This window comes from Diabrotica undecimpunctata, chromosome 3, assembly GCF_040954645.1.
Source record: "Diabrotica undecimpunctata isolate CICGRU chromosome 3, icDiaUnde3, whole genome shotgun sequence".
NCBI classification, from domain to species: Eukaryota; Metazoa; Arthropoda; class Insecta; order Coleoptera; family Chrysomelidae; genus Diabrotica; species Diabrotica undecimpunctata.
In genome coordinates, this window is record NC_092805.1 from 79,659,968 (window position 1) to 79,732,056 (window position 72,089).

The 72,089-nt window shown below is 30.8% G+C and overlaps 1 protein-coding gene across 1 annotated transcript; it reads left to right on the forward strand.

Annotated features, from left to right (window-relative positions):
* Nucleotides 1-3,728: 3,728 nt before the first annotated feature.
* LOC140436942 (testicular acid phosphatase homolog) lies at nt 3,729-51,797 on the forward strand. Its single transcript, XM_072526121.1, has 5 exons — nt 3,729-3,882; nt 8,274-8,372; nt 35,548-35,838; nt 43,841-44,048; nt 51,382-51,797. The coding sequence occupies exons 1-5, from the start codon at nt 3,754-3,756 to the stop codon at nt 51,795-51,797; spliced, it is 1,143 nt and encodes a 380-aa protein (XP_072382222.1). The 5' UTR covers nt 3,729-3,753.
* Nucleotides 51,798-72,089: the final 20,292 nt, after the last annotated feature.

Sequence of the window (72,089 nt, forward strand, 5' to 3'; positions counted from 1 at the left end):
CTTGGTTCCTCTAAAATTTTACCAAGCTACCCAAGGAAAGGTGAGGGTATCTTCCCCCCAAAAATGATAGGCCAGCTGTATGTATTTCTGAAAAGGTAAAAAGTTCTAATTAACATTGAACATAACGGTATACTTCTACCTACAAACGTGATGAAACATCAAATCTCCTAGATTAAGTTTTTCCCGAAAAACATTATAACGCGCGTTCGACGACAATTACCGCTTTTATGAAAAAGAGGATTAGCTAAGGATTTGCCAGACCGGCGTCTTTAAATAAATACTTAGGTAGATTCTTCAGTCATATTCCGATAGTTTTCCAATAAAAATTTCTGATCGTAAACACGATCATCAGCGTATCATCCACATGGGTAAAAGAAGTTAAAATTAATTTAATATATTAATTAAAAAAATGTTACACCTTTATGGAAGGTTGGTCTACTGGTATCTCCCCATCTTCTGGTAAAGGGAGTAGATTAATAATTTCTCACATTGGCAGTGAAAAAGGATTTGTTAAGCATGGTTTGTTGGACTTTCATTCCAAAAGCACAAAAGACTATCACGAGGAGATGACAGCTGATGTTTTCGAAGAGTATTTTGAGCAAATGATTGAACACATACCACCAAATTCAATTATAGTATTAGATAATGCACCTTATCATTCACGACTAGTAGAAAGACTTCTAACGAATGCGTGGAAGAAACAGGATATTCTTGACTGGCTGCGGAATAAGTATCTGCCTTACGAAGATGAAATGGTAAAAGCAAAACTTTTAAAAATTGCCCGGCAACACAAATCTAAGTTTAAGAAATACGTAGTTGACAAAATGGCGGAAAGGTGAAACATCACAGTCTTTAGACTTCCACCCTACCACTGCGAAATAAATCCAATTGAACTCATTTGGGCACAAATGAAAAGTTATGTGGCTAGAAAAAATACGTCATATAAAATACAAGCTCTACGTGAATTGTTATACGAGTCTTTATAACATATTATAAAACAAAACTGGAAAGATGCAGTAAGACATGTAATAGAAGAAGAACAAAAAATGTGGGATCTTGATAACATAATTGATGCGACCGTAGAGATTATTAGCCTAATTATTAACCCTCAAGACGACTCGGATTCCGAAGTTGATCCTATTTATTTTGAATTTGAATAGTTTTTTAATCGTAATTATATAAGGTAAGTAATAGTAGTTGTAATCGTAAGGTATTAAAGGGGAAAGGCGCAAAATGTCGCCTGTCAAAATGTTTAATGTGTTTTAAATGTATCCATTTTTTTTTTCAAATCCTGAAATAACTAAAAAGCATTTTTGAAAAATTTAAAGGCAGAATGAAATATTTTTTAGAATAAATAAAAAGTTATTTATAAAACATATTAAAACATATTAAAATAAACATTGTAGAAGTTTTCAGGGACTTTCTGCCCTGAGTAATAATGTAATCATATTAGTTTTCGCTGGATTCGAAAATAATGGATACATTTAAAACACATTATAAATTTTGCCAGGCGACATTTGGCGCCTTTTTCCTTAATTAAATAAATGTATCTTTTACAAATGGCAAAAAACTTTTAATTTTTGAATAAAGTTTTATTAAAAAATACAATTTACATAAGTACAATTTAAAAAATATATTTATTTAGTTCAAATAAATGTATCAATCATATACTCTACGACACTGGTCGTTCATCTCTAACCATTCAAAATACCCCCGTAATAGGATTATAAGGTATTGTATTCCTTCAGATATAAGGTGGGTTAGTCGAAAACGTCTTAAACCGTCAGTTTTAGGTTGGTTTTTACTATTATATCGTATTACCTATCCTCTCTGTATTTCAGTTTTTTAATTAGGGTTAAACTTGTAGTGAGCTATCAACAAATTGTGAACCGACTGTAGCAAAGTTCTTTGTCTTTATTATTAGAAACGTTAAATCCCATTAAAAATAAGAGATAACATAGATATACCACAAAAAAATAGTAGTGAAATAATATATTTATATCAAAACACTACTCGAAAATAAGTAAAATGAGGAATGCCAACAGATAAGATGAGTAGATTAAGGGAGCAATAATCACTTTGGTTGAGAGTGCCTGAAATCTGTAGGTACACAAATAACTTAACAAACTTTAATTAGCTGATTTAATGCATGCCAACTTCACGACTAAAACAGGGTCTTTGTTTACTATTAGAATTATTTCACTAAATTTTTGAATATAAACTTAAAAAAGTATCTAGATATAAATTATTTTTTATTGACGATTACGCTGAAATGTCAAAAACAATGAAATGAAGAGAAAAATTCTGAAATTAATTTTAAAAAACTGTAATGGCCCTTTTGAAGAAATTATTAAGTGTCAGTAGAATGTTTTCTTCTTGAATTTTAAAACACTCCATCTGCTGCCAAGGCTGCCCTTTTCGGTATTTTAAGAAATAGATTAGAATAGATCATTATCATTTTTTTTTCTTTAACCCTATTTGTGGTCGTATAACCCGATTACATTTATCTATAAGCTGCTATTTTTGATTATATCAATATCTATCTCCTTCACGGACATGTCCTACCTAAACGTCTCCCATCAAGTAATTTTATTGTTTTGTTTGCTCCCTAATCTTTTTAATCTTATTTGTAGATTTTTTTTATCTATCTCTTTATTTCAACCTTGTGTCTTTATTGTTCTTCTTACTTTATTCTGCTCAACTGCCCAACATTTAGTTACATTCATCACAGCTATCTTACGGTAGTTTTATAGATTTTTTGCAGTTTCATTACAAAATTTCGGTTATATTTCATCCATTTCGCTCTGAATCTTTTTAATGCATCCCCATCTATTTCCAATTAGTCCGTAAAACATACCTGAGATACTTCTAATAATTATTTGTAAAAATTATTTTACCATCATAATCATTATATATTACATCTACAGTTACATTAGCTTCTTTACACTATTTGTGCTTTTTTCTCTTTCCTTTAATTTTTGCTTTTACTTTGTTTGACACCGATCAGGTCCCCTTCATGGTTGATGTATTTCCTCAGGTTTTTCAGTGTTTTAGCCGTGTTATATCTAATAATACTAGCGACATTTCTCAAAATTATATTATTATTCCCTTTCACGTTTCAAATAATTGTTTCTTCCCTTTTTGTCATGAATATCATTTTTTCTCACTTTTTAACATTTATTATTTGATTTTTGGCTCTCTTAAATATGTTGGCGTTATTTTGTTTTTTACTTCAATATCCAGCACAGGTAACTTATGTTGTTGGCTTTTAATTTTACTTGTATTCCATACATAATTATACCTTGTATTCCATAAGCATAAAATAATCTATTACTTCATAATATTTCCCTATTTTTCACTAAATTTTGTAAGTTAACTTACTTTCCAAATTCACTTCATTTTTGCAAATAAGTATAAAACCCTAAGTATGGGTTCCTTATTATGCTACAAGTATTAGGAATATATACAAATATATCTAAATATAAACAAAGATTTCTCAAACTTATTTAATTCGTTTATCTCTTGACCTCGATTTTAAAAATTTAAGTTTTCGTAAGACCTACGAATAAAAATATTACACAACATTAAAAAAAATTGCACAATGCACACACCCTGCGCTCATGCACGCCACTGAAAACAATTGATAATAAAAACGTTATTATATCTATTTCAATAATATAAATACTCATCAGAACTAGTAGGTGATTATTAGTATTCGCACAATAATCACAAGTTTATTACTTACTTGAAGTAATGAGATTTTCATATTTTTTAAAATATGTCGTCATTGCAATAGTGTTTATTTCACGCCAATCTTCAGCTGCTCCTGAGAGGATACGTGCTGCAGATGATGGTCAATCAGAACTAGTAGCTACAGTTTCGGTAAATGAGATTTTTGATACTGTTCTGAAAGTATTTCTTTGTAGTATGTCAATTTTTCAAATATCTCTTTAGGAATAAACCAAACAATTAGTAAAATAAATTTTTTATTTGCTGTTTTGTCTTAGGCATCGACTGTCGTTTTCAAAATAATATATTTTCGTTGTGAAAGCCTTTTAACGTGAGTTTTACCTTGTTTTGTAGGACGTTCCAAACATATATTTAAATCAGAGCGTTATATATTATTAATTATGTCATCTCCAACTTTCAATGTTTTAGCTCCATGTTTTGTCAATTGCAGCTCATCTCCAGTCTTGTTTTAGAACGTGTTCAACTGTGTGTGTATTATTTTGGTTTGGCTCCTAATCCATTCTTTTTGTTTCTATCTTGCAATGATATGTCTAGAATTTATTTGTTATCCGCATTCATTAAATACTTCCAAAATACTGGAAAGTCTTCCAGATGCCGTCTATCTCTAGCTTATTCTTCTATCTTTTCTGTTTTATTTCTCTGATTTGGGTACTTTTATCTATCTTAATAGTACCCTAATTATATTCTTGATAATTCTTTATTTGTTGCTACTTTGTTAAACTGTGTCTTTTGCATTCTTTATAATTTTTGTTTTCTTAAGTTCATTGTTAGTTCTCAACTACTAATTCCTTTTATAGATCTTGTATTATCTTATTTAGCTCACACTTATTTATTGCTATAATTAGTATGTAATGAGAGAACACGTTTTGTTGTTGTTTTAATGTTGTATTTATTGCTCTTTTTTTTCATTTTTCTGATTATGCCTTTTACATATTTGTTATCTTCAGAAATACTTACACGAAGGGAATATATATATATATATATATATATATATATATATATATATATATATATATATATATATATATATATATATATATATATATATATATATATATACATACATATATACATATTAGAAAAGTTAAAAATGAGATGAAATAAATATATCACAACAAAATTTTAAACAACTAACGCACTGAGATCTACGCTTTCCAACACCAAACACAACAACATATAGGTAGATCAAAGAAATGCATTTATAGCATACCTTATTAATGCAATAGTTGTTATCTGGTAGAAACTTAAAGACTACTAAATGTTAGAATAACTGAGTATAAATTATACATGAAAAACGGCTACTTCAACAGATCTTCAATATTATTTATATTTTAATTTTTGATTTGGTTCTTTTTCTTCTTTCTTTTACTTTTCTTAAAAGCGTTTCTGTGTTTAGTCTGGTCCAGTCGCGAATGTTTTTCAACCATGGTATTTGTCGTCTAGCAGGATCCCTTTTTCTTCCGATTATACCCTTCATAATCAGCTGCAACAACCTGTAGTTCTCAGTTCGAAGTATGTGCCCGAAATATGTTGTCTTTCTTTTTTTAATGGCGGTCAAAATCTCTACCAATTCCAAGTTCGTGAACTAAATATTTTTAAGATATTAGGTATTCGATTTCGGTGGTTATGGATATGTTGATCCTAGACCCTTAGTTTGTTATAAGCTGGGCTTTTTTATTGATAATTTTTTTTTACTAATTCATTTAAAATAGATTCTATTTATATAACCTCACTTCTAATATACATAATAATTTTACCATACTTTCTCTATGCTCTAACTGCTAGTCTAATAATTATGCTTTCCGATGATGTTATTCAATTTTTATTCATTGTTTTTTATGTGAATGTTTGAGATTACTTTTTATTTACCCTCCTCGACTATAAGCTGATAAACTGTTTTAAATAGCTAATGCTATTTTTTCTTCGTTCGTTCATTCTTGGCCGGTATCATTGTTTATCATATATTTTTTTTTTATTTTTATGATTTATCTTTTTTATTTTATTTCTTCTTCTTCTTATTAAGTCATGAGACTTAGATTAGATTGGATTATGTGAGGTCGTTAAAGATATGCAGCCTCGCCGCACTTCGACCCATAAATATTTTTTGTGCATACCTTCATCTATTGAACTCTAGGATGTCAATACTTCTAGTGAAGTTGATTAGCTTCCTAGGTGACTTATTTCCTATGTCAGATAGAGCTAGACTGACATCTCTTAGGAATTTTAGTCGTTTGCAGAACAGTGCTATGCATTTGCATAATATATGTTCTGCCGTTTTTTTTTCTTTGTTATAAAAACGACAGTTCTCACTATCTGATTTGCCCATTTTTTTGAGATGATATCTCAGAGAGCAGTGACCAGTGAGAAGGCCAGCGAATATTTTTATATCTTTTTTTCTTATTTCAAGAAGGCGGTTTGTTGCAGTAGGCGACAATTTTAGAAACGTTTTTGCTTGTCTTTGTCCTGCTATGTTAGAACAATGTAATCTTAGTTGATTGAGTTCCCAGGTCCGGACTTCCTCTCTGATCTTCGATAGTTCACAGAAGGGTTCTGGGCCCTCGAATGGGATATTATACTTTTATTTTGCGAGGCTGTCAGCTTCCTCATTTTCTGCAATTCCCTTGTGACCTGGCATTTGTCAAAGTTACTTTTTGCGTTCCGCCAGATTTTTGAGAGATTCTTTACATCCCAAACCATTTTTGATTCGCAAGTAAATCACTTTAGAGCTTTTAAGGTGTCTTGGTTGCTAATAAAATAAAGACTTTTGCCTTACCAGTATCTCGGTTGAGACATTCTTGAACACTAATATCTATAGCATGTATTTCTGCCTGAAAGGTAGTTGATGCGTTTCCAAAAGATTTGGATAGCCTAAAATTCGATCCAGTAACTTCCACTTCTGCCCTTTCATTTATCTTAGATTCATCCGTATACCAGACGGGTGAACCTTCTTCCAATTTCTTTAACACAAGAAGAATATGGCATGGCATCTATCGGCCTGTCCTTAGAATCTAATGAAATTTCTTTCAGGTGGCCAACTAGATCTCCAGGTTTTGTTAATAGTATATATTGCAATTTTAAGGTGGCGGTTACTGCCTCCCTTCTTATACAGAACTGCAAGGGTAAAGTCACGTAAAGTTAAACTAAAGCAGCTTCTCCAGATTGACCAGGTTAACATACGCTTATATGGAACATGTTTATCAATAATATACGCGTCTAATTCATGTACCAGTAGTGGCTGAATCATACTCTAACAAATATTTTGCACTGCGTCAATGTTTCCTCCCAACTTGTGGTAATAAAATGAATACTTCCATGTATAGTAATATTACGATTTATAGTAATTATTCTATATTATTTTAATACAGAATATCATAAGAAGCTATTCTAGTCATAAAAAATGTATCTGCTCCAAACAGGTCTTAGTAACCCCAATCGGAGTCCCAGAGGCGTACCTTTATTATAATTAAGGTAACTTCGGCTGAACTTGCTATTGTCATTTTAAATTTCTATCTGGTCTACATAGAATAGCCTTGGATATTCTTCTTCTTCCTGGACCTCGTTTTCAGATATTTTTCCTTGCAGGATGGCTTCAAGGAGAGCATATCTGGATTCATTTCGCATAATATGTCCGAAGAATTGTAACTTTTGAGATTTGATGGTGATCAGTACCTCTCGGTTTTTATTCATTCTTCTGAGGACCTCCTCATTTGTGACTCGGTCAGTCCACGCGATCTTAAGTATTCTCCGATATAGCCACATCTCAAATGCTTCCAGTTTTCTGAACATATCTTCGTTCAAGGTCCACGATTCAACACCATAGAGAAGACGTAGCATCGCAGTATTTTTACTTTTGTATCAAGAGAGAGGTTGTGACTCTTGAAGAAGGCCCCTATCCGATTGAAGGTGGATCTTGGATATACCAGGGTCAAATAAAAGATATTCATAGTGTAACTAAGAACTTATATAGAGCAAATCTGCCAAGGACTTGTATAATAGCGAATGAAACAAGTGCTTTTAAAGAGTTTTTCAATAGGCGATATGATATCATAATTCCTACGAACGTCACTGTTTTTGTTTTTATACAAGAAGAAATTTATATGAGATCCTCAAATCAGTTTTACCGTATTTTTTCTAATCTTACGGTTTCTACTTCCTTAATTATTATCTAAGCATCTTCGTAGCTAATATCATTTAATATTCTAGCATTAAAGAATGTTTGTTTTATTTCTTTCTATATTACAATTATTTCAATATATTTAATACAACAGATGCATCCATATCTGACAACATATACAAAATTTATACTGGCTCAGAACTACGAATCTAAAATTATATTTAGTCTCCTTTGGTTTCCAGGCAGAACCACCATTAGATATTTACAATATTTTATTAAATTATTTATGAATACTAATATCAACTTTTTACATAAACGGTTATCGAATGTGAACTAATATTTTAGTAACTTTGAATATTGCTTATATACTTGTTTTAACATTATAATATAAAAAATATATATTTTTTAGCTTATCAGACATGGAGATAGATCTCCCGAGAGATCTTTTCCGAACGATCAGTATTATGATGAAGTATATTGGCCTATGGGCTACAAACAAATGACTAAGGTAAGTTTTTTAAAAACATTGAGTCGTTTTCGTGAATAAATGTATATTTAATAACAAAGGGCTAATCAACACATCTGTAATTGAGTTTGTATACATAGGTGCATTCAGACGATAGCCAATAACCTTCAAATCGCGAAAGCATGCTCGTGTTTACAAATTCCAATACAAAGACTCACAAAGGGTTGTATTGTTGAAGCATAGGCTGCCTTACATGATGATCCATCATAGATACAGAACGTTTTTCTGTGCGCAGAATTTACAGATCTGCGCATATCTCTGGTCTTTCATACACAAAGAGTTGTGCCCTTGAGTTATAGAGTGCCTCACATACATACACAGAGAGACATAGTCAAGATCTTACGAGTGGGGTCTGGGGGACTTCTCCAGTCAACAAAGTTTAAGTGTCGTTGTAAAAAGACGGATCCGATCTACTCAAGTACTTTCAGCTTGTCAGCAAACTCGCCGTTCCGCCCCACTACAAGTTGCACCGAGCACGAAGCCTTAAGGCAACAGCAGCAGGCATTGGAAGGCGATATAACTACTTATATTGCATTATCAGGAGCAAATATACTCTTAAACACTAGATTCCTCACTCTCCCTGGGTGGTGAAGTCTAAGGCACCCCTGAACGCAAAAAACCAACAATCCCTGATTTGGTAAAACTGGGTGCATGTACGTTTTTCTTAACCTCCAGGAGGTAATATATCCCATTTTAGCAGAACCAATGTCCCTACTTCTCTACCACTTATCTCCAAAGTGGGCACGTCCCACGAGCGCACGTCTACTTCTGACTAAACGTTTTTGAGCTTATAGTCCTCACAGAGGTTACATGGAATGAGAATAGAATGGTCTTACGTGAGCTCGCCTGTTATATAAGAGCTAAGAGCGCAACCTGTTAACCAGTACAACTAACGGACTGGTCTTTCTCTCAGAGCAGCCCACATACCGACGACCGATGCCGCAAATGACGGCCACATTACTGCGCCTGCATTAATAGATGTAAGACATATTACTTCGTGCGTCGGTTGTTGCGATCTCGACACCTTAAGCTACAGCACACCACTTCTCATTTTTTTATCCCATTAGTCGCCTCTTGTGAGAGACAGTACCAAGACCCTAACAGTTTTCGGTTCTTCCGTCTTCCGCTCGCTCGTAGCTCGGTAGCTACTATGACACTATATATATATATATATATATATATATATATATATATATATATATATATATATATATATATGCATAGGAGAATGTTATGTTCTAAGGTTAACTAAGGTTTCCAGATTTCTTATTGTTTTAAACGTTCTAAACGTTTAGCATTCCTTTTCTCTCAAGAAGAATTCGATATCTCAATGTTCTTCACTATGCAAAATATTTTTGGGAATATCTCAATAGTTTCAATGTTTTGAGTCAAATAGTTTAAAAATAGAGATATCATTGAATGACCAATCAGGCCACAGGCCATCCACTATGAGATCTCATTTTTTTACATTCTTCGTTCTTGTTTGGAATCCGAAATATTTTTTAGATAGGCCAATAATATAAAAATTAAAGAAATAATACGAAACATTTTTTATATTAGCTACAATATTTTATGGAAAGGCAACACAATTTCTACAAACGTCAAAAATAAATACATTTGTAGTCATAACAGTGCTTTACTCCAACAAAAAATGTAAGCACTTAAAATATCTTATTTTTATTATCTTATCCTGATTAATCTTATGTATGTTCATTGTTTCTAATATTTGCCTGATTATATTAGATTCTATCATTCTATTATTATTTTTATGATTATGTGATTGTTTTTACTAGGCGGTAATCTAGTTTGATAATAAAATTATGATCAAAAAGTTTATATATATATATATATATATATATATATATATATATATATATATATATATATATAAACCTAGCCTTGCCTTTGTTAATATAACATTTCAAAATTGACAATTACATTTTTTGATAGATTTTAGAATCACTCAATGTTTTCAAAAGTTAAATTAATATAAAATTACTTTAATTGGGAATCTTCCGACGTTCTGTGTTTATGTGTTTTTGCTGATTTATTTAATAGATTAATTTTTGATGTTTCTTCACAATAATAACATCTTAATGCTACAGATCTTTTAAAGGTAAGATCATTTACTTTTAATTTTTTTTTCATATAGATGTATCGCTTATAATACTCTTTTAGATGAACTGATGATGTCCAAGAAACATTGGGCGAAACGTCTTCAATAAATAGATAAAGTAGCACAACTCTTGTCTTTTTTTATCTTTTTATCTCCAAATTGACCGAAAATATCCCATTCACTTACGAGTGCACATTTATATATATATATATATATATATATATATATATATATATATATATATATATATATATATATATATATAAATTATGGGAGAGTTACTAAATTATTTCATGTGACAATTTATTATTACTCCACATAAATAATAAAAACAATTAGGAGCGATATTAAAATCCCACAGAAACAGAAACAACGCAAATTTTTTCTCAAAATTTATTTATGTCAAAGTTTACAAAAAATTAAAAAATCTATTTCATTTTTACTATTTAGATAAATAATATTGGGTAGATATTTAAAAGTTACTCAAATATTTTTAAAAGTAAATATTATGGTAAAAACAATTACACAAATAGGACCAAGTTTAATCTAATAAATAATTAACAATAGTCATAACAATGATAAATATATTTTTATAGGTTGTACTTAAAAGGTCATTTCTTTTTAAATACTTCGGCACTAAAAATGTACACTAATGCTATTTTTATTAAAAGACACTAAATGCATCTTGGTAAAAATTTAAATTTCACGTAGATACAATTTTCGGTATTCGTCAGATTTATAATCACAATCTGTTGTTTTCTTGAGATAATCTATTGTTACTGTAATATATTAATAATTATACTGCTCTGTTGATTTAGATTGTTAATTCTTTATTTACAGAGTATCTTCTTAAGTTCCTCGTTGACACTCGGAAGAATATGGTAATATCATTCTCAATCATTTTGATCATGTATTTTCATACTCCTCTGTCTCTCTATTTTTCCATATAGTACTAGTTGCTGAAAAGTGTATCATTTTTCATATAATATATGCCCTAAATATGATGTAAAGTATGTCTTTTACACACTTTACATCAATAAAGTTCCTATCTTGGAGACCCGCTGTTCTTAATACTTCCACATTTTTGGTCCTTCCATGAAATTTATGCATTCGGTGCTGGCACGACATTTCAAAGTTAAAGCACATTAAGCATAAGTTTGTTAATGGATATGGCCATTAACGTCTATGCTTCCATTCCGTACAAGAGAACAGAGTAAACGTAACACTTAATATCATGTACTTTAGATTCAAATCGAACTTGCCATCAGTCAGAAGTTTACGAAGTTTCAAAAATACATTGCTGACTTGTTCTACTCTGCTCTTTATTTGAGTCTTTACATCTTAACTATCTTTTAGCACACAATTTAAGTATTTAAACTACCTGACTTGCTCGATTTCTTCTCCAGCTACATATATTTTTGAATTTGGGTAATTATTTCAACGTATAATCATTACTTTTGTCTTCTTGATATATATTACCAAACCCAAAGCTTCACTTGCAAGAGTTAGACGATTTAAAAGACATTGAAGATGTTCGATGGGTTCTACAACTATCTTTGTGTTATAGGCATACTTAGTGTTGTTAATAAATATGCCGTTTACTTTAATACCCGTATTAGAGTCTGCCACGGTTTCCGCAAATGGTTTTGCTACGTATAAGTGAAACAAGAAAATAACATTAGAAATAGTTAAAATACTTGAAAATATCGAAAAAGAAATCACTGTTTAGGCTTTAAAATAAAGTATTTGATGCAGAGAAAATATCAGCAGACTGGCATAACTCTCTATTTTTGCTTTATGGTTCCAAAAAAAGGAAATGCTAAGTTCTTTACCTGGAAGATAATCAGTCTTGTGATTCACGTCATAAAAATCTTTTTTCGTATAATTAAAATTACTCCAGAAGTAAAAGAAAAGTTTCATCTATCCATCCTATGGCTCTACAGTCCGATTCGAGTCCCGGCCTCCCATATCAAACCTCTCCATCCATTATGTAGCCATTCTTGTCTACGATCGACTGTTAAGTATATTTCTGGAGTCCTCCTCTACATCATGCACCCATCGCTTTCTGATCGGTCTTCCAAGAGGTCACTTTTCCTGCATTCAACAGTTTTTTTGAAAGCCTGTCCATTGAAATCTCTGTAGGCGGAACTATGTATATATATATATATATATATATATATATATATATATATATATATATATATATATTTATATATTTATATATAGAGGAAAAAAGACAGTTCAGATTTGATTTCACGTACAAATATATAAATATGTTTTTTATAGATTGGCGTCAATAAAATTATTATCAATATTGACTCCAACCCATAAAAAACATATATATATATATATATATATATATATATATATATATATATATATATATATATATATATATATATATATATATATTGTGAATGATGAGCAATGAGTACTTTTTTATAATATGGGGTTTTTATCGCGGTTCTCAAAGAATTAGTTTGTAAGAACTTTTTTAAATTATCTTTATTATATCTATTATGAAACACACATATATATCTAACCTAGCCAATGTGAATTTAAAATAAACTATCTTTAAATTGAAATTCTTATGAAACTAATTAAATTCTATAGACAATGTAAAATTTAAACAAACTATCTTCAAAATTGAAATTGTTATGACACTAACTAAATTATATTAACAAAATTTTGTACCTTTCTGTCACTGAATGCCTAAATGAACTGTTTTCCACTATATAGATTATAATCACCACTCAATGTCTTCGTGCTTCGGTTATCCTTGTTTTTGTGAAATTACTTTTTCCAATTATCAGCTTCCACCAATTTAAAATATATTTCTTCTTAAGCATTTATAAACCACCAAGCAAACCAGCAAACAGCATTTATATTTATTCTTCTTTTCAGTATACCAATATCCAATCACCAAATATATTATATAATTTTAATTTTCAATTAATACTTCTTGCATTATCCAATCACCATTTATACATTACATAATTTTTAATCTTCAATAATATTTTCTTTATACTGTTTCTTAATCTTCATTTAACTCACTATATTGAACAATTGGACCTTCTGTCTGACTATAATTGATCTGACTTCTATTTCATGCTAACTCTAACTTTCATACTAAACTGGCCATCATAGTAACTGTAACTCATAACTGATGCCTTGAATCCAAGTCACCGGGTTTTTATATCTTTTTCCAGAATCATCTAGCAAGAAATCATGTTCGATTTTGTTCCATCTCTTCTATGTTGTTGATGTTCTGGAACAGTCCATTTTGCAAACAAAGCCATCTCCGGTAATCTAGAGAATTCCTTACTTTTCTATCGATAATTTTGTTGACATTTAGGCTTTTCAGATCAGAATATACACTTAAATCAGTAGCTTAACATTCTAATTTAATAAACTACACATTTTAAACAACATATTATTATAACCCCACTTTATATTCGTAATCATTACTTAAACTGTCACTTGGAGAGTATGTATATCTGGTTGCCTAATCACATGGCTCACTTAAATATATTTACAACATTAAAATACAACTTTTTACAATTATTATATGCTAATTTCTTAAAAATGCCCTCACATAAATATATTTTTATAAAATTCTCTAGTATATAACTTATTAAAATACCCAAATACTTTTTATATCTAATATTATCTAGTAGTGTAACTTATTAATTATTTTCTATAAACACCAATCATATCAATATATATATATATATATATATATATATATATATATATATATATATATATATATATATATTATATTAAATGGCCAAATATATGGCCTAGGAGGACAAATTCGTTAAACTTCCCGTGCTCAAATCGGTATCAATAAAGTGTTATGATCATTTCGGCCTATCCCAGCCTCATCAGATACTTGGGCTGATACAAATTCAAATTCGGAAGTCTAACGAATATCTCCAAAAACTTCACTACCACAGTAGTTAGCTTACAAAGGCGCCACCTGCTTTGGCGGCCGTGAGCGAAGATAATATGAAAACATCGTTTTCTGTACCCTCTGCGCTATGCGAAATGTGTAAAAGATAAAATCTTTTAGCGAAAGCCGCTGTCGCTTTATTAAATTAAATGGCCAAATATATGACCTAGGAGGACAAATTCGTTAAACATCCCGTGCTCGAATCAGTAGTGTTATGATCATTTCGGCCTATCCCAGCCTTATCAGGCACTTGGGCTGAAACAAATTCAAACTCGGAAAGTCCAACGAATGTCTCCCAAAACTTCACTACAACAGTAGTTAGCTTACAAAGGCGCCACCTGCTTTGGCGGCCGTGAACGAAGATGATTATGAAAATATCGTTTTCTGTATCCTCTGCCCTATGCGAAATGTGTAAAAGATAAAATCTTTTAGCAAAAGCCGCTATCGCTTTATTAAATTAAATGGCCAAATATATGGCCTAGGAGGACAAATTCGTTAAACTTCCCGTGCTCGAGTCGGTATCAATAAAGTGTTATGATCATTTCGGCCCAACTACTGCTGTAGTGAAGTTTTGGGAGACATTCGTTGGACTTTCCGAGTTTAAATTTGTATCAGCCCAAGTGTCTGATGAGGCTGGGATAGGCCGAAATGATCATAACACTTTATTGATACCGATTGATGAAAAAGAAGCTTTTTCTATTTTTTGTTGGATATTTAAAATTTGCTTTTTCATTTTATTCCTGTAAAAGCAAGTAATGCTGTAAGCAATCGCATATAATACGTCGTAGAGTCTTACTTGCATGCTACATAAGGGCTATTGTTCTATAGTTGCCGCACTTTGTAGGTGAACACTTTGTTGTTTAAAACTCATACATACATATACACATACCGTATATATTGCTTCGATACCTATTTTACCCATTACTGTAATTATTTCTGTTATTACGCTTAACTGCGTGATTGATTGTTTCTAGGGACCGCACATTTTTTTCTGCTTTCATTTTCATAATAAAAGATTTGATCCTTATCTATTTAGCTTACAGTGCCCTGTTAACTGACCTTCTATGGCTTTGACTGTTTTCCGATTTTTGCTAATTAGATTTGCTGTAAATTTGGGCGAATCTTCTATAATGAACTGTTTCGCCTGTCTTTGTCCTAGTGAATTCCCCCACTATTTAAGAGATTTGTGTGATACCCACTTTCTTATAGCTGTCCTTATTACTGGATTTGCAACGCCGCAGAAGAGTTTCGTTCGATCTGCTTTTTAATTGTTGTTTTGACTCTCGTCAATAGGATACCGATAGTTTATTTAGGACACCCACACCATCCAATATTAGCTTATAATTGGCCTTTACAGAATTAAGTGCCTTACACGCTGCCTGACTTTCTGTAAAAATGGCAATTGAACGGTGCGTTCTTTTCTGTCTTCCTGTTTTAGTGATGGATTGACTTTATTTCTGCTGGGAAAATTGTGAACTTCTTAGATAGACTTACCGGAAAATGTATCCCTTGCTTTATCCGTACTACACCGACTCCTACACCCTCAGATGTTTTTGAGTAGTCGGTATACCATGTAGCTTCTGCTTATAAGGGTACACCTTATTGTCAGTCTTTTCTGTTTGGTATATTAATTTTGAATTTATTGTCTAAGCTGTATCTCGTAGCTATTGCATCGATTGGTTGCCTTATTATGATATCTTCTTTTAGCTCCTTGGTTGTGAAAGGATTCAGTAAGAATTCCAACGTCATTGTAGGAGTTGTTTTTATGGCCCTCGTGATACACTGACATGCTAGCCTTTCTGTATTATTTAGCAGCTTTATTGTTCCCACTTACTACGTCTTTGTTCACCACGTCACAGTCCCGTAGGTTAGCATTGGTCGAATAACCCTTGTGTATAAGCAGAAGGTTATTTTGGAGTTTAGCCCCCAATTTTTAACACACATTTTTCTACATCCGCCTAAGGAGATAGTAACACTTTATATGTAGTTTATGTGGTTTTAGGCCTTGTAATGTTGTTTTTTTTTGTTGTGAAGTTGATCATTCGTATTTTTTGAGCATTGACTGCCAGTCTCTCTAGTTTATACCAGCTATCAACTATATTTAGGGCTACTTGCATTCTCCCAGATACAACCTAGGCAAATTTGGCCCTGACGGAGATTGCAATATCGTCAGCATATCCTAGAGAGTACAAGTCTTGTTGACAGATTTTTTGACATTTATAATATTCATCTGCATATTACTGCAGATGTGCTTGATCTACTGATTGATTTATCCAAAGAGTTGTTGGTAACATTATTAAATTTTCCTTCAATATCTAAAGCAACGGCCATTTTTATATCTTGGTCTTCTATCGACTTTAAGATAAGCTTCTTTAGATCATCCAACGTTAAATCCGTAGATTTACCAGGTTAGTATGCATGTTAACGATTGGTTAGAAAATTATTATCTTTTAGTAATTTGTTTTTATGTAGCTATCCAGAAGTCTTTCCAGCGTTTTTAATAGAAAAGACGTTAGGCTTATTGGTCTATATGACTTTGGTGTTAGATCTAGTACTTAATCTACCTTGAGTAAGTATTTAATTTTAAAGCCGTTAATTAGAAAGTGGTGAATTTCTTATACCGACAATCACTCGGTCCCTACATCCGAGAGTCATCTATATAGATGTTGCTTGTCTTCTGCCGCGTGAAGGTACAGATTTGAGTTTTTCCTTCAACCAGAATAACATCTTTAGGAATTTCATAATTTTCAGATCTTAGTTGGATAACGGACGAGTATGTCTTACAGTAATGTAATCATACAAATATATGTGCATACTGGTCAATATATTTTCAAATTAAACTTTCTATCTCTGCTCACAGGATATAAATTATTTATTTTAAAATTAAATGAAATATATTATGTCTGCTCAGCAGTAAAGTAAGTACATAGCTAACTGAATTACGCATTATTAAGGATTACAATATATATTACATGTCCCAGATATACTTTTCTTCTTATTTTCTTTTAATTTAGTATTTCTCTGTCATATTTCATTTTCCTCAAAATTTCTATGGCTACATTTCAAAGGCTTGACGTCTATTCATGGTTCCTAATTTAAAAGTTCACGTTTCTAGACCATATAAACAGACTAAGTGCACATAATGCTTTAATAAATCTGTATTTATTTATAGTATCCACGAAACTTATATTGTACACTCTACATTTTCTTATAGATATTGTTCTCTGAACTACGATAACGATCCATATAAAGTTATATTTGCATGTATGTGTAATGTTTTTATTTAATTTAATACTTATGTTTTTGTCACGTTAATTTTTACTTAATCTGCTGTTTCTACAATTTCGTTGAGTAGAATTAAAGAGCTTGTGGACTGCCTGCTATAATAACCGTATCATCCATGCAGCGTAGGTTTAGTATCGTACCGCTGATTTTAATTTTAACCCTGATGTTGGCTAACACTATTTTGAATATGTGTTCCGAATATAACATGTCAAACAGTGTTCCTAATAAGATACAGCCCTGTCGCAGGTCCTCAATAGTCAGTATTTCTGATGGTTTCTGCCTTATTTGTATAAACGCTTCTTGCATCCAGAATAATTACTTGATTAATTATAAATATATCTTTTCTATCTAATTGTATTTCTTGTAATAACATCTTTGATAATAAATAATAAAACCTGTGCAAGACCTATTATGATCCACGTCATATAAACACCAGCAAAACAACCACTAATAACCAACTATTAAGAACAACAGAAATGAAGAACTTAGGATCAATTATTTGCAAGACACTTAGAGATAGAGTGAACAGCAGCGATATCAGAACCCCGTGTAATATCCGAGATGTTGTAAAATGGTCTAGAGTCAGAAAAAGAGCACGGAGAGACGACGTTGATAAAATGGGTGATAATTGACTTGGAAAGATAGCAAAGAAAAGAAACCAAACACCAACAGACCACCTCAAAAATCTAAATTGAAATAACTAAGCATTGTTTTAAAATAAAAAGAAGAAGTAGTAACAGCAGTATACAATCTAATTGAAATACTAGATAATCTTTACTTTTTCATTAAGTCACCTCTAAAGCTTAATCGTGTATTTCTCACATATACAGTTAACTCCGACCTTTAATAATTTAACCAACATACTTGTCTCTTTAAGCTCATTAATCTGAATATACTGCAACGACAAAAAATATAGACTTAAGTCAACCATTTGGGATATTAACAGTTTCATATACTTAGCGAAGTAAGTTTAAAAATTTTAGGTGTTTTTTCTTCTTATAGTTTAAGTGATTCAATATGTATCTCGTCTAAGCCGGCTGCTTTTCCATTTTTGGTATATCTATTTTGTCGAACTATTTGGTTCCATAATAAATTATTAGTAAACTACTATTAAATAACAATCTTACGAATAGATTTATGTTTGTCACTCTCACCAGATTTCCATTGTTTTATTACAACAGTATTTTTATTTATTACATCAAACGGGTTCACTTTTGTAAAATTGAGTTTAAAATCTAAAACTATTTGTTGTCTTGCCCTTATCAGGATATATATTATATATATATATATATATATATATATATATATATATATATATATATATATATATATATATATATATATATATATATATATATCTATATATAAATCAAGTACTTAGATCTCCAATTTGTAAATTAAATGGCGAGTGGGTGAGTTCTAATAAATATATGCACAATGACTTTAACAACTATCTAATCTCGTATTTATAGCTGAAAAAGATTGTACTGATAATAAAGTAGATAATTTTATCAACGGAATGTGCCAAATATTTCTATCCAGCGAGATTCATGCAGAAATATATAAGTACTTGAGTGCACGAAGATCAACAGGTTTCGAGTTTGGAATAAAACAGCCTCACCCCAAAAGTAGTTATTAACTTCAACTGCATGCTGAATATAACTTTTCTATGATATGGCAGAATGCTAAAATTAATGATTTCTTAGCAAGGTAAATCACCTGACGAACCTACTTCCTACCGACCTTGTAGCTACCTGGGGATAACATTTAAGTTCATTCTTTAAACTTCAAAGATAGTATTTATTGAGAGATTATGGGATTGAAGCGGGCATCCGAAAAGGAAGTATGCTAGGGCTATTATACTTCATTTTAGCATATTTAATTTTATTCCCTGTATAAAATATTAAGACAACTTCGAAGTTGCATTATTTGACAAAAATCTTTCCTTCATCTATAATAATTATATTTAATAAGGTCTTCAGTACTTGCTCTATCCTTCTGCCACTGACTTTCAACATTTCGACTGTAATGTTTCGGTTTCATTGATTAGTTTTAAATCGGTTTAAGACCATTTTTATTAGGTTATTTCTAGAATATCCCTTGAACCAATGTTACGTATAATTTGGTTTCTCTTTATGTGTATCAAATATAATCTATTATCTTAGGTCGTATTTTTCTCGTTCTCAATTTTTTTTCTGCCTCTCGAGTTGTCTTCTTTTAATACTTTCATGTAACAATATAATATACAATATAATATACAATATATATATATATATATATATATATATATATATATATATATATATATATATATATATATATATATATATATATATATATATATATATATATATATACGACTTATTGGTCGTATTTTTCTCGATCTCAATTTTTAATATTTTTTTCTGCCTCTCGAGTTGTCTTCATCTCATACTTTCATGTAACATGTATATATATATATATATATATATATATATATATATTAAATATTTTTAAATCTTCGTATTTACGAATATTAACATTATTTTCTGCAGAGTTTGTGTGTTTTTTGTTTTTTTTTTGTTAAGTTAGTTATAAATAATGAGTAAAGTTTACAGTACATATATAATAACATCGATAATATACTACATATTGAGAACATCTGTATTTCTTATACTCTATTTCATCTGTTGTATTTTAGAGAACTGATGAAGCTTTAGAAAAATAAAGCGAAACGTCTTCGATAAACTTATGAAGTAGTTGACTTCTTCTTTTATTTGCCAACCTGAATGACCGATTTAACCTCTGAATTCACTAGTTGAATACTTTAGAAATATATATATATATATATATATATATATATATATATATATATATATATATATATATATATATATATATATATATATATATATGTATGTATAAGTTATAGTGAATAACCAGCAGTGTATGCAAATAGTTGTAGGACATTGCCCAAGGCGCGTCTACTGTTTCAGCATATCTCCGGTTAGCTAGAATTACATTTTTATCATTCTGTGTTGTTATGCATGTAAATATTATTTTATAATTTAGTTGAGAATCTGTTCTCTTCAATGAAACTTGTCTTTGTAAAAATTGTTTTAAATAAATCTTTTTTAAAAATCGATATACAGAGTGTTCCAAGTTTAGTGGCGCAGTCAGTAGGATAGATAAAACGGGCTTTAGTGAATATAAATCCTGGTTCGTATTAACGATTTAATAATCTATCGAACTAATAAATAACTGGCACCGCGAATAAAGACTCTTGGTTGGGTGAATTGAGTAGCCTGACTTGAAGAATAGTGTAAAGGAAAATTCAAGTGAATATTGAAGTTCCTGTGAAGGTCCTGTTCCTGCCGTGTCAACGTGGACTCAGAGCATAGATGGGCTGGAAACTATTCTTACTGTAAGTACCTTTATTTATGTCGTATAGAGAGCAACGATTTTTCATTAATTCAGATAGTTCAAGTAATTCTGACTCAGATTCTGACTCAAACAACAATCCATTATCATATAAAACTCAACCAAATACTTCTAATATTTTTCCTAAAATTATTTTATCAAAATCCAAATTAACTATGGCTTTACCTCAACTAAAAAAAGAATATCTGGACATGATTCCAGAATTCCATGGAGATGTTGCGTTACTTCCACGCTTCATAGATATTTGCGAAAAATTAGTCAATAAATTCTATAATATAACCGACCCAAGCGATTTTCAAAATGAATATTTGACTTCTAGCATTTTAGCAAAAATTAAAGGTGATGCCGCCATAAATATTTCTTCATGTACTATAAGAACTTGGGAAAATTTAAAAGATTCTCTATTAAACACTTATGCAGATAAGAGAGACGTATATACACTTAGTATAGAAATCACACACCTTAAACAAGGCAATGAATCGCCATTTGAATTTTTCCAAAAAATACAGCATCTCTTAAATCTCCAAATATCTTTGTTGCAAACTCGTTCTAATATTAACGAACAAGAGATACTTGGTAGTTATTTCAGAAACTTAGCTTTAAGAGTATTGCTACGTGGTCTTAAGGAACCCTTGGGTACTTTTATGCGTACCAAAAACCCTATTGATATAAACACAGCTTTAAACGTTCTAACAAATGATTTTCAAATTTATATGGGACAAAGTAATTCTACTAAAAATCAAAACCCCTCATCATCAAGTAATTTTTCGCATAAAAACAAATCAAACTCATCTAATTATGTTCTACCAAATAAATTTAACTTCCAACATAATTACCAAAGAAATCATAATTATTCTCAATCCCCAAAAAGTCACTATCAAAACATACAAACCCGAACTTTTAATAATAATCAAAACCAATCTGGCAGTGGCAGAGATAATAACGTTTTTAGACCAAATCAAAACCGGAATCTTCCAAACCCAACTCCGATGACTATTTCAACAACTAATACTTCCAGACCGAACCAAAATTATCAAAACCGATATAAACCTCGTAATCAAACCTATTTTTCAAACCAACCACAAAATATATTTCCAGAAGAACTACATAATATAGACGAAATAAATATTTCTGAAGATAATGACCATTTTTTAGAGCAACTTGCCTCGGACCAAATAGAATAGAATTATTAAATTTAACAAATAAAGAAAGTGAACTACCGTATATAATTTTTCCTGAAAATAATCTGAAAGTTTTAATTGATACCGGTAGTACTAAATCTTTTGTTGTTCCAAATGTAGCGGAAAAATATTTCAAAAATTCCATTTTTCGGAAACCTTTTCAAGTTTCAACAGCACTAGGCATGACCCAACAAAATTTTTGTACTATAATTCCTACTTCTAAAATATTTGGAACCAAAAATCCTATGAAATTAAATTATTGTATATTTAAATTTCATGACTACTTTGATTTTTTTTTTTTTTTTTTTTTTAAGGTTAAAATACGTTTATTGACGTTTCAATTTCCACTTCGGAAATCGTTCTCAAAATACAAACATTAGTAAATTAAACAAATTTTGTTTTTGTTACTTAGTGAAAAATTCTTCTATTAATTTAATTTTATCTGACTCATCTATATTGACAATTCAGACATACATTATACATTTTAAAGTAGACGACTTTAAAATGATATTGCCAATATTGTTGAGTTGCGTTCCTGTTAGTATATATATACTAACAGGAATAATAATAATAGTTAGTTAATATACTACTTTGATTGTTTATTAGGATTAGACAATCTTAGACCTTACAAATAATGTCTTAATTACAAAGAATAGTCAAATTAAAATTCTTTATCATAATATTAACAAGGAAAGCATGAATTGCATAGTAGTGCCTCCTAGAACCGAACAAATAATTTCGGTAGACATAAAAAATGTCAATAATGGTGACGTAATAATTCCATATACCAAAATTGGGAATTTAGAAATCCCACAATGTTTAACAAAAGTTCAAAATAATAAAGCTATTTGCAGTATTTTGAACTCTTCTGAGAATGCCTGTAAAATTACTTTCACTTTACCTATCGAAGCTGAAAGATTCTCAGAAAACTATAGCACAGTTTACCCTAATTTAAATAATATATATGCAGACAAATTTAAATTCGATATTTCCAAAGTTCGTACCGAACACATGAATATCGAGGAACGGGAAAAAATATTAAAGCTAATCAAAGAATTTTAAGATATATTTCATGTAACAGGCAATATGCTATTATTTACTAGTAAAGTAAAACATAATATTAAAACAGTTAACGATATACCTATTTACTCAAAGTCCTATAGATATCCTGAAATCTATAGAAAAGAGGTACAGAACCAGATTCAAAGTATGCTGGACCAAAATATTATTCGTCCCTCAGACTCACCATGGTCATCCTCAATTTGGGTAGTTCCAAAAAAGTTGGACAACTCCCAAGTACCTAAATATAGGATCGTAGTTGACTATAGAAAATTAAACGAAATTACTTTAGGAGATCGATATCACCTACCTAATATTTCCGATCTACTTGACAAACTAGGTCGTTGTCAGTATTTCACAACTTTGGATCTTGCTTCGGGATTTCATCAAATAGAAATGGCCGAAGAAGATATACCTAAAACAGCTTTTAACACCGAAAACGGTCACTACGTATTCCTTAGAATGCCCTTTGGATTGCGTAACGCCCCGGCGACCTTCCAAAGAGTAATGGACAATATACTTCGAGGAATACAAAATGAAAAGTGTCTTGTGTACTTGGACGATATTATAGTGTTTAGTACTAGTCTCCAAGAACACCTTACAAATCTAAAAGAAGTTTTTAAGTGATTAAGAGAGTCAAATTTTAAAATTCAGATATACTATAGAAAGTTTATAAAATATTTTTCAAAATTAACTAAACCTTTAACTTCTCGTCTCAAAAAAGATGCAATCATAAATGTAAACGATTCAGATTATTCTCAGTGCTTTGAAATGTGTAAAAATCTTCTTATTAATGACCCAATACTGCAGTACCCTGATTTTTCTAAACCATTTAACTTAACCACAGATGCAAGCAACTTTGCTTTAGGAGCTGTGTTGAGCCAAGGAAAAATCGGATCTGATTTACCTACATCGTTTGCTAGTCGAACTCTAAATAAACGCGAAACCAACTACTCAACAATTGAGAAGGAACTTCTTGCAATTGTTTGGGCAGTAAAATACTTTCGCCCTTATCTTTTTGGTCGTAAGTTTACAATTGTAACTGACCACAAGCCATTACAATGGCTATTTTCTTTAAAGGACCCTAACTCAAAGTTAGTTAGATGGCGCCTTAAATTGGAAGAATATGATTACAATATCATATACAAAAAGGGTGCATTAAACACTAATAGTGATTTTCTATCCAGGATAGAATTAAACGTAAATGAAACAAATGATGCACAGCTAAATACCGAAGAAGAAATTGATTACATAATAAATTTTGACGAAGAACTTCTTAATACTCCAAAAAATGATATAGAAAATGAATCACTCATAGTTGAATGCGAGGAAAGAAATGAAGACCCAGATGACGAAAATAACACAATACACACCAATCAGGAAAATCCAACTATCGGCATCCCTATCGTAGAATATGCCGTAAATGTAGGAAAAAACGAAATAATAATTTCCGAAGTAAACTTCGAACCAGCAACACCCAGTATTATTAAATTATTTAATAATAAGTTAAGGATTCTAAAATCCTATATACGAAAAGTTTAGCGTAGTTCTCAAAAAATTCTTTAAAAATTCCCAAATATCCTTCATTAACTATTTAAAAAAACTTATCGATGTTTTCCTCGATGAAATAAAAGAAATAATTAAAAACTACTATGAAGGAAAACAAAACCATAGAGGATTGGATGAGACCAAGTCACGTATAAAAAATATTTATTATTGGCCCAATCAAAGGGCTTCGATTCAAACCTATATAAATGAGTGCGAAATCTGTCAACTAACTAAATACGACAGAAAACCAATCAAACCATTTTATAATGTTACACCCACAGCAATCAAACCCTTCCAAATATTACATCTCGATACAATTACATTAGAAAATACTAAATTTCTAACGTTAATCGATTCATTTTCCAAATATGGCCAACTCTACAAATTAAACTCCGCTCAAGGAATAAAAGTTGTAAACGCCCTAATAAAGTACTTCTCTCATCATACCGAATAATCTCGGACAATGGTACCGAACTAAAAAATTCTCTTGTCCAAGAACTTCTTTCTATTCATAAAATCAAGATCCATTTTATATCTTCACAATACCCAGAATCTAATGGAATTGCCGAAAGATTTCATAGCACAATTATCGAACATATTAGATTATTTAATAACCGCGACGAATTTAAGGATGAACCAATAGAACAAAAAGTCAATTACGCCCTATTGGCTTATAATAGTAGTATACATTCAGTGACTAAATTAAAACCTTACGAAATAATAAATGGACATTTAGAAAATACTTCTGTATTCGACTTAGATCTTGAAAAGCAACTTAATAATAATTATATAATAAACCATAAAGAAAAAATGAAGTTACTTTACTCAGAAATAAATAAAAGTATACAAGAAAATAAAGAAAAATAATTGGAAAAGCAAACTTAAATCCTGAAGAATTACCTGAAATAATTCCCCCCGAGATATTTGTACGTAACAAACAAATTAAAGGAAAAACAAAAAATAAATATCAAAAGGAAGAAATAAAAAATATCAATCGCGAAAGAAAAACAGCCAAAATCATTACTCGACATAAAAATACAACTGAAGACATACACCTATCTAATATTAAACGTCCTAAACGAAAACCTTATTATTTTATTGCAGGTGCATCGCAGTCGGACATGCAGCGATCAACATAAAGGATATTAGCAACAATATGGGCATTCTACCCATTAATCTTGGACCTGCCAAATTACAAAAAGCAAGTCATACTTTTATCCATTTTTATGATCTTAATCCATTATTAGACGAATACAATAATCTAAATATTCAGTACAGCCATCTTAAAACTAATATTTCGAACGATACCTTTTTTAGATCAGAAACCGAAAATTTTATTAATTTAATTCAGTATGTTAAGAATAGTATAAATGATAAGTTAGATAATTTTAATATTCATTCTACTAGTATAAGAAACAAAAGGGGGTTGATAAATGGTCTTGGATCGATAGCTAAAGCTATTACTGGTAACTTAGATTCACAGTACGGGGAATGTATAAATTCAATGTTAGAACATTCAAAGGAAAACCAAATTAATTTACAAAATCAACTTCAAATGCAATACTCCGTAAGCCACGAAATAATTAAAAATTTTAATCAAACTGTAGTCGACATTCAAAATAACGAATTAAATCTTAAGTCTAAAATACTAGAAATCAAAGATATTATTAACTTTCAAGGAAATTTTGAAAATGTCGTCTATTTAAAAGATTTGTTCAATGAAATGCTAATTATTTTTAATTCAATACTAAATGTTTTAGAAAACATCGAAAACTCCCTCACATTCTGTAAACTTAAAACCTTACACCCAAGTATTATAAAAAACCCGAGACTTACTATTAGAAATAAGAAAAATCTCTTCCCATTACCTATACCAACTTCCTTTTGAAGTCAAATATGAAAATATATTAAATTTTGAATCCCTATTAGAAGTTAACTGTAAAATAGACAAAAATAAAATAACTTATTTTCTTTCTATACCTATTGATTTTGAATTAGAATTTGAACTTTTTATTTACTACCTACTCCAACAGAACATGAATCAGAATTTTTAACAATAATACCAAACACAAAATTTTTGCTGAAATCTAAAAATATAATAAAACCTCTAAACGACATATGTACTAAAGGTAAAATATTCCAATGCCCTGGTCACCTTCAAAACAATAATAATTTTAAATGCGAAGAACAAATAATAATAAATGGAAATTCTTCTGAATGGCAATATATTAAAGTTGAAATTTCAAAAAATCATATAGAAATCATCCCAGAAGTAAACCAATTTTTAGCTATATTTCCTTCACCAGAAAAATTAACTATAAATTGTCCACAAGGAACAGAGATTAAAACATTAACCGGAATATATCTTATAGAAAATTCGAATTGCAAAGTAAACATTTAGAAATCAAGAATTGGTCTTTTTAGAAAAAACATATGGACAACCACTTATAATAAACAAACCAAAAATTCAATTTAATCCCACAAAAATTGTACCAATGAAAATTAACCATAAGTCACTGGAACTTAAAGAAGTGCATACCAATGGACCATTTCCTATTCCGACGATATAATACAAAATTCCACATTCCAAGCGTATGGACTATTCTTCTGTATATTGGTATTATCCTATCTTTATTATATTTTATTTACAAAAGAAAACAACAGAGGAAAGCAGCAAGAACATCAAAACAAAAAGAAAACAAAATTCAACTTCCTGAAGGAGCTTCGTTTTAAGGGGAAAGGAGTTATAGTGAATAACCAGAAGTGTATGCAAATAGTTGTAGGACATTGCCCAAGGCGCGTCTACTGTTTCAGCATATCTCCGGTTAGGTAGAATTTACATTTTTATCATTGTGTGTTGTTATGCATGTAAATATTCATTTTATAATTTAGTTTAGAATCTGTTCTCTTCAATGAAACTTGTCTTTGTAAAAATTGTTTTAAATTAATCTTTTTTAAAAATCGATATACAGAGTGTTCCAAGTTTAGTTATATATATATATATATATATATATATATATATATATATATATATATATATATATATATATATATAATTGACTCCAACCCATCCAAAACATATTTATATATTTTTTCCAAACAAGTCACAAGTACTTCTTTTTTCTTATATATATATATATATATATATATATATATATATATATATATATATATATATATATATACATAAATATATATATATATAATAGATGTATATATATAAATATATATATATATATATATATATATATTATCATTATATATATAGTTTCTATTATCATTTCTTATTTGCATTTTTTATTTGCAACTCTTTTATTGGCTCTTCTAATATTATTTTTTTATATCTTATTTTGGTGCTGGTATTGTTTTTGAGTCAAGATTTTTGTTATTGGATAGCGATCTTGCTTGATAAGTTTTTTAGGTTATGTTTACCTTAATCTTGACTCGCACCGTTCTATGATCGCTTGTACCTTTATTTTAGACAATACTAGTAGCAGCACTAGAACTAAAAGAACACGAGAACTAATAATAATGACGCAGATTTAATTGTCAATAACCAAAACTTCGCAGCATTCAAAGAGTTCAGATATCTAAAAACGTCTATCTAAAAAAACTAGTATAGGACCGTATATATCTAAAAAATTTATAATTAGCTGGTTAATTAATAAAAGACGTACAAAATAAAAGGTATATGGTTGTAAATACAAGAGCAATTAATTAGCAGAACTGACAAAATTATTATTAGCACAAAAGAGACACCACTTACATCTGGCTGTAAATAATGGGACCAGTAGCGTCTCTAGAAGAAGAAAAATATTCGTATTTGTCTTGGTCTTCGTATGAAGTAGAGAAGTAGGATCTGAAAGACGTGGGCGGCAAAGATTTCTGGTCGTACTAAGCAGGAGATGTGTGCGTCGTGGTTTCAGGTTAAGTTCTGCCCTCTCGCTCAGAGTGGGACACTATTTACAAAGATCGATCTTGGGAAGAGCCGTGGAAGTCCTTTTGGCATTAAAATCACACTCTTTTAGAAGGTGTAATAAATTATAATATTTTTAAGTTAATCTTTAAAAAGGCTATTAACTCGTTTTGGGGTAAATTAATGATTTCTCCACAAAGGTATTTAATATTTAGGTATATCGTACACATAAGTGGCTCTCAGCTTGCAACTTTGATAAAATATGAATGGGGCGCCAATTTTAACGTGAGTAATTTAAAGAACACAAACAATGAAATAAGTAATTAAATAAGTGACTAAAGAAGGTCTATGGTATAAATATTAAAAATAATCAAAAATAAAATATTTAAGTGAGCACTAAATACTTTTCCAAACAGACTGTATCGAACACTAATATTTCCCATTCTCATATAAAGATCAGAGGCATGGACTCTTATCAAAACACGCGAATACCCTATATCGATGTTTGGGAGAAAGATATTACGCAAAAAATTATTATTTCCATTATAATCAAGTGTGCAGGACATGTAGCATGTACTCTGGAATCTATATATATATATATATATATATATATATATATATATATATATATATATATATATATATATATATATATATATATATATATATATACAAGGATTTCCACAGTTTTCACTGTATTCCTTCACTCAACCGTTTTCTCCAATTTTGCCTGTTTTTCCTGGAATCTAACATGATAAAAAGAATTTTAACAGCGCAACCTGTATGAATAAGAAGGTAAGGCAGATCAAAGCTGAGGTGGATAGACAGGGTAACACAATATTCTGAGAAGAAAAGAAAAGCTTGAGTAGGTCGAGGCCCTCTAAGGGCTATAGCGTAGTGATGATAAATGATGACCTGATACAGTCAAAAAAAATATTAAACACGAACTTCTTCAATTCTGCACGTGCAACTCAAAATAGAAATGGATGAAGAGAGAATGTATCCCAATATAGATTATCTTTCTATAAATCTTGGGGTCCCTTTAATAACAAAAAGCTATTATATACCTATATATATATATATATATATATATATATATATATATATATATATATATATAAAGTAGTTAGGTATTATTGACTGACACGTTATGTAAAATAAAGTTTTATCTTGAGGTTGCAGTCATTAATAGGGCAGGAAAGTGAAACTCTTTGTTCTTTATCAAGCTTTCGCAAAATTTATTTGCTTCTTCAGGATATGCTAAAATATGGTATCAGTAAATACAATGAAATTAGAATTAAATAGCATTGTATAAAACTAGTATAAAAACTTACAACATGAGGTTAATCCATTAAATTTTCAAATTTACAAAACATTTAAACTTAGCTTATTAAAATTATATAGTTATATAAGTACAATATTTTAATTTTGTACAAATTCATTATGACATTGATTATGTTGATGTTTGATTTATGTCAGAAAAACATAAAAAATTATAAAAAACATAAATTATAAACTAACTAATATCTATAATTACAGTCTATCTTACGAAAATTAATACTATAATTTTCTAATTTATAGATTTTCTGACTATAAATACTATAATTTCAAAAAATTTAAATATTCATATTTGGCGCCACTTTGTACGTAACCATAATAACAATCAAAAGCTAGTTATCAACAACAAAAAATATAATAAACAGAAACGAGTGTCTTTCTGACATAAATTAAACATCAACATAATCAATGTCATAATGAATTTGTACAAAATTAAATAAAATTAAAATATTGTACTTATATAACTATATAATTTTAATAAGTTAAGTTTAAATGTTTTGTAAATTTGAAAATTTAATGGATTAACCTCATGTTGTAAGTTTTTATACTAGTTTTATACAATGCTATTTAATTCTAATTTCATTGTATTTACTAATACCATATTTTAGCATATCCTGAAGAAGCAAATAAATTTTGCGAAAGCTTGATAAAGAACAAAGAGTTTCACTTTCCTGCCCTATTAATGACTGCAATCTCAAGATAAAACTTTATTTTATATTATATATATATATATATATATATATATATATATATATATATATATATATATATATATATATATATATATATATATATATATATAAAGGCAACTATGATAGTACACAAACAATCAAACATATTAAAAAAATAATGCAAACTTTAAAGGATAAACACTTAAAGAGAGATAGATTATTAAAGAAAAAATCTTGGATGACAGATGGGATCCTGAAACTAATGGACGAGAGAAGAGAAGCCAAAAATGACCCAGACAAATATAAAACCATCAATATATTAATAGGAACGAAAATCAGAGAAGCGAAAGAAAAAGAAGCAAGGGAAAGATGCGAAGAAATTGAGACTCTGCAGTCAAAGTACGATAGTCACAATGTACATAGGAAAGTTAAAGAACTCATAGGAGGACTAAGATGAAGGCAGAAATAAAATATAACTGATTCTGATGGAAACAACATCTTGGACAGACAGAGTAAAATAAGAACGTGGAGCGAATATCTAGGAAAACTATTTGAAGACCAAAGAGATAACACCTTTGAGCTAGAAGAAGAGGTAAATGATGGACCAAGAATATTACAGCAGGAAGTTTAATCCGCAATAACACAGTTAAAGAATGGCAAAGCTTCACGCCCTGATAATATACCAGCAGAACTACTCAAACTAATGGACAACGAATCAATAGCAATAATCGCAAACATATTCAATAACATATACAACTCTGGAGAATTACCGACAGAATGGCTAAAATCTGAGTTTATTGCACTTCCAAAAAACCAGGAGCCAAAAAATACGAAGATTCCCATACTATAAGCCTAATGAGTCATCTCCTAAAATTGTTTCTAAAGATAATAATTCATAAAAGCATCTACAATCTGCATGAAAGTCAAATTTCCCCCAACCAGTTCGGGTTCACAAATGCTGTTGGTACTAGAGAGGCTTTGTTTTTAGTACAAGTCTTATTCCAGAGATATAGAGACGTCAACTGCGACGTATACACATGTCTGGTTGATTAAGAGAAAGTGTTTGATCGAGTACAGCACGCCAAGATGATGCAAATACTAAAAGAAGTAGGAATTAACAACTAAGATCTGAAAATAATTAGAAATATTTACTGGAATCAGACAGTAAATCTCAGAATTAAAGGTGAAAACACTGACTATGTGAAAATCATGCATGTAGTGAGGCAAGGCTGTATTTTGTCTCCTCTAATCTTCAGTCTGAACTCTAAAAGAATATTTATCGAAGCTTAGCACGAAACTAAAAAAGGTATTCTACTAAATGGTTACCGGCTAAACATCACAAATGCAGATGACACCATAGTATTTGCGGACAATTTAGAAGACCTACAAGTTCTTATGAACAAAATCAAGTATTACAGTTAACAATATGGACTTAATATAAACGTTAAGAAGACAAAGCTTATGATAATTAACAAGAAAAGGATAACAGAAGTTCAACTCTACGTCAACCAATCCCCTGTAGAAAGAGTGACGCACTACAACTGCCTCGGCACCATAATAAATAAAGAATGGACCAACAACCAGAAGATTAGAGCACGCATCGAAAAAGCTAGATCCACCTTCAATCGTATGGGGGCCTTCTTCAAGAGTCACCACCTCTCTCTTGTACAAAAGTAAGAATGCTGCGATGCTACGTCTTCTCTGTCCTTTTTTATGGTGTTTAATTGTGGACCTTGAACGAAGATATGTGCAGAAAACTGGAAGCATTTGAGATGTGGCTATATCAGCGAATACTTAAGATCCCGTGGACTTCCGAGTCACAAATGAGGAGATCCTTAGAATTATGAATAAGAACCCAGAGGTACTGACCACCATCAAATCTCGAAAGTTACAATTCTTCGGACATATTAAGCGAAATGAATCCAGATATGCTCTCCTTCAAGCCATCCTGCAAGAAAAAATGTTTGGAAAACGAGGTCCAAGTAGAAGAAAAACATATTGGTTAAAGAATACAGATAATATAAAGATTTCCGTGAGGGTCGCCAACATTCGTAATGGATAGGCACATCAAGAAGAAGAATAATAGTACAGCTAGACGAAAACACAAATCCCATCCTCATTAAGAGAGCAGTTAAACAGGCGATGTAATATCATCAAAGCTTTTTAATCTTGCCCTAGAAAGCGTATTCAAAACTACAAATTTGTCAACATATGGTGTTAACGTTAATGCAAACAGTTACATTACCGAAGATTTGCTGACAAAATCGTGATTATAGCGAGCGCATTAAAGGAACTAGACCAAATGCTGAAACTTAACAAAGAGAAACAAAGTGCGAAAATCACTAGAAGAGCAAGACTGGCATGGGTAGGATTTGGAAAACTCTGGACTCTAACCAAGGCAAATATGAGTAAACTAGTCGTAGCAGAAGAGCAATAAAAAGAGAAATATAAGATATATAACTGTCAGATAAAAAGAGAAACGATTGGATAAGAATAAAATCTAAAGTCGAGGGCATTACAAAAAACATGGCTAAACGCAAATAGAGATTCGCAGGTCACAATGCTAGACAAAAAGAACAACGTTGAAACGCAACCATACAACATTGGAGTCCTTACAAATATAGACGACTAAGAGGAAGACCACAGATGAGATGGGTAGATGACATAAAAAGAATAGCCAGAACAAATTGGAAGTATGTTGCTTATTATATAGGTCGATGGAGTAGTTGATAGAATCCCTTGTCCAAAAATGGACGATAAAAGCCTAAGAAGAAAAAATAAAATTCTGTCTTAAGTAGCTGGAATTTATTATTCTTAACGCCGTAGTCGACAAACGCTATAAATCATCTTATATATTATATTTTATGAGGTGAAATAAGATAGAATAAGGTGAGAATATATAACTATATATAGTACATACTTTTTTCTTTTTGGGTATGGTAGTCAATATATATATATATATATATATATATATATATATATATATATATATATATATGTATAGGGTAATTCAAGCAAGTCTAGCATAGTTCATCATCTTATTTTTAATGGGACACCGCGTATATTCTTATGTTTTTAAAATCTTCTTTACATCCTCATCTTTTTTTTGAAAATTTTCCTGAAAATTTTGAAATTATGTATAATTTTCGTTAACAAATTAAATGCAAAACCCAATATATTGATACTTCATTTAAAAGTTGATGTCTGTAAGTAGCTTAATTAAAGAAAATACCATTATTTAAAATGTGATAAACTATTAATTTCAAAATTGTATGTATTTAATGTCTTGACACAAATTATATATAATTTCAAAATTTCACATTAATTTGTTCATAATAGACCCTACATAATATACTTTTTTAAGATAAGGTTGTTAAGTAGCTTCTAGAAACAATAAAATATACAGGTTGTTTTATTAAAAATAAAGATGATGGACTACGCTAGACTTGCATGAATCACCCTGTACATCTAAATTTATGTTTAAAAGCGCACACTCAAATTAAAAAATTATTGACGTTTCAAAGCGTTTTAATAATTTTCTAAAATAAAACACACAAACAATTTTATTCCATAAGTGGTTTCCACACTTTATAATTTTAAAATTTCACCTTGTGTTATTCATAAAAGTCCCTACATGATAAGATAGGTTAAGATAGGTTGACAAGCAAGTGACGAAACAAACTTCACATATTATGTAAACTTTACTAACAAAAACGTTCAAAATAAATATTCCAATAAATATAAATAATCAAATTCCATATTCAAATACGGCAAAATATTTGGGTATTGTCCAATAAATATAAATAATCAAACTCCATATTCAAATACTGCAAAATATTTGGGTATTACTCTGAGCTCATGTACAGAAGAAAAGAAAATAATAATTCTGATTGAAATACAAAAAAATGTACTGACTGATTGACCAAAATTTCTACATAATAAATTATTATTATATAAGCAAATACTGAAACAATACTATTATTATAAAAACAGTATAAACATTTAGAAGGAAAATGTCACAAATCAACAGAAAATATTTCTATTCATATAAAAATTTAATCAAAGAGAGAGAGAGAGAGAGTAACATTTAGCAGAACTTTGGGATTTTTTAAAAAGTTTATACCAAATAGCTGCTTTGTGTTACACTTTATGATAAAAATAAAAACAGGTTCGGAAAGTGGGCCAAATTCTGTAGTGCCCTAATTAAAAAAAAAAAATTTACGTTTATTTTAACCAAAAATATTTAAAAAAAAATATTATTTAAACAATTTATTAATTTACAACCAAATAGTGCACTAGAACTTTTTAAGACCTTTCATATAAAAAAAGAATCATCTTAATATCTGCCATAGTTTTTGCGTTATTTGATATAAACTTTTACATTGGAATTTAGCTATGCCCAGAATCGCGTGGAACGGCCTTAAAAAATCCTAAAATATACAGGGTGTTCCAATAAAAATAAAGATTATTAACTATGCCAGGCTTGCTTGAATCACACTGTACATTTAAATTTATTTTTAAAAAGCGCTTATTTATATATAAAAGTCGACGAGTCTTCGCGTTTTTTATAATTTTTAAAAACAAGGACAGAAATAATTTTCACATACAATCGTTTCCATCCTGTATATTTTACAGACCTTTTGTTAATGTTTTGCTTCGTTTTAACAGTTTGGAATTAATCGACAATACAAGCTTGGCCAGTGGTTTCGTCAACGATATCACAACTTTCTCAAGGATATCTACTCAAGAAATGATGTCCACGTATACTCCACAGACGTCGATCGCACTTTAATGTCAGCCAGTGCGAATCTGGCCGGAATGTTTCCCCCCAAAAGTTTCCAATTCTGGAATAACCAGATTCCATGGCAACCTATTCCTGTCCACACAACAGAGCGAAGCAAAGATACCATAATTGTGGATAAGAGAAAATGCAAGAGATACGAGAAATTGAGAGATAAGGTAAAGAATTTTCACTTTTTATTTATAATTATTTTAAAGAAATTTAAAACCAAAAATTTTTAAACGATCACCAAAATCAAATAAAGTTAACTGTATTTTTAATATATACAAAGGGCAAATAATTTTTAAAACGCATATTAAAACATAATGTAATAAACTATACATTAAGCGTATACTTACATCATTAGATTGCCATCCTCATTTTGATTACTTTTTCTGTTACAAACGCTATAAATCATCTTATATATTATATTTTATGAGGTGAAATAGTCATAATGTTCTTTATATATATATATATATATATATATATATATATATATAAATATATATATATATATATATATATATATATATATATATATATTGTAACATTTTTTTTATAATTAATATATTAATTTATTTCTAATCCCTCTACCCCTGCGGATGATACGCCGATGGTCGTGTTTACGATTAGAGAATATTATTGTACCTACCGAAATACCAAGGAATTTCCCTGCGTCCGAAAGGTTTTTAATCCTTTCCGTCTTAATCCGGAGTATGAAAAGAAATTAATGCTTTTCGGTGAAGGCGGGTCTTTTATGATAGATTTGTAAATATTCCGAAGGCTCGTATAGTAATTTTTCTGTAAAAACCTAATCTAGGAGATTTGATATTTCATCACGTTTGTAGGTAGAAGGATACCGTTATGTTTAATGTTAATTAGAACTTTTTACCTTCTCAGAAATACATACAACTGGCCTATCATTTTTGGAGGGAAGATACCCTCACCTTTTCTTGGGTAGCTTGGGAAAATTTTAGAGGAACCAAGTCACTTCTCGGTGGGCACTCGTAGAGAAAACGACTTATCGGTGGGCATTCGTCGAGTTAAGACGCTTAGTTCACATTATTGTATCTGCTACCTTACCGTCTCTGTGCATTTTCTTTATAAGTGTGTATACACTTGTTATTTTGAGTTTCTTCATCCTATACTATATTAGATTAAATATAGTCATAAATTCAGTGTTTAATATAAGTACAGTATTAACTTCAGTGAATTAAAGCAGCAGTCGCCAGGAATTACTGTTAGTGACATAATTTTAATATCTCTACCTATCTGGGCAAGTAACATGGTATAGCATCATATCATCTTCCATTATCTGGACGTATCCAACGATCATACATATCATCAAATGTAGTTGAGAGTAGCTACTGAATTTTGCAGTCAATTAAAGAACATTCTATACTTTTTTTTGTTACGAACCAAATAATCGACTTAACCAAGTGCGGTTTGGTTAAATTTTTATGTTTTCACTTCAGTAACCTTTTTGTATTTTTTGTAAATTTAGATTTTATTAATTTTTGTTATCTTTGGTTTTTGTTATAATTTTTTATTCATTTTTTTTTGCTGTAATATCTCGAGATACGCCAAAAATTTATTTGTGCATGCTTGTGTTATACTTATATCTTTGTAAAGATATTTTCTAATTATATTTCTGCCTATTTTTATATGTATACCACCATTTTATAGTTGTTGGTGTATTTTTATTACTTGTGTTGCATTCAGCAGCGTCATAATTTTGTTGTTGTTTAATATATTGTTATTGTTTTATGTATGTATTTTATTTGTCGACTCCTAACAACGTTCCCTGATATATTTGCTTTTTTACCTTTAAATATAACTATACCTTTGACCAGTAGAAAGATCAGGCTTATTAAGTTTCGTAGGTAAGTAAGTGTAATACCTTGTATATTTATTTTTTGTTTATGTAGAGTGTTGACCAAATTTATTCAATAATTAACTGTGATATCTTTTCTTGGGTTTGATCTCTGAACCTAAATATCTTTCCTTATCTCTTTTCTTTTCTAAGGTTTCTTAATTTTCTCCTTAAACCCCAAAAAATTAAGTGGCGCCCTGTTCCCTATCTTATCGTATCTTTGGTAATTTTACCCATCTATCTTTTTGTTTATTTCTGTATCTTTTCCAATATCTCTTATCGTATCTTTACTTATTTCGTCCGTTGGACCCATTCCTGGTTCCAAAATTAGTTTCGAACCCACGACTCGCTCTCCACCAACCATCTGGCTGCCGTCCGCATTGTCTCCATTGGTGACCTTTCTAGCACCATAAAAAAAAAGGTTTCCGAGGTTACAATATATATGTAAATACTTTTTTCTTTTTGGGTGTGGTAGTCAATATATATATATATATATATATATATATATATATATATATATATATATATATATATATATATATATATATGTATATATATATATATATATATATATATATATATATATTATATATATACATATATATATATATATATATATATATATAATATATATATATATATATATTTATATATATATGTATATATATATATATATATATATATATATATATATATATATATGTATATATATATATATATATATATATATATATATACTTTCTGATGTCTTCTAGCTGCAATAATTTCATTCAACATTTTTTAATGTCTATATTTTATTTTCCAATCCGATTTCACATTATTTCAATCTTTTGTTTTACGTGGTCGCTCCATCTCCTCGCCTCTTGCATCTTTGATTCATTAGGGTCCAGTTTATAATTCTTCTAATTATATCTATCGGTGATCGTTATTTTTGTCGTACACTTGTCCCTATCTTTGATAATAGAGTTTTCTTGTTTTATGGCTTTGTTTGTTTTTCTATATATTATTAGTAAATTTTATAATTTTTTTGTATTATACTATTGATTTAATAACGTAAAATATTAGTGTGTTTTGTGCATAATGTAATAACTTGAAATTATACTTTTGCATTATATATCTTTCAATATTATTTCCAATAGCTCTCTTAGATTCTGTTGCGTAGTATTTAACAAGTTTATACCTCTGTAGTTTTCTGGCTGTTTTTTATCTCCTTTTTTGAATAGTAGAATTAGTTCGGTCGTTGTCCATTCTTGCGGTATTTATATTAGAAATAACAAGGAAAACAACTAAGGAAAAACTTTAATTTCTTTAATCTCAGAAAACTAAAACAATAGTAGTCAGCAAAGAACCAATCAGATGTAAAATATAAATTGATGGCGTCTGTATTGAACAAGTAATGGAAATAAAGTAACTGGGAATTACACTGCCTAGCTATGGAGACCTGGACAAAGAAGTGAGAGATCAAGTACAAAAAGCAAATAGACTAGAAGGATGCCTTAATAACACTATATGGCGAAACAGACACATTAACACTGAGATGAAGTCAAGAATTTATAAAGCCAATGTAAGATCAATAATGACATATGCCTCAGAAACAAGACCCGACACAGCTATACCACAAAGGCTACTGGAAACGGCAGAAATGAAAGTACTGAGAAGAATTATAGGAAATACACTGAGAGATCGAAAAATAAGTGATGACATTAGAAGAAAATGTTACGTACAGTGTATAAATGTATGGGCACAAAATAGAATAAAAGATGGAATTACAACCTTACATAGAGGTATTAATCCGCTAATGAACAAGCAGAGGAAGAACAAGCATAGAGAAGAAGAAGAAGAAGAAGAAGATTCTTTAGCATTCCTAGTGTTTGAAGTTCTCTAAATGTTTTTTTGCCTATTAATAAGGGTGGCAACAAACAAAACAACTACAAACAAATAAGCAAATATATTCACAAAAAAATTAAACTAACAAAAGAAATATGTCTAAAGGAATATGCAGTAAAGTGGAAGAATGCCAAACAAAGAACAAGAAAATGAACTTCACAGAAAGGTTAAAGGAATGGCAGAGATTTGTAAAGATAAACAGCAAATACTACTAAAAAAATAAAACATCAGAATATAAGAGGACCCATAAAAACAAAAAGGATGTGAGGGAGACGCCTTGAAAACCTTTTTAAATATAATAGACCAAAAAATACCATAAAGTAAATACGACTAAAGTACTCTCCTTATTATTTAGATCTTAAAGTTGTTTGTGTAATTACAGATATAAAATATAACAAAAAAAAAATCGTGGCACTTGGGGAGTGCCTACCTAAGTGAATACTTCTTATAGGGTATTATTACTATCTGCAGGCTTATTACCAAAATGTTAATATTTTTAAGTGAGTACTTCTTTTCGCTCGCTATTTCCTGGATAGACAGAGTTACAAACAAAGAAGTACTACATAGAATAGGTAAAGAGCGCGAACTAGTCGTAACCATAAAACGTCGCTAACTAGAATACGTGGGCCATATAATGCGCAATGAACAACGATATGACCTACTTCGGACCATACTTCAAGGTAAAGTGCATGGGAAAAGAAGTCCAGGACGAAGAAGAATATCCTGGCTGCATAACCTGCGCAAATGGTTTAACTTAACCACTACCGGACTTTTCAGGGCAGCAGTCAACAAAGTCACAATAGCCATGTTAGTGTCCAACATGCGTAACGGATAGGCACCATAACAAGAAGTGACTTGAAAAATCAAGATATGTGTAGTAACCTTGCGGTATATCGAAATATACATAATATACATACATTAATAATACACTTACTATAATTTTATATAATATATTTTTTATATCAACTGTAGAACGATTTTTAAATGTTTGTATGAAATAAAATAAAAAAAATTAAATAAACTTATACCTATAAAATTAAATATAATTAAATAAAATAAAATAAAATGAAATAAAATCAAATACAATTCAATAAAATTAACTAAAATTATATAAAATTAAATAAAACTATAAAAATTAAAAAAAAATTATTACTTTTATATTATTTAAATTTATTTATTTGTTACCTTGCTATAAAAAGAATTGTACCCATAAATTAAATAAAATTAAAAAAAATTAAATTAAATTAAGTAAATAAAATTATAGAAACTTATACATTTAATTTAACAATTATACAATACAAAATTAAATAGATTTAACTAAAAATAAATAAAATTAACTAAAATTATATAACATTAAATATAATTTTAAAAAATTTTAATAAAATTAAATAAAATTATATAAAATTAAATAAAAGTATATATTATTAAATAAAACTACATAAAAATAAAACTACATAACTAAAATTATACAAAATTAAATTAAATTATAAAGAATTATAAAAAATTATAAAAAATTATAAAAAATTATAAAAAATTATAAAAAATTATAAAAAATTATAAAAAATTATAAAAAATTATAAAAAATTATAAAAAATTATAAAAAATTATAAAAAATTATAAAAAATTATAAAAAATTATAAAAAATTATAAAAAATTATAAAAAATTATAAAAAATTATAAAAAATTATAAAAAATTATAAAAAATTATAAAAAATTATAAAAAATTATAAAAAATTATAAAAAATTATAAAAAATTATAAAAAATTATAAAAAATTATAAAAAATTATAAAAAATTATAAAAAATTATAAAAAATTATAAACAATTATAAAAAATTATAAAAAATTATAAAAAATTATAAAAAATTATAAAAAATTATAAACAATTATAAAAAATTATAAAAAATTATAAAAAATTATAAAAAATTATAAAAAATTATAAAAAATTATAAAAAATTATAAAAAATTATAAAAAATTATAAAAAATTATAAAAAATTATAAAAAATTATAAAAAATTATAAAAAATTATAAAAAATTATAAAAAATTATAAAAAATTATAAAAAATTATAAAAAATTATAAAAAATTATAAAAAATTATAATAAATTATTTATCATCATCATTCTGGCGTTACAACCCTGCGTTCTTCATCAAGAATTTCTCTTCAGTCGCCCCTAATCATCGCCTTTCTCTGCCAAGCACGTATTCTCATATTTCTCATGTATTTATCGATGTTATTAAGGAACCTTGTTCTGGGTCTTCCTCTTCTTCTCTGATCAATCGGTCTATCAAGGAGCGTTTTCCTAGCTGGGTCATTTTTGTTCCATCGGGATTACATGCCCTATCCAACTCTGACGTCATATTTTAATATGTTTAACGAAATCAGGTTCCTTGTATATTCTATAAAGTTTAATGTTGTATCGTCTTCTTCACACTGCATTGTCATTTACTGCTCCATAGATTCGTCTTAGTACTTTTATTTGGAAACATCCTAGCATGTTTTCATTATTTTTTTTAGATTCTAGGTCTCTGAACCGTATGTTAGGTCTGGGCGTATTATTGTTTTGTTGAGTTGTATTTTTGTATTTCTCGATATTATTGTGGATTTAAGGAGGAGATTGAGCCCAAAATAGCATCTGTTGGCCGTGCAAAATCTGTGGTTTATCTCTGAGGTAGTATTGTTTTCAGTGTTAAGGAGCGCTCCAAGGTATACAAATTCATTCTCTACTTCAATGACGTCGTTTTTCTATAATAAGTGGTGCATTCTTATTTTCATATACTTCATTTTGTTGATGCTTATTATTAAACCCATTTTTGTAGCTGATGATTTTAATGCTACAAACGCCCCTCGTAAAGCGTTTTCCATTCTTCCAACAATATTGATATCATCAGCATAGGCCAGGATTTGCACTGATTTTGATCAGTGAGTTTGGTGAAATTATAAAAAATTATAAAAAATTATAAAAAATTATAAAAAATTATAAAAAATTATAAAAAATTATAAAAAATTATAAAAAATTATAAAAAATTATAAAAAATTATAAAAAATTATAAAAAATTATAAAAAATTATAAAAAATTATAAAAAATTATAAAAAATTATAAAAAATTATAAAAAATTATAAAAAATTATAAAAAATTATAAAAAATTATAAAAAATTATAAAAAATTATAAAAAATCTCTTTTTCTTATTTTTACTCCTCTATTTTAACAATATGCATCTAAAACCTTAAAACTAATTCCCTAAATTTTTTAAACGGTCGAAGCCTCGAAGACTTGAAGCACCGCCCTATGAAAACACCAAAAAAATTATAAATACAAATTATTTCAAAAAGTTAAAATTTGAAATGAAATTTAAAATTGTTTGCCAATATAGAAATAAAAAAATGTTAAGAGATAAGAAGATAAGCTGAAACAAAAAATAAAAATCTACAAAATGACCATAAGACCAATAGTAGTATACGCTGCAGAGACATTTACATTAACAGTAATAGAAGAAGAGCAACTGGTAATTTTTGAGAGGATGAATATAAGAAAAATACTAAGATCAAAGAGGGAAAACGAAGAGGATGCAAGACAATGGATATATCACGAAATACAAGAATTGATGGGTGAAGAGAACATAGCTTGAGCAATAACAGCACAGAGTATTGTATGGTATGGAAGAAGAGGAGAGAAGAGTCATTCATTAAGAGTTATAAGAAAATGGGTACCACCAGATAAAGGAACCAGAGGCATATTAAAACTGAGATGAAGAAAACAAGTAATAAAAGACTAAATGAGTATTAAAATTAGAATCAGCCACACGTCTTCATGGACTAAAAATAACACCGAAGTTCTTCGCAGCAACGAATAAATTAAGTAAAAACAGTGAGGTAGTTCTCCATGCGTTTATCTGGAAGATCTCAGAATATACGAGGCTTTTAATATCAATGTAATAAGCCATGCATAGTAACCATTGTAATGTACCGCCCTAGTAATATGTCTCTGCTTATACATAAATTCTCAAAAACTTTCAAAAATCACACAAAAAAAAAACAAAACATTCATCTCATTCTACAGGTGGCATAAAAGACAAATGATTGTTAATCATATTCCTTTGAATGCAAGAAATGTCCGTTGTTGTCAGGTGTTGTTTAAAAGAAAAAGTTGCTGTCTCCAGATAAATGAATTTTAATGACACCTTAATAAGTCCTCTTGAGCTTCACTCTTGCAAAAGTTGCTGATTAAATTGGACTTATTTTTGGTGAGTCCTTTTGCGCGATTGTGTTCCAAGTCAGAATATTTTTTGTAGCTAAAATATAATAAATAAAATAAAGTATAATAAAAAAAATAAATACATATTTATTGTGGTCATTTTCAGAGAACTTTCAAGTAAATTCCATAAATTTAATTTTTTTTGTTAATTATAAACATATTTTAGATCCAAAAGAAGGTATACTCTTCTTTAAAACAACAATACTCTAAAACATTCGGGGTTATTGGTAAACTTACTGGTTGGAATGAAGGTATAACACCGAAGGACGTACACACTCTCACTGATGTGGTGTACTCATATAGGAGATACAATAATTCCTTCGTTCCCGAATGGTATTCTGACTTAGACCAAGAAGTATTAAATGTTATAGGATGTAAGTATTTTAAGTTTTCTTACAAACATAAATTGTTCCCTTCTTGACATCCATAGTTAAGATACTTTGGATGTATATTAGAAGTATATTAGAAGTATATTAGATATATTTTCTATTTTCAGCACTAGAGGTAAAACTCTTTATAAATGATATTGTAATTTAAAATAAATCTTTCATTTTACATTTAATAGTTGAATTTAATTCCTAGCTATTCAATTAGTAATATTTGGCAATTTTCAAATCAGCAAATTTTTGTATTTAAATTCCTAAATTGTGACTATTTCAGTGAATATTTTTTAAACAAGGAGCTATTGTGGCAGATTGGACAACAAATATACTAAATATGAAATACTCGTTATATTTTTGCTATGCGTTAGCAACAGATCAACCACGTCGATTATCATTGCTCCAAGCCTTCGACATCCTCTTCGATGTCTTCTTCAGGTCTCAGTCTCCCGAGTCCCCAAAAACTACTACACTGATCACTAATCAGTAATGCATTGATTATATTTGCCTTTATGCCTAGGTGGGGTGGGTTTCTCTAATAACATTTCTCCATAGTCCATAGACTTCTATCTTAGGTGATACCAATATCAATAGCCTTTAACTACGTATTATGCCTACGTCTCACCGCATGTCTTCTTTGATTTTTCTCTTCTACTCCTTCCAGGAACCATCTCAACCTATGCTCTCGTATCTTTGCCGGTATCTTAATCGGTGCCACCACTAATATACGCATTCTTAATTTTATTTTTTTTTTCTCACTCCACTCATCCATCTAAGCATTCTCATGTTGGTCACATGCATTCATTGACCATTTTTCTTTTTAACTACCAAACATTAAATCCTATGAATTTATTATTGTAAATTGAAAGTAGTAATAGTAAATTAAAATAAATCAAGTATAATAAAGAGATTTCTCTGAATATTATTAGACAAATTGAAAATATCTATCCATAAATAAGATGAATCAGAGTAGATACACAACTTACCGAACCTATAGATGCAGGCCATAGAATAAGACAGGGCGATGCACTAAGAACTATACTATTCAATCTAGTCATGGATGAAGATATAAAAAGCGTCAATAAATGAAGAAGATACAGAATGGCGAACAACATAATTACATTTCTTTGTGAGGCAGACGATGCAGTATTGATAGGTCTAAACGAAGATAGCTTGAAAGATTAGTTCACGAATTTAATACAAGAGCAAAATAATTTAATATGACGATTTCAATTCGGAAAACTAGAAAAATAGTACTCAATAAAGAACGATAAGATATACAGTGAAAGTCGAACGCGGGACGTTCAGCATTAGGAAACTATACACAAAGAATTGGAAAAACTCAAATCTTAAATGATTGAAATTTAGATCCATTAGAGATTACAATTTCTTATCTGATCTCTGATAAAAATTATACGTAGAATCGGTATAACAACTCATACTTTGAACTGAACCTTTTTCAATTATTTTTCTAGTAACCAGCGTAATTTACAATCTTAAAGTGGCAATGTGTCAAGAAATATACCCTTAGGTATAAATATACACATATAGTTTGCTGCAGTGCATTCATCCACATGTACCAAAATATGCACATACAAAATTTATATTTTGAAGCTCTATTTTTCTTTTAACAACTTTGTGTGACCGCATTTAAATCGTTCAAGACAATGAGCGTCTCCTCGCAACTGGACTAATAATTATTAACTACTTACATATAAATAAAGTAATTAAAGAATTGAGGAATATTCTCCAAAATATAGATAACGATTTTTTGAAGCGAAGCTTCTATACTGGCGTTGTATTTCTTTTTTCATATAGTGAAATGCTGAGGCGCTGTATAGAACCTAACTTATAAAACACAGACATAACAAAAGAATATCTGTCAATAAAAGATGTAGTAAGATGAACAGAAAAATAAAAGATCGATACTATGTAGAATTCGATTCGTACCGATTCTCGAACGGTAAAAATTTAAAAGTCATAAATGTCATCCATTTAATAATAATATTGAATCATCTGTTTAAATATTTGTGACACTCTCGTTTTCAAATAATTTCATATAAATACAATGTCCGATATTAGTTCGACTATTGTAATATTAAAGTGCGACAAAAAGAGTTATTAGTAGAACACTGTGTATTAAATTTTCATATTTATGCTTTAAAAAAAATATAAATCAGCACATATTAATTATGGCTTTTTACAAAACATCTGCCACAACAAACGTTCGGAAGAGGTCATTTACGTTACGAGCGCAGTCATTATACAACATGAAAATATCAGTTTTCATTACAACAGGAATTATTCAATTATAAAAATATTATTTAATTTTTTAATAATACAGAAAACATAGTATAAAGCTTTGCGCTGGTCTACAATATAGCCTTCTGTACCACTTTTTTTAAGCAAGAAAGCAAGCAATAGTGTTTTGTTTACCCTAGCCTGAGAGACTTGCACTCCTCTTAAGAATGACATTCAGTTGATACCATTCACTGTATCGAGGAGGATTAACTAGCGTAAACAGGAATAACTCCACCTTGCTGCAATGCTCCAAAGCATCCACTGTCCCCTGTGGTACTCGAGCTTCCGAGATTTCGTGTTTAGATAGAACAGCTCCTTCCTGCACACCTTTATGCCATCAATTGTCCATACCCTGTCGAAGGCTTTGCTTACATCCAGAAAGGCTGCTCTTGTATATTGCTTGTGGTTGCATCCAGCTCATTAACGGGCCTTTTAAATGTGCAACTATTGTCGTACGGTCGGTTCATCCTCTACAGTATCTGGGATTACTGGATGGTTACCACACCGCTCGAGAAGAGGAACGAAGACTCTTCTGTTTTATCTTCTTATTATTTGAGAAATTAGTATAGTTCTGATTGTCAATAACAAAAGGTTTACCAGGGGCTCTGCTATCAACGAGATGTTACTGGCAATATAGAGTACTTTCGCAGTTCGAAATTTCGTACATTTAAATATATATCTTACACAACAAAGATTCAGAAGTACTCTATGCTCAGAAGGCACCTCGATTTCTAAACGAACATGTCACTTCAACCAGTCTTGACGTGCAATCGATACTATTTTTCTTAATGCGTAGAAATAACGGCAGAGCGTTGAAACTTTGATTGTTTACTTTCCAGACTTTTTCTTATTCCGACAATACCGATTCAACAGCAAAGTGCTCACTTCGGATCTTTGCCTTTCGTGAAATAATTCTAAGTCCATTTAGATTTTTATTTATTCCTGACCGTTGGTAATACAGCGACGCTCATCGACCGTTCTACAATTTGTGAAATAATTCCAGTCTCTCAGACCTTTATTTATTTCGGAGAAATGATAACTGAACGGCGAAGTGTTCGCTTCGAGCTGTTTATTATTTGCGAGATAATAAGTATGTTTCGGGCTTTTCTTTATTTCCAGCAAATAATATCTTAACAGCAAACTGAAAAACTCGCTTTTTCCTTCATTATATCAGTCACTCTAATTTATTGTAGTTCTCTGAAGAGGATACTTTCTGTAACGTATCTCGGTACGTTGACTGCTTCTCTTCGACTGTTGTTATGTGCCGCTTGTATTTTCTTTTTTGTTGTATTACATATATGTGTCCTTATGCGAGAGATGCATACGTTAGTATAGGAAGAATTATACTATTTATTAATCTTATTTTAGTTTTCATTCTAAGTTTGCCTTTTTTTCCTGCTAGGCCTCTTATTGATGCTCTTGCTGTGTTGGCTTTTTGTATTGTTGCGTCTACATATTTACTAAACGTTAAGCCTTTATCCATGATTACTCCAAGGTATTTTGCTTCGCTTTTCCACTCGATGGGATTGTCTTCCACAGTCACCTGTTCTTCTGGTTGTTGGTGCCTCTTTTTGAAAAGTACAACCTGTGTCTTTTCAGAGTTTATAGCAATTTTTCATTTTAAACTCCATTCTTCTATGTCATCTAGCGCTGTTTGTAAGTTGTTTACCGCTATGTCTACATTTCTGTGTTTGGCCGCTATCGCTGTGTCGTCTTCAGAAAATCTTAGTAATGTACCTGGTGTTCCATGTATGTCTGCTGTGTATATGGTGTACAGTAGAGGTGACAGTACCGCTCCCTGTGGCACTCCAGCCTCCGGGTTCCCGAGTTCGGATAGGACTTGTCCTATCTATCTATCCTCTCAGTATTCTCTGAAGCCTCAAAATATTTTGTAAATTTGGTCCCTGTTCCTCCATGTCTCTTATGTGGTGTTCCCAGCTTTCACTACGGTGTTATTTTAGTGCTATTTTGACCTCTTTGTTTAACCTATTTACTCTATTTTTGTCCGCCTGGTTACGTACTTCTTGCTGTCTGCTTTGCTGTGTTTTTTCACTTATTAAATCTTTTATTTCTTACGGTATATCCTTAAATCTTTCCGTGTGCATTTCTACTTCCTCTTCTGTAGTGCTGTTTCTGAGTGCTTGTTAAATGATGACTCTAGGACTCTGTCTTCTATTTCTCGTGGGTTGTCTGTTACTGGAACTATGTTTATTCCAGTGCTCACGAGTCTTTTGAAGTTCGTGCACTTTGTTTTCCATTTAACTCTTTTGATTGTACTTTCCTCTTTTCACGTTCTTAGTTGTAATAGAATGGGGTTGTGACCCGTTCTGCTTATGTTTAATGTTTGTAATTCTGTTTGTAGTCCTAGGTTTCTTGCTACTACAATGTCTATGTGTGTATGAAGTCCGTTTCCTAAGTAGTGTGTGTTCCCGTTATTTAATTATTTAAAAAAGATTTGTTTAATTTACCAATGTTTGTATTTTGAGAACGATTTCCGAAGTGGAAATTGAAACGTCAATAAACGTATTTTAACTTTTAATGGTGACTTATTCCCTTTTAAATAGTAATTACTTTAACATGCCACAAGAAAATAGCTTCAGAACAATATTTTGTCTGTCTAACCTGCGATGTATTCAAGTTTTGCAGGCAATGAAATACACATGACACTACCTCATTTAAAACTTTCTGATAGGTTCTTTCAGTCCGTACGTAGCTAAAGCTATTATTTCGAGACATTTTGCTCTAAGAACTACCAACAATGAAGGAAAAAATAAAGAAGTAAAGTTGACATCGATAGTAAGTCTCCTGATCTGGAATTTTGGGACTGGACAAATTTTTCTGGTAATTGAACGGAGCGTAAGAGCTTCCTTTTTTACCTTTGGTAATGCAAAAAAAACCTTTAGCTCTTTTCTTGTGAATAGATTGGATAGCTTTAAAGATGGAGTTTGCCGACAATCGGTTGCTTGTTTTAATTTTTCTGAAAGTTCCAGGCACGTCGAGCATACATCGACTGAAGGTGAACCGAAACTCAAATTAAACTTATGGATAAAAATATGGCGAAAAGACATGGCGAAAAGAAGAACTTTCGCCACTGGAAGGGATTGTCTAGTTTCTGGAGACAAACTAATATTAATAAAATTACTTATACCGAAAAACACCTCCCAAAATGTAGTCAGATAACATTTACAAAGAAATCTACTGTATTCTCTATAATAAAATAAAATACTGACTGCTGACTGATGTCTATCTCTAAATACAGTGTACCAATTTTAAAACTTACAATGGGCCATATCTCCCGAACAAAAGTTGATATCGAAAAATGATTGAAGGATTCTAGAATAGTAAGGGGGAACTAAAATGACATGAAAGAGAACTCATCCCCATCAACCCCCAAGGACACCACACCACAAACAAAAAAGTTTAAATTTAAAACCCCTACTTGTGATACATCATTGAAAAGACTATAAAAAATGCTATCCAATGGTATAAATAATAATTATACAGGGTAAAGCAATAACTTGAAACTTAGGCCTAAATGAAAAATTTAAAGAGGTTTTTGTTGATTCTGTTGATAACCCTGTATAATTATTGTTTAATAATTATACAGGGTATTGATATCAGCCGGCTTACTCTGACTTTTGTATTTGTAATGCTATCTCCCGGACTATTATTTTTATCGATAAGTGCCCGTCGGAATTTTTTTTTTGTTAAATAAGTTAATTTGCCGTTTTTGCAAAACAAGTTAAAAGCACCTGTTTTTTTTTTGGGTTCTGTCAGATTCAATAATTTTTGGTTTATTTGAGAATTTTAAATGTTATTAGTTTTCATCATTTGTACGATCAATACTGTCATTTAGCTGTAGTTGTCATGATGGTTTACAGTATACCTGAACGCGTGAAAATCATTTTCATATTTGCCTTCCAGAACCAGTATTATTTACGAACAGCTCAAATATTTCATGAAAGGCATCAGGACAAAAATTTAAGTAACGTGTACGTCCGCGATTTCGTTGAAAAGTTAAGAAAAACGGGATCAGCTCAAAATAAAATAAGGAATGCCCCAAGATTACTGAATGAAGCATTCCAAATTGAGGTCCTTGGAAATTTTGCAATTGAGAGTTCTACATCGACACGTCCAGTATCTGCAATGGCAGGACTTTCACATGAGTCGGTTAAAAAGATGTTGAAATTGCATAGGTTTGGATACGGTTGGACTAATTATCCGAACAAATGGATTATAAGAAGAGCTCCTATTGCGTGGCCACCGAGGTCATTAGACTTGCCGCCACTTGACTTTTTTCTATAGGGTTACCGTAAGTCAGTTGTTTATAAAACTCAACCTGCGTCACTTGGGGAATTGCGAGAAAGAATAACGCATGCCGCGCTTTTACTAGAACAACATTTGCCAAAGTTCGTGCAGAATTTGAAAATATTCTGTATTATTCTTTACAAAACAACGGAACCCACTTTAAACATTTACTTAATTGACATTTTTAACAAATTTGTAGTTTAACAAAAACCTTATTAAATTTTCCATTTAAGCCAAAGTTTCACAATTATTGCTCCACTCTGTATAATTATTATTTTTACCATTGGATAGTCTTTTTAATGATGTAAAAACAAGTGGAAGTTTGCAATTTAAACTTTTTTGGTTGTGGTGGGTGGGGCCTAGGGGGTTGATGGGGGTGAGTACTCTTTCATGTCATTTTAGTTCCCCCTTACTATCCTAGAAACGATTTCAAGCATTTTTCGATATCAGCTTTTGTTCGTGAGATATAGCCCATTGTAAGTTTTAAAATTGACACACTGTATAACGCCACGTAACGTACGTAAGTCTAAAGCATGCTTGGGATTCATTGGAATCCTTGCGGGGTACTACTTTACCTGTTTTGATCTTTAAGCGGGCGGCATTTTATGTTTTGCTTATAAGGTCACTTTTAATTAATTAAAATTATTGTTAATTATTAGAGTATACCTACCATTGGAAAGCTTGATACTTTATTAATGATTTTTTATTTCTATTTTAGGTAACGTAGAAAAATTGGATACTTACAACGAGGATCTTGTTAGATTTAGAGTGGGACCCTTTAATTACTATCTTTTTTCAAATTTCGATCAATTTGTTAATAGTTCACTACAAGCTCAAGTTCCTTCAAAATTTTCGATGATATTCGCGCATGAATCATCTCTAACTTCAGTATTAAACGGCTTGGGTGCTTACGACATGAGGCCAGTCGGTTTCGCTTACACCGTTATCTGGGAATTAAGACGAAGACAAAATGGCAGCTATTTTTTAAGGCTTTTATACAAAAAAGACGGAAATAAGCTGATACAGTTAAGTATGCTAGATTGTGGTATAGACTGTGATTATAAGGAGTTAAAAAAACGGGCTGAAAATATTACTCTTGATATTGAAACTTGGAAGGAAGAGTGCAAGAAATAATATATGTACTTAATTTTTAAAATTTTTAATTTATTTATTTTATTTAATTTATTTATTTTATGTAATTCATTTATATTTTTAAAATATTAAAAAATGGTTTTTATGTATTCATAAGTAGTTTTATTATCTTTCAAATGTATAAACATTTTAGATTATTTATTCTATTAAATGGGATTTAACCACAAGTTTAATTAAAAATACGATATATTTTACGTTTTAATTATTAGAAGCAGCAAGTAACAGAACCATCTTCGACATCTTCTCTTTATGACCATCTTGGTCTACCACGTTTTCTTCTAGTGGGCGGAGTCAATTTTTCTATCTTTTTGGCTATCTATTTTCAGGTATTCTCTGCAGGTGTCCATAGCAGTTTAGTCTTTTGGCTTCAATAGTATCTATTATGTCTAGATTAATTTCTATTTCTCCCCTAATTTCTACGTTCCTCGCCCAATTAAGTTTAGTGTGTCGGCAACATCGTCTCCAATAGCCCATTTTCATGGGCCTTAATTTTTGATTTGTTTCTTTGATTGATATCCCAAATTTCGGCGCCGTACAACTCAATACTTTGTTTTTTTTTTTTGTTATTTTATTATTTTACAATAGTCCGTGTAGCTGTCTAGTGATTGATCTTGCATGACCAACCCTAGAATGTATTTCTTTGTTACTTCCTGCTTTTGATTTTATTTGGACTCCAAAGTATTTGAAAGTTTCAATTGATTTTGTAGGCTTTCTGGTTTTTATTCTGTAATTAAATACTCGGCTTTTTTATATTCTTGGTGGGGCCTACAGTCTCCTGTAGGCCCCACCTAGGGGGGGGGGGTTTCCAGTTTTCCTCCTCCAGTTTTCTTAGCATATATTCTATATCACTTTCGTCTTTAGCTAGAAAGGCTTGGTCGTCAGCAAAATAAAGTGTATAATCTCTAGTGTTCGATTGGAATGCCCATATTGCAGCATTTTGTTCTCCACACTAAGAGCGTCTCATTAAGATTATATTTGGAAGAGTGTAGGTACTATGCTGCAGACATGTTTGAAACCCTTACTAATAGAAATTTTTACAGTTAAGTTGTTTCCAGTTTTAATGTTTATTGTAGTAGTAAGTAGTAGTAGTAGTAGTAATACACTATCGTATGCCTTTGTCAGATCTATAAAGACTACATCATTTGAACGGTTGTGAAGTAATCTTTTCTCAATAACTTGTTTTAGAGATAATGTGCTGTCTGTAAAGGATCTGCCTGCACGAAAGCCATTTTGTTCTTCTACATCTGTCAACTCTTTTTCAGTTTTATATTATTATAAGTCTTGAGAGTAAATTTAAGACACTTAGATCCAGTAGTTTAAACAATTCTTTCTATCTCCTTTTTTTGTAGATGTTAATATGTGCTTTTGTCCACTCCGGTGGTAAGTCATTGTCTTTATACAATATTGTGAAAAGATACGCTAGTTATTCTCGTAATACTTTTGGGCTGTGTGTTAGTAATTCGTTGTGGTGCGCAAGCTTTTCGATATTTTAGATTTCATATTGCATCTTTGACTTCTTATATCGTTAATTTATCGTCTTCATCGTATTCCACTTCATATGTTGTTGTAGTGATGTTCAGTTTCGATGTTTTTCTTGACCTTGTTGACCGTATACATTTGTTGAGCTTTTCGCATTTACTTTCCCAGTAAACATTTTTTGCTTCAGTTACTAGATTTTTATTTCTCTGTTTGATCTCGCGTATGTTCGACTACCACCTAAGTCATTTGTTTGCAGTCACTTTTGATAAATATGCTTATTTTTTGTTGTGTACTATATAAGGTAGAAAGAGGAAGTCATGACTGCGAAATATTCGAGACTGGACAAACATGACTGTAGACGAATTATTCCACGTTGCAAAAGACAAAGAAAGTTTTAGAAATGTGGTCGCCAACCTCCGTTAATGGGAACGGCACAGGAAGAAGAAAACTACATTAGCGACGTCATTTGTCCACCACAATGAATTATTCTTTTTCTTCCGTTGGATCGTGCCAAGTGCTTTATAAGCTGCTTTATTGACTTTATTAATTATATCTTAGTAGGCATTCCGGGCTGAGGAGCAGATCAGGATTTTTTATATTTTAACTAAGCCGTAATTTATATAGAAATGATGCCAAGTCGTTTTGCAGTCCATTAATATTGTATTTGGGTGGATTCATTTTCAGTGGTTTTGATTGTGCTGGTTGGTTGTTATTTCGGTGTAGTGATCGAGGCCGATACTGTAGGTTACATTTTAATTTTACCATAGAGTAGTCAGTTCCGCAATCCGGTCCTCTCAACACTCTCACGTCTTCTACTTGTATTTGTTTCTTGTTTTGTGATAACTTAATCTATAATTAAGTTGGTGTTTCTCTTAGGTTGGACCCACGTACACTTATGTATATTTGTGTGATGGTAAAATCCATTTGGGATTTTCAGAGAGTGCTGTTCACAGAATTGGATTAAATGTAAAACAAAACCAAGTTTAATTTTTATTTCAAGAAAGATTTCGAAAATCAAAACTTAGGCCATACTATTGGCCTAATTAGAAATTATTTACTTTGATCGTGGTTTACATTGTAAAACTATATTATTTGGTCTATATTAAAAAGTTTCTGTTTGCCTAAGACCCTAACACTTCAATCCAGTTTAATTCTAGCCTATCTTCATACCTTAGATATCTGAGAACAAGATTAGAAGAACCATCCAAAACTGGAGTTGGGTTTCGGCAACTCATCCAGTTTATCTAATAACCCCTGAAAGAAAAGTCGAAATGTTTAAAACATAATACTTGGGTTTGTTTTGGTATAAAGAAAAACCTTATTGAATTTGTTCAATAGAGTTCTATATATTGGTATAATTCAACCTTTGGTTAAATTGAAGAGATTGAAGACAAAACTTAGCTGGCGATGAGAATTAGAATAAGGAAAGAGAGATATTTATTTTCTGCGCTAGTACTATGTGTGTGTGCTGTAGATACATTTACTGTAAAATTTTTAATATAAAAACTTTTTCCAACACTTATTTACTTAGGTATATTGTTTACTTTTTAATTATCCTGTAATGGGAAATATACTTGTTTTTAAGGTAAACACTTTTTTCATAACAAAGAATTATTGTACTAAATCTTTTATACTTGTATATTATTCCGAAATTACAGATGATATTATAGCTAAACTTTTTTTAAATTTACATGATATTCCAAAACATACTTATATGATCTCTATCAGGATTATTCAATTGCAAATTATTTACAAACTATATTAAATATATTATAATTTACAGAAATGGAAAGCGAAATATCAAATGTTAACTGGAACATAATAGGAGTAAGTGAAATCAGAAGAAAAAAAGAAAGTTCAAAAAAAGAAAATCAGGTCACCTTGTCTACATCTTGGAAACGAAGATCACTCCGTGGGAGGTATTGGGTTCTTTATTCTCAAAATGCATAAGCACAACTTAACATACAAAAAGAATTTCAAGTAGAGTTGCTTATTTTATCTTAAAACTTAACAAAAGATCTACTTAATGTACAGAATATTTAGGTTTACGCCCCAACCTCATCTCATTCAGACAAGGAAGTTGAGAAGCTTTATGATACAATGTCAATAGCACCGAATAAAACACCTACGCAATATGTTATAATATGTGGTGATTTAACTGCTAAAACTCTCAGCAGACCATGTGTTGAAGAAATATCTACTTACAGGAAAATTCGGGTAAGACCAACGCAACCAAAGAGAGAAAACCCTAGTAAGTTTTTATCTTCAGAATAACGTATTGCAAATGAACAGCTTCTTCCACAAAAAACAACAAAAAAGATGGACTTGGCAAAGCCGAGATGGCAATACCAAAAACGAAATAGACTGTATAATTAGCTCCCAAAGGGAAATCGTTCAAAATGTGACTGTTCTAAACAAATTATATACAGATAGTGATCATCGAATGTTTGCCAAAATACATATGTATATAATAACTAACATTACTAAGTCAGTAAAAACTGTAGAAGATTTCTATTAAAAACATAGTACAAAACAGTACTAGGCGGGATACCGAAATAAGATAAAAAGAGCAACTGAAATAGCCATATTAAATTAAGGTTCTGAACTAATGCCAGACATAACGCTTAGTGAAACCAGACATGCAGTGCATAAGATAAAAGATAATACATCATTAGAAAATTATAGACTAGTTATCAAATACCTCAAGAACTGAAGCAAGACTTTGACCCTGAAAATCTTCTTCTTTGTGTGCCGTGCTTCTATTCAAGCGTTGACTATCGTCATATTGACAAGCTTATGAAATAATTCTCGATCGGCAGCTAGATGAAACAGTTCCTCGACCGTTCGACCTGTCCATTGTCTAATGTTACGCAGCCAGGACAGCTGTTTTCTTCCGACCCAACGTTTTCCTTCGATTTTGCCCTAAATGATTAACCGGAGTAAGCGATATTTAGGTCCTCTCATTGTATGACCGAAGTATTGGACCTTTCTCATTTTGATGATGTTGATCAATTCTCGCTCTTTGTGCACGGTCTCTAGCACGCGTTCGTTAGATATGTGTGCTGTCCACGGGATTCTGAGCATGCGACGGTAACACCATAACTCAAACGCTTCTAATTTGTTGAGATTTTTTATTTTTGTTGTCCAGGTTTCACATCCATAGAACAAAGTGGACCAGACGTAGCACTTCAATACTCTTAGACGTGTGGTCAACGACAGACTTCTACTGCATAATACAGAACGCCAGTTAATAAAGTTTTCCGTGCGAGTTCTATTCTGGTCGAAATTTCCTCGTCACTTTCAACCCTGCAGTCAATCCAGCTACCCAGATATCTAGTGTTCCACCCTTTCCAGGATTTTGTTATCCAAAAATACAGGACCTTTTTAATTTATGCATATGAGAAAAATCGATAGGGTCTGAAAGAAATAAGGCAGTAACTATTCTGCTACATAAAAAAAGAGATGAAACTTTTCTAGAAAATGATCTGCTTATTAGCCTATTAAGCTATATGTACAAACTCTTCACAAGAATCATAATAATGAAATGAGCTGGCCACGTAGCAAGGATAAAGGATAAAAGGTGGATACGCAAGTTAACCGAATAGAGACCAAGAATAGATAATCAGAATAGAGAAAGATAACTTACACGATGGCAAGATCATCTGCAAATTGGATCTATACTGCTAAATAACGAAAAATATTGGATTCGTACTACACAAGACAATGTACTTTGGATACAAACAGGGGAGGTCTATAACGAGTCTTATACGTGCAGATGCTGATAATTAAATATAAATTTAATTGTAATAAAAAAGCCCCCTGCACAGGTATTTGCAGGTTTTGTAATGGATTTAGTAGCATAAATTTGACCAGGCAGTGTATAAAAAAATCGCAACCTAATACAAAATGAGAACGAAAAGAAACATTTTATTAAGAAAGTAAAGTCGAACGAAGGTCCGGATTATTTAAAGATTTTTGGAACGAACTTGTAATTTGATAGTTTTTTTTTTAACTACAGATTATAGATAAAAAGATCGTTTGGCTTTGATTGGCTTCAACGGGTAATAAAGCTTGCCCTTAATGCACCGCACATGCTTGCTCGCCTAATCTTTTTCAGTTCCTGCTGAACTTCACCGCGATTTTTCAGAACCCTTTTACCTTGGTGCAGAACGAAATTGTTTGATAGTTTGCCATTGACTCAGGTTCCTTTATTTTTTTGTTTCTCTTATAAAGAAGCTAGAGAAGGGATGGAAACTGTCAGCAATATCCTACATACCTAAAAAATCTAATGATATCTAGGTGTTGTCTGATACCCGGAGTTACGCCGTACGTGCCACAAAGCTCATAAAATTATAGACCAGGACCGATCATGAAGTGCCTGTCCACCTCAACACGATCTCACGCATCTCGTAGGGGAATTCCCTTAGTGAGTTAATCACCAGACCTTTTTATATTCTTTTTCTTAACCTACGTTTCGTAATTACATCTTTGTGACAAAATTTATTTTAAATACCAGTCAGTTTAATAAATCTGGATGTTTTTTATAGGTTATATTAATATCTAGTTAATTTAAATTGCAAGCCAAGTCAACTGTGAGTTCTATCTTATGATTACAATAATTATTACTTGTAAAATTCTTCAATGACAGCAAAAGTGTTTATTTTCTACCTGTCGTTGGCGGGTGATAATTATTATTTCTTAAATATTTTAAAATAAATTAATTTCTCTCAATACTCATTAAAATTATTATTATAAGAATAAATTTTTATTTTTTTAATGATCATCTTGATATACATAGGTATACTTAATTTTAGTTGGACAGTAAAAAATAGTAATATGATTTTCTGCTCTTCCATATACAGGGTTGGCCACTCAAAATGCTAAAATAGGTCGATTTTTGGTCTAAAGGGGTCATCTTTTAACGATAAAGATATGTGTCAATTGTCAAACCCCTAACTTTCAGTGTCCCAACCCTTAAATTTTGAATAGGGAATTACCATGTGCGGGATATCCTTAGACAGGTATTTAGCTGAAGAATTCAGACATTTACTCTATTATTGTGAAATCGTATTAGTTTAGTAAAAGCGTTAAACATCTGAAAAACTAAACGTAACGACTTTGTTTTGCTAGTGTAAATTTCCGCTCATGTTAAAAACTACATTAAAACGAAATTTGCAACATTAATAGACAAGTTTATTAAATGTAATGTATATAAAATAAACTAAATTTTAAATTACCAAATTCATTTTCAAACAGTTTACTCATCAGCTTTAACTATATAATATAACTTCTTCATACCGGGTTATTTAAAAAGCAAGATTTATTATACTATTCCAGCTTCATTGGATAAACTAAGATAAAGAATAGTGCATTAATGTAGTTTAGTAACCCTTAAAATACTACAAAATGTTATTCTTAACTTCGAACAGCTACTTTATAATTGTATGGACGTTGGCGGATATAATTTTAAACATTTAAGTAAATAGTTATAGCAGATGAGTAAACTGTTTGGAATTATGAATTTAATAATTTAAAATTTAGTTCATTTATTTAAATTACATTTAATAAAGTTTCCTATTAATGTTACAAATTTCGTTTTAATGTAGTTTTTTACATGACCGGAAATTAACAGCAGCAAAACATAGGCGTAACGTTTAGTTTTTAAGAGGTGTAACACTTTCAATAAGCTGATATTTTTGACGTGACAACGTCTTAAATTAGGTTGTGGCTCGGAGTCACTCATGAAAAAGTGTAACGCCCGCTCACGTCTGTTACGATGAGTCACCGAACGAGAGAGAGGCCCGCCGGACCGGCGAATGCCTTGCGTCTCTCTCCCACTCAAACATGATCGGTCCGCTGCGCGCGCAGTACTAGAGAATTAGGCGCGTTGAATCGGTGCGTGCTTGTGTCTCCGTCTTTCTCGAGCATTCTTGGCGTTGGAAAACCGAGAAAGCGTCATAATACAAGTTCACACGTGTGGTTAAAGTATCGTCGGCTGTGTCTGTAGTGAAAATGTGGAGTGCTTAGATTCGTCATTTACAACAACTACAACAATAAAGGTAACTAATTGTACACTAATATTTCATTATCGTAAACTATGATTGATTAATTGTTAGATTGACACAAAAGTTGAGAAACTGAGTTTATAGGTTATGTCATACTATTGACAAATGTTGATAGTGTTAAGTAAATTATTAGTTTAAATCACTCTGCAATCAATCGTAATTCAGTCGATTGAGAAGAAACAGCGCGTTTCAACTGCAAACAACTATTGTGCAATTTAATAATATTCATATCAATAAATATTCTACCGAGAAAAAGACGTTGTCACGTAAAATCTTCGCCCGTAAAACCGACTTTACAGGCAACCGATTTTTTCACAAGAATAGAGTAAGTATCTAAAAAAATATAGATGTCTGATTTCTAAAGTGAAATAGCTCTCTAACAATGTGCCACATATGCTATATTCCCTATTTAAAATTTAAGAGGTGGATTACTGGAAGGGAGGGGGTTGACAATTGACAAAAATATATATTGTTAAAAGATGACTCCTTTAGAATAAATAAAAATCAACCTGCTTTAGCACTTTCACAAAATCCTATTAATTTTGTAAAATATCAGGGTGGACTTTTTTGAGTGGCCAACCCTGTATAATGTAACTGACTGAGAGTTTCTATTATATTTTGTGTTAGAATGCGATGTACCTAGTTATAAAAATATTCTATAAATTTAAATTCCTAAGGATATGAATTCATTTGAGCGCGACTATTTATATCAAACCATCGAGAAAAATTATAATAATAATGAGTTTGGTTATGAAATAAAACTTTCGGCGTTTGGTATGTTAATAACTCCTAAAATTATCTGATTTCTTCAAATACAAATTTAAAGAAAATAAAAAATTCAATTCCCGTTTAAGCCCTTTTGGTTTCTTTTATAACATATGCAGAAGAGTTATTTGTCTTCAATATGTTAAAACTCATAAACAAGATTATTTAATGGTAAACCACATTTGCGTCTGTGATATTTTTTAGGTATTTGCAAAAGTTATTCTGCGTAATAATCCGGACATCCTGCGTAATAGTCAAATTTAAGAAACTAACTAACTTAGAACTGAGAAATCCAGTGATGACATTAATATTGATGAAGAAGGATTGGAAAATGAACAAAATTACTACAAAATATTAAGATAGTAAATTTAATTTACATACAATAGGTTCACAAATATTTTTATATAATAAAAAGGTTGCCAATGTGAGTCCATAATAGTAGTGTATAGGAGATACTTCGGTCCTCCCAATCGTTTTTTTGTTGTAGAATTTCTAGGCTACCGGTTTCGAGGCTTACAAGATCTGCGCCATCATCGGACAACAGTTTATAGGTCTTCGTTTTAATAAAAACTAAAAGCTAAAAACAACATGAAACAAAAAATGAACGCCTAATACAAAACAACAGTTGAAATCAAAATTGATTAAATAAGAGAGTTGGTACTATATATACCGGTAATTAAATGATAACTGTAAAAATAATTTATTAAGAAAATTGACATAATATACACTCATGGGCAAAAATATGTTAGAATTTGCCTATTCTTTTTGTAGTAACAATTATTTCAAAATAATTTTAGATTACTGATGTTACTCTTATAGTAGGATGATGTCCTCAAATGGTTTGAAGTTTTTTGACGTTTATTTTGACGTGTATTTAGCGTTTAGTGTCATTCGTACTTATATAGTGTCCTACGTATTTTATTATAAAAAAATTTCTTCACGTCAGGGAAAAATCATACTAATTCGGTAATTTTTAGTTTAATTTATTAAGTTTAATTAAATATTATTTTGATTTAACTAAGGTTAAAACAAGTATGCCACTAATTCGACACTGCAATGAAGCCCAAGCAGCACAGATTGTAATTTTGTACGAGGAAGGATCTACACAAAATTATATAGCACGACGTCTCAGGTGAAGTCAATCTACAATTTCGAATACTTTAAAAAGGTACCGCGAAACAGGAAATTTTGTACGAAGGCCTAGTCAGAACGAGCAAGGTGCACAACCGCAATTGGTGACCGTTTTTTGGTTCTTAATTCTACACGAAATTGCTCATAGACATCGATACAAATTAATATGAGTTCAGAAACAAATCGACGAAGATTAAAAGAAGCAAACTAAAAGCTGGACGCCCTGCCAAAGTTCCACGTCTTTTCCAAAATCATGAAGTTCGTCGTTTAGAACTGGAAAAATATATTTTTCACTGATGAGACCATAATCCTATTATGGAAACCAGATGGTTGCAACCACGTCTACAGGAGAGTTAGGCAACAATTTGCCACCTGCAATCTCGCCCAGGCCGTTAATTTTGAAGGTGGTGGCATAATGCTTTGTGAAGGTATTTGACGCACCACACTTGTGGAAGTAATTGGACTAATGACTGGCGACTCTTACGTTCAAAACAGCCTGCAAGATCATGTTTTGCCATATGTTGGTTACATTGGATATTGTAGATTCATGTTATTGTACGATAATGCTCGACCACATGCCGCCGCCCTAGTAGGTAATTATTTTGATGAGGTCCAAATTCAAAAATTAGATTGGCCACCCATTAGCCAAGATTTAAATCTAATAGAGCACATGTGGGCTCAGCTTAAATGCCGCATACGATAAAGCAGCTTCGGCTGGCTGCACAGGATGAATGAAATGCAATTTCCCAAGGATATATCCAAAATTTACTTGCAATCATGACGAGAAGGATGCAAGCAGTAATAAGAGATAGAGGGAGAAATAATCGTTACTGATCGTGCACTTGTTTTAGTTAAAAACATTTTGTTTGAGCAATTTAAAATTATCATTTAAGTTTAGAGTAAAATAACATTATTTACCTAACATTAGGCATTATTTTTTTCGCAATTTTCTCCACATAAAAACTTAAAATTGTTTATTAAACATTGTAAAACTAAACTTTTCTTCACAATTAACAACTTGATTGACCAGAATTTATTTTCAAAAATTAATAATTTGGAAATTCCAAAATATTAGATTTTTTTGTCCATGAGTGTAAATATATTAAGATATTGTTGGCATTGGTTTTTACCAATCTGATGAAAACTGTACATTATAGTCAATCTATAGTTGGTTAAATTTATATAGGGTAGGAAAATTATATTTGAATTGAAAGTAAAAAGTTAAACAAATTATATGAAAGAATTAAGACTTACATATCAGATACAAGAAGGCTCTTCAGTTATGTATAATTATGCAGCTCACCACCACCCTCATTGATATCACACTTGTATGTGAGAATACAGTTGTTTGCTTGATTAATTCAATTTTGATTTTCATTCTTCTGTTTTGTATAAGGTGTTCATTTTTTGTTTCATGCTGTTTTAAGCTTTAAGTTTTTGTTCAAACAAAGACCTGTGTAATGTGGCCTGATTATGAAGCATATATTGTAAGCCTCCAAACCGGTAGCCTAGAAATTCTGCAACAATTAAAAAACTAACGATAAAGGCCGATTCACATTATAGCTCAGGTCACGCTCCGCTCACGCTCAGCTCAAGGTTCGGTCAAGTATTCTTACGCGCATCTTAAATGGTGCTATTCACAGTAAACACAACGCTCACGTTCCGTCCCGCTCTTTTGACCGCGGCGATTCTCCAGGAGAATAGTTTGATCGTGACTTGATCTGAGTGGAGTGGAGCGGCAGGGTAGTGTGAATTAGTAACAGTCAGGTGAAGGTACGATTTTTGCAGCTCGATAGATGACAGTTGATTGAATTGGTGCGCTGCTGTAAGGAATTGTACAACCAGGGAGATAGACTGTATTTTGATACGGTACATAAAATACGGTACAATAAAATTTATGTTTTGTCATTCGAAAGTACTGAAAAAATTTAGTTTCATCGTCATAGAGACCTTTATACAGAGTAAAAAACTACCCTTCTGTTTTCCTTGTTTTTAAAATATTGTGCACCCATATTCTTGGCTGTTTATTGGTTGACTGAAGCTCTTCTTCGTCCAAACATAAAGCAATGACAGCCAAATCACTGTTAGAAAAATCTTTAAACATGTTAAACAAATTTATATATGCAAAGAACTGTGCCTATTCTCTGAGTCCCGCCAAATTGAATAGTATACCGAAATTCTTAATCGTGAGCGGAGCGTCACCTGAGCGCTTACTGTGAATAGTGTACACAATTCTTGATCGTGAGCGGAACTTGAGCGGAGAGTGACCTGAACGTCTAATGTGAATCGGCCTTAACGATATATATTTCCCATAAATGTCAATATAATTGGTGTCATTCCCCGGTGAAGCATTGATTACAAACATTCTTTGCATATTTATTTTAGTATTTGGTATATTTACTATTAAAATTGAACCTTTATCTTTATCATCTGTAGTGACGATTTTAACGAGCTCGTCACACCTGCATACTCCTGAAGTTTCGAAAATGAGAAGAACCTACAAAACAAAGAAAAAATATATAAAACATACTTGGTGGCGCTGTGATTCAAACTTTCACCTACAACGCAATATTTTACAGTGAGCGGCGCATCAACTCGTTAAGCTACCAGGACTCATAGGTCAACTTTGCGAAATTATGAATATAACCTATTTCTAATACAATATTCGCCGTTATTTTTTTATGAATTGAAGTCAAATTATTAATGTAAATATTGTCAAATTAAAATAACAATTTACTGTTTCTTACCATTTTGCAAAATACAGGGTCTTCTATAAATAAACGTTAGAATCTATAGATACTTACGTAATAGAATATACTATAGAGAGTCAATAAGTTATTTCATCGATGACATTCCATAACATCACTTTTACTTTCACTGTCTAGAGAGAAAAAGTACGACTTTGCTCCCTACAATGAGGCAAAGAAGTGTATACTTTGGATAGAGGTAGGTCTAAAAATATTTTTATCAATCTCAATTTTGAAAATATTTGTTCATCTTGTTTACAGCTAAGTATTTATTCAAATATGTTTAGCTATATCTTCTATATTTATATTATGTATATTTGATGTATTTTAGTTCTATTTTTATAGTTTTTTTTTTGATAGCTCTATAATATGTTTATGGTTGAATTATATTAGTTTGTATTCTGACTGAAAAATTTTCGAAAACATTGGAAACAAAAGTAGTCTAAATTAACTAAACAGAACCAATTAAATTAAACCAATGAATTAGGTAAACCAAACTAATAACAATGCCTAGCTTTTTTCCCAACAAAAAGATACAAAACAATTTTCTTAAACTAAATAAACGGTGAAAGAGGTTGTAGGTCATAAATTTCCAAACTAGCCAGAAAGGTTAAAAAATTGTTAAAAATATATTTCCTAATGTCCAGGAGATAGTATATAATTGCAGTTTACTTATATGCAAGTAAAGTTGACTCAGTCATTGCAACATGTTTTTAAGCATGGCCTTATTTCCCAGAAGGCCGAGTAGGCAGTGGCCTAGCTCGGGGCGGCAAATTTTTAAACATAGATATAAAAATCTATTTATAAATGTTAAATGTCAACAGATGCTTCTAATTTGGCAATAAAGATGGATTGACTGATTGGAAAAACGCCGAAAATCGTGTTAGTCTCCACGAGAACTTGCCCACTCACAAATACTCAATCCTTGATTTAAAAGCAAGAAGCAGTGCTCTCAATAGGATAGATTTAAGACTTTTGGAACAACTTAATTACGGAACCATTTACTGACCGTATATTTTAACCCAAGTAGTTGCTGTCATTAAGGCTTTTACTTCAAAAGGTCTGGCTCTCAGGGGGGCAATAGTATAATAGGTTCTCACAGGAATGGAAACTATTTAATGGTTTTTGAATTAATCGCTTAGTTTAACCCTTTCTTGGCAAAACAAAATTTAGGACATGAAAATCCTGCTTAACAGAAAGATGAGAACGGTTAATAGCTGAGATGGATAAAGGAAAAATACTTAAAAAGTTATCAACTATTTACTGATGCTTGTCAAATAATTAGAGAGTCATGGAATGACATTTTATTTTAATATTATTCTGAAGCTACTTTCTTGTAGTTTATTAATGTAATTTACTATTTTTGTTGGAAATAAGCCACAATTTTACTTTAAAATTAAGTTTATTTGACGTTTCGTTTTACACTTCGGAAATCGTTTTCAAAATACAGAATCAAATCGAAAATATAAACATCGAAACTTCAAATAAACCTAATTTTGAAGTAAAATTGTAGTTAGTCTTTTTAAATATTTTTAATATCCGTTTTAACTTCCATAAAAAGTGAGTCTACAGATAAAACCAAAACGAGATGCGAAGCTGTAAAAATTCTTAAAAAGTTTTGAGAAAAGTAACAGATTTGAGACACCCTTTGTGGTTTGCTCTTGGAGCACAATTTTATACTGCCTTAATAAAGTATCCAAAAAATACAGTCTTACACAATAGAGATTCTAACTGTTACAGAGTTTGCTGTATGCGCCTCTAGTCGAATATTCCTCTTCTTCGAGAAATGGATTTTGATTATTATAAATCACTTTCTCTCAAAATTGTTGAAAATAAAAGTTACGAAAAGACTGTAAAAGAATTCTGAAAAGAAACAAAAAATATGATAATGGACGAGCTGAAGATCGTAAGCTTTATGGTAAATAATGTTTTAAAATCAATATCATTGTATTAAGATGAACAGTAAATTAAGATGGCGATCTTGCTGGAGCGTAAAATATGTAAAAAATTACAATTCAAAGGACCACTCACTCACGTGGGAATAAAATAATATAAGCATTAACACATGTGTAATTTAATAACTAACATATAGAACTAACTTAAGATCTAGTCAAAGTTTTTCGTAGGGTTCTTATACTTAAACCATAAATTTACTGTCCGATTAACACAAGTCCGCGAAGCACAAAACACTATAGCACTGATACAGTTTTAAGGTTACTAACTAGAACATAAACTAAGGATATTTTCTCTAGTTTTAGTAAACTTAATTAACAATAAGTGTTTGTGAAACATGTAGCTTGTAAACTATAAGAGAGACACACAATATCTAAATAAGATACGCGTTTTTGTACGCGAGTTTGTACTCTAAACTACAAGCGTCTAGACCGCGCTGGACTACATAAGTCCACATTGGGTGAATTCTTACTTCTTATGGACTCAAATTATAATTGCAATGCCTACCAGAGGGTTGGTGGGAGACAACTTCGAAATTTCTATTAATTAGGTAAAACCACCTTTTTTAATGTTTGCTACCCAAAATTCCATGAGCACAAGTTTTCGGTGGGCAAAAACATCTTTTGAAGGTAAAAATTATTTTACTATCAGAGGCGTACCACCTTTGGATAAAATTTTTCTTATAGAAATTTATCCAACCATTTCAGTCACCACTGATAAGTTCATAGTTGAATTATGAACTATGAACTGAAGATATCTCAGTCAATAAGTACCAAGATAAATTTAATTTTCTGCCATAAATCGTAAAATCTTCAGGAAAAGTATAAGCAAGTATTTTGAGATCAAAAGCTTAAAATCTCATAGAAACTTATAGAAATGATCTTGGAGATGACTTGATCAATGATTGCTGCCATTTTCAAGCATAATATGCAGTATATGGTAAGAAGTTTGAAGATACCCCGCTGACTCAAAATTCCTACCCGAATATCGACATCGAAATAAGTTGCATTTGGTTCCTCTAATTATATAGCCGAATTATTCTGTTTTTCTTCTCTTTATAATGTGTGTGAGCCAGCGTTCTGAGTTCATCATTTTAAGAACCTCTTCATTGGAAGTGTGCGAAACCCATGATATTTTTAGGATTCATGAATAGTACTACAATTTGAGTACTTCGAGCATTATGATTTTTATTGGATATGTCTCACAACCATATAATCAGATATACCACATATAACAATTCATGACCTTCTTGCGAATATATATCGACAGGTTTTCGTTACATAAAACTGGTTTCCAGGTCATAAAAGCCTAACGTGATATTTCGATCCTGATTATTATGTCTTCATCAAAATCACAATTTATATTTAACCAGCTGCCGAGGTATTTAAAATGGTTTACGCGTTTTATCTCCTCTCCATTAATCGAAAGCAAACCTTAATATATATTAACCTTTTCATTTGCTATCCACTTTGTCTTTGAAATGTTAAATTTTAAGGCCTCTCAGACTTACTAAATCACTAACTTCACTGACTTACTAATGTTTGGCGATCTTGTAATTTTTTTACATGAACGGCTGTATCTTCAGCGTAACTGATGTTGTTGATTACTTCTCCACCTAGTCTTACTCCCTCTTGTCTATCATCCAAAGACTCCCTAAAGATTTCTTTAAAGTACAGATTAAAAAGAGCGAATGACAAAACACAACCGTGTCGTACTCCACGTTTGATAGATAGTTTTTCAGTACGACTATCTCCAATTTGGATAGAGGCTACTTGAGTTTAATATAAGTATTTTAGCAGTCTTATATCGTAGTAGTCAAATCCTGCTGCCCGCAGGCAACTGAAAAGTGTATCGTGTTGTACTCGGTGGTCGAATGCCTTCTCGAAGTCAATGAAACAAATATAAACATTTTTTCAAAATACCAAATGGAGCCTTTTTAATTGCTAGATCATTTCTAAATCCAAACTGCTTATTACAGATTCTACTTTTGCACAGAAGGAATACCTGTTTTGTATAATTCATAAAAGTATCTTAAGTATGTGGCTTATCAAACTGATTAGTCTAAAGTCACTGCATTTGGTGGGCCTGCTTTTCTTTGGTAATGTTATAAACAGTGACTCCAACCAATCATCTGGTATTATGGTAATGTTTTCCTCGTCCAAAAGTTTAACTAACTCAACGGGGATCCGATCTGGTCCAGGTGCTTTATTATTTTTGTCTTAGTGTATCGCTTACCTGGTTCTCTGTAATTCGTAAAAGTATCTTAAGTGTGTGGCTCATAAAACTAACTAGCCTAAAAACACTGCAATTGGTGGGCCTGCTTTTCTTTGGTTATGGTATAAACAGTGACTCCAACCCATCATCTGGTATTATTTCTTCGTTATAAATTCTGTTAAAGAAGGTAGTTAAGTAGATAATGTTTTTCTCGTCCAAAAGATTAAGTAGCTTAACAGGGATCTGCTCTAGTCCAGGTGCTTTATTATAACCTCTGTCTAATTGGTTGACACAGGTAGTGTGTGTATCTGTATCATTTTCTCGAGAAGCATCGTCAAAAGGGTCACTGATGTATCTCTACCGTTCTTTGCACTATTGTTCGTGATCACAAATTTAGGACCCTTAAGCTAGCTGGGACACACGAGCGGAATCCAATTTAACTTACGCCATAGTTTTCACCCATTTTTCACCACCAAGCCACTCTTGGGGAGTGATTCTGCTGGCTTAAGGTTCAAGCTAGCAGAATTAAAAAAAATGTTTGCTATGGCATCTTTTTTCACCCATTTTTCACAAACTTATTACCACCCTAATAATTTTTCGCCACCAAACCTACCCCTAATGGGAGTGATTCCATTCCGCTAGCTTAATATTTAAGCTAGCAGAATACAGAATAAAAAAATATTTATGATATGCCACAGTGTTCTGTTAGGTTTTCACCAATTTAATACCACCCTAGTAATTTTTTACCCCTCAACTGATCCTTATGATAAGTCACTAATCCTATTGGTACTGTTGTAAAAAAAATTTCCTTTAAAATTTCACTGTCCTTTACTTATAACTGAAATAAAGAAAGGTGTTCTGTTAAGTTTTTACCAAAAATTTGACCATTCTGATAATTTTCTACCCCTAAACCAATATTATTTTGAAACGTTCCCTCTAGCTTAAAAAAGCTTAATTTTCGAGCAACAAATATTTTTGAAATACCACAGTGTTCTGTTAGGTTTTTATGAATTTATTACCACCCGAGTAATTTTCACCCCTTAATTGCCCCTTATGAAAAAGTAATAATTCTGTTGGGTTAAAATTTAAGATGAAAAAGATCTGTTTTTACAATTTCACTATCCTCTACTTATAACTAAAATAAAAAAAAAGTGTTCTATTAAGTTTTTACTGAACTTTGACCACGCTGATAATTTTCCACCACTAAACCAATATTATTTGGAAACATTCCCGATAGCTCAATATTCGAGTCTGCGGAATTAGAAAAAAAAATATGTTTTAAATACCTACTACAGTGTTCTGCTAGATTTTTATGAATTTATTACCACTCTAGTAATTATTCACCCCTCATCGGCCTCTTATGGGAAGTCAATAATTCTGTTAAACTTTTACAATTATTTTACTGTCTTGTACTTATAACTGAAATAAAAAACAGTCTGTTAAGATTTTACTAAAATTTGGCCACTCTGATAGTTTTCCACCCATAAACCAATCTTATGTTTAGCATAAGCCAGCTTAATGTTCGAGCTAGCGGAATTAAAAAAATATATTTTTAAAATACTATAGTGTTCTGCTAGGTTTTTTACGAATTTATTACCACCCTAGTAATTTGCCACGGTTTAACTAACCCATTTAATATCCTGATACCCTGTAAATTTTTACCTATATCCAACTGACAATAAATGTAATATCGGCATAAAATTAAAATACAAATATCTTTAAATTTTTTAAATGCTATTATTATATGTATTAATTTACTACGAAAATAATCTAAACTATAAGCCGTTCTTACCAACCTGTAATTTCCGTCTCATTACAATATTCTTAAAATATTTATTTCCTAAAATACTTTCCAAGTCATATAAATCCTTTATACTATACAACTAATCTAATCAGTACGTTTTGATCAATCTTTAATACCCTTCTTATTTGAATAATATTAAAATATTTAATACCTAAACCATTTTTAAATTTTTTTTTTTAATAATATAAATAAAATTATTGCAATTTGAATATTTCTTCTTCTGGTAATTATTCTGTGAAATATAACAATTTTATATATTGACGATTTTCCCACAATATTTTTCACAACCAAATCCTTTACCTTTCCCCCACACTTAGTATATCAAAATCCACAAAATTCACAGGTAGTCCAACACAAGAATGAACAAGCAGCTCCTAACTCGGAATCTGAAGATAAATGGGAGAGAGTAACAAATAAAAAAAGAATAAGAAGTCCCGAAGTGGAAATATTCAGGAAACAAACAAAATTAAGTGATTATTGGCTGCAAAAGCTACTAGAAACAAAAAACTCGTATAGTATGCTCACAGAAGAAAATGAAGAAAGCAAAGACGAAAATAATAATTAAGAAAACAATACAAAAAATGTACCCAAGCCCCCACCGATAACCATCTATAATATAGGTGTTATCCAACACATTCATAACCTACTTAAGCAAACCACAGGAGATAAATACACGATTAAAACCATTAGTTATGAAACAGTAAAAGTTCAAGTTCTGGAGACCGAACATTTTAAAACACTGATCACTAAACTTGATAAAAGGAATACGGCATAACCTAACAAAAAGCATACAAATTGCCGCATTTTTTCACCCATTTTTCACAAATTTATTACCACCAGAATCATGCTTCGATTTATCATCAGACCACTCACCGTTTATAATCACAATCTTCGCAAAAATCTTAAACAAAGTACATCAACCAACTTTGTATAATGCCAAAACTAACTGGTCCCAATTTAGAGAAAAACTAGACAGCCTGATCTCACTAAATCTGTCCTTGAAAAATGAACTCCAACTAGAATCAGCTGTAGATAACCTAACAACAAGCATACAAATTGCCGCATGGTATGCGACTCCCAGCTACGAACCATCTCCAAACAGAAATAATGTGTCTCCCACAATTAAACAAAAAATTTCAGAAAAACGACAATTACGTAAAAATTGGCAACAGTCAAGAACGGCAGAAAATAAGAAAAAACTTAACAAAGGAATTAAAGGAATTAATCCATGAAGAAGAAAACCATGGAATTAAAGAATATTTAGAAAATTTAACACCGACTGAAGCTACAGATTACTCACTCTGGAAAGTAAAGGGGCTAGGACAGTTCGGCGTATTTACCCATGTTATGTCCTCGACGCATCAAGGAATTTGGATATCGGTTAAAATACTTGGGAATTCCAAGGTTGGCCAAATCCAAATTTCTAATTGATTCGATGCAGGGAAATTCCACTTTCGCTACGTAAAACAAAGGATTTGTTTTACATAAAAGCAGGTAGATTTTCTCTCATCGGTCAGTCGAGCTTGCCTCTTCTACTGTAGACCTAGTCGGTGCTATTATTGTCCCAACTAAGTTATTGTTTTATTTCTGATTTCCTATATACCATTTTTTTTTATTTTAGCATTATTGTATATTCAGACCTTTTCAGGTTAGAATATTTGTTCATGTACTGATTGTTTGATATTTTGATTGTTTATTTTTCTTGTATTTTGTGTCTAAGTTGTTCTTCCGTAAGTTAAGAACACTTAGAAATATTTATCTTGATTTTCCTATTTTATATTTTGATTTGTACTTTGTCTAAGTAGTTCTTTCCGGTAAGTCAAAGAACTCTTAGAAATATTTCTCTGAATATTTGACTTGTTATTTTAATTGTGCGTCTAAGCCGTTCTTTTCCGGTAAGTCAAAAGAACATTTAGAAATATTTTTATAATCATTGTTGCATTATTATTTCCGATATTTTATTTAAGATATTTTCTTCCTTAAGTAAGAAAATACTTAATACATTTGTCTCTTTCATTTTCTATTTTATGCTAAGTTGTTTCTTCCGTAAGTCAAGAAAAACTTGGCAATATTTTCACATCTTTTCTATATTTGATTTTTCTTATTTTCTATTATA

Bases quoted from the DNA above. Each gene is read 5' to 3' on its own strand.
- LOC140436942 (XM_072526121.1), top strand. From the start codon at position 3,754: ATGAGATTTTCATATTTTTTAAAATATGTCGTCATTGCAATAGTGTTT. The intron at 3,883-8,273 runs GTAAATGAGATT...TATATTTTTTAG, and splicing joins AACTAGTAGCTACAGTTTCG to CTTATCAGACATGGAGATAG. The intron at 44,049-51,381 runs GTAAGTATTTTA...TTTCTATTTTAG, and splicing joins AGTATTAAATGTTATAGGAT to GTAACGTAGAAAAATTGGAT.